Source organism: Nelumbo nucifera, chromosome 6, assembly GCF_055504915.1.
Source record: "Nelumbo nucifera cultivar China Antique chromosome 6, China Antique-T2T, whole genome shotgun sequence".
Classification (NCBI taxonomy): domain Eukaryota; kingdom Viridiplantae; phylum Streptophyta; class Magnoliopsida; order Proteales; family Nelumbonaceae; genus Nelumbo; species Nelumbo nucifera.
The window spans coordinates 67,013,273-67,080,506 of record NC_142654.1 but is presented as its reverse complement, the minus strand read 5'-3'; the positions used below and the strand labels follow the sequence as shown (position 1 = coordinate 67,080,506).

Below are 67,234 nucleotides of genomic sequence, written 5' to 3'. Positions count from 1 at the left end.
TATCATTCTCACAGCCTTTTACAACCGTGTATTGGGAATATCTCTATACTTGTATGTTTTTTTTCATGTGGAGATATTCCCAATGCAAGACTGACTATAAGGCATTGTTGGAATGATCCAAAAATCAGATCGGATTTAAAGACTTGGATTCGAATTCGAATATTAATGGACTCGAATCGGATTTGGATTTAATCTGACTCTACTTTAAATTCTCTAAAATATCAGAAAATTTAAAAATTAATTTATCTTTCAACTTTTTTATATAATAAATTAATATAAATATAACATACTAAATTTATTATATATAAATTCATATATAATATATTTTTACAAAATTTAATATAATTTATAAAATTTATATATTAAAATTAATAAATATTATAATATAATCGAATCGGATGGGGTCAAATCCGAACCCAATCCAATTACATAAATACATCATCCGAATATCAGATAATCGGATCAGATGTCAGATCAGACCTCTAATTATACTTATTTTTTCTCCTTACATCCAATCAACTGGTATCATAAAAGGGGTGATCAATTAATCACGTGGGTGCTTTTATTAGTCAATGATCTTTCGGTATCATGTCTTTTTAGTATTATAATTTTATCTTTTTTTTGCTATTATCTTTTTTCTTTTTCTTTTTTTTTTTATTATTTCAATTTGGCATCCCTGTTATTTTTTCTCTTTTAATTATTTTGGTCAAATAGACTTTAGGGTTAAAATTAATGCAATTTTACATTATCACAAAGACTCGTTCATTTTATTATTTACTTGGATAAGTTCACTTACACTTACCTAGATAAGTGAACTTATTTACATATAATGACATTTTTATCCATAAAAATTATTGTTATAATGAGCAAAATTATCCGACCAACTTTCACCAATGATCAAACTTTTATTTTCAATATGCTATTTTGAATTCCTTGTTACCTCATATGCATATTGATTCTCTCTCTCTTTGTCTACACACGTCGATTATCGTTATGGTTTGCTAGCAAGTGTTTCATTGAAGACAGATTACTTTAGTATTCTCTTGGAATGCTCTTTCTCAATTTCTAATGTGAAAATTCCTTTTTGAACTTGGAAACTGATGGTGCACGATCTGGTTGCTCCTATCTGGAGGGCAGCTCGGAAGTCGATTGCTTAGCTGGCCAGTTGAACTATAAGGAGTAGAGCTTAGAAGACCTGGGGTGGCTAACCCGATCTGGGCACTCCGATGCTTAAGTTAGTATAATTTGTGTGCGAGCTAAAAGCTTGATAACAAGAGAGCTAGAACGCAATAAATCGTGCATACCCTGTATCACTGGGTAGGTGCCCTTATATAAATGAGCTACCATGAACCTAATGAAACTCCTTCGAGATTCTTGGCCCGTGCTGTTAGGAGTTCGTTCCGCACCAGGAGGTGGACTTCGTGCTAGCCGATAAGGCTTATCGTGTCAGTCCAATCCGGGTGGGATGAGGATAAGACCTAAGGACGTGCGGCGTGATCCCGTAAACTCGGAGATAGCTTGCTAGCTTCGAGAAGTTGGCTACGTGTCACTTTAACAAGTCGGGGTACCACAAACTGCTCGAACTTCAGTTCTGGCCGAGGTGACCGAGGTACCCAAGGTGACCTCTCTTGGTGAGGTGGCAAAAAGTGCTGAGTCAATGTCCAATCAATAGGTCACCTCCATATGTCCATGCATGGATAGATCGGGCCAAATCACCCCTCATCAAAAACCTATACAGGTTTCTTTTCTTTTTTATCCACCTTCCTCTTATTTATGAAACATGAAGAGGACAATTCATTCAACGAGGTAATTGCAGTCTTGACCTTTTGGAAATAACTATACAAGAAAAAAAAAATCATATCTTTTAACCTACTTATGTTGAGATCTGACTTAGAAGTTTGATATCATGCTTCTCTTGAAGGATTTCCAGTTCCTAAGTTATGTTTGGGATACCCAAAATAAATATATTAAATTAGTTTTTTACTGTTTTCTTGTAGCACATCCTGTAACATTAATTCATGGCATTTTTTGGCTTCATATGTGATCATAATGAAAATTCCATCAGTAAGTTAAAGGGCAGAGACAACATAGCATAAAACCCATTTTTTTTTATTTTAGCAATGAGATCATCCATGTAGGTATAACCCAATCAATACAAAGATCTTAGGCCCCGTTTGATTCACGAGAATAAGGGTCTGGAATTGGAATTGAAATGGGTTATTCTGATTCCAACTATTTGGTTGGGTGGAATTGGAATCTCATTCCCATTCATACTGGAATGGCATTCTCCCATTTGAGGGAACGGCCATTCCCAGCCCCTCCCTTGGGAATGAAATCTCATTCCTGCTGATTTTAATTCACATTCCCATTCATGTCTGAACCAAATAGATTATGGGAATGGACCATTCCGATTCTGATTCCGAATCTAACTGCAAACAAAACAGACCCTTAATATCGTATTGGGAAAGAGGAAGGAACCCAAAAGGTTGGGACTTGGGACTAGATCTACTTTTCTTTAACTGCAAAGTATGTGCTCTTTTACTAGTTTATATATTAAAACCATGAAGACCTCTCTTTACAAATAAATGAATTTTATTTTTTTTCTCATTTTAATTTTTTGATTGTTTTCTTATTTTCTCTGAAAATAATTAAAAATCATATAAAATAGGCCATGTGTATAGATATTTCATCTCTCCAATGAGCATTTCTCCACTAAATATAATACAAGTCAAAATTAAAAACAAAAATAAATAAAATATAAAGTGGCACTAAGAGCAAGGTATCTTCTTTCCCTTACGTTCCTTCTCCCAATGTCTCCCTTTCATTATTAATTTTAGGGTAGATTGCAAATTAGTATTAGTATCCAAATTTCAAAATGTGTCAATCTAGTACCTAAACTTTCAATGCGTCCCAGTTTAGTCATTGTCCTTAGTAATCCATCAATTTTTTATATCACGTGATGACATGTGTGACTTAAAACTTTTAAAAATATCAAAATTACTATTCGAAATAAGACACTACTCATTATCTTCCTTCTCAAAAATCAAGATTGAACCAAAGCAATGATGACCAACCTAAAGGACATTTAGATTTGGGCATTTACGTGGTTGATAAAAAAAATAGATAACACCGGAAAGGCATTTGCATCATTTCACATGCCACTTAACAAATTAGATAAACTATATTGAGTGTGTCTAAAACTCATAATTAATGCATTATTAGCAAAGTCATATGAGATTTATTTGTCTAGTTATATTGATTGGATGTTTTGTAAGACCCCTAAGTTTACTTTAGGCGGAGGGGCAATCACCTTAAATTTTACTAATCATTGTCAAAAGGAGAGTAAACAATAATAAAGGAAAGGGCGCAACCCGCTTTATCCCAAAACCCGATACAAAAGCACATATCCTTGCCATTTTAACATTATCCGATACAAGATTCAACAAAATAACAAATCTCCATTAAAAAAAGCAAGAAATTAATACAAAAGAAGAACAGTAATCCCCAAATATTCTTCATGGAGCAGCTTCTTAAGTTTTACAGGAATGCCTGAATAGTGTGATAATAAATTTGAAATCTTTTTTAATCGATACCCATGTTAGCAAGGAAACTAGCACAATGATTTCTTTCTCTTAGAGTATGAAATATGTAATCTTGATATTAAAGCTCATTATTTCAGTCCCATGTAAAAAATAAGTGATTTGCCAGAATATTAATTGAATGTATATATGTGTACGTATGAACTATTAAAACATACATTTCTTATATATTTATACCTTTATATGATTATTTGAAACCATAGATTTAGCATTATTAATGTATTTATGGGGTTATCTTATCTCTTAGCTAGACTCAGTGTTATCTTATCTCTTAGCTAGATTCAGTGTTCCTATCATATCTCTTAGCTAGATTTAGTGTTTCTATCTTATCTCTTAGCTAGATCCAGTGTTCCTATCTTATCTCTTAGCTAGATTCAGTGTTATTATTAATTAAGCAGTAGCATTATTATTATTTAAAGATAAATGTTGTTAGGAACTGTTCCTAAAGAATGACTCTTATCTTCTTGTAATTTCCTATTTAAAGGAGCAGGTGATATTCAATAAAATTATCGATATTTTCAGTCAAGAAAGAACGGAGAAGAGTTGGTGATCTCTTTACCAAATCACCATTAAAGCACTAAAGATAGGTTCCTCGAGAAAAGGGAGAAACAAGATAAAACAATAAGTTTTCCCTGTTAACCTGTGACGAGATCCTATTTGCGGGCCCATAACATCTGCCCCTGTAATGTCTTGGAAGAATCACAAGAAAGACCTATCAGCTACAATAAAAGAAAATTGGACCCTATGACTTTTTCCATTTGGTGGGAACTTTTTTATCAGTAATCAGTAATCAATTCATTAACTTAATCAAGAAAACATTCGTTTGATGGGAACGTTAACAAACAGAAGCAAATTTATGAAGAAATTAAACCTTCCCATTAGGAATATCAACGTTTCTAACAGGACCCTTGAACCATTTCCTTGCATCCAGAAACCACCAAAGCATTATTAAACCCAAACTTACACCCAATGCCCCAGGTGCATAGTTGAATGTGTTCCAGGTGATGGGATAGAAAGCTGGCAATAAGAAGACTGAACAGGTATAACAGATCCACGAGAAGGCTATCAAGCAAATTTGGCCTTCTTGCTTTGCCCAGATAAAATGGCCCTGGCTTGAAGTTCTTCTCAGCCATGACCATCCTTGCAAAAATTGGAATAGCATATCCACCAACCCATCCTATTGTGCATATGTAAGTTATTGCAGTGACCAACTGACCACATTAACTTTCAATATAGGTAGTCCAAGAAGAATGCAGATGGTTGCACACAGCCACACTGCATTCGCTGGAACCTTGTGTTTCGGATGCACTCTTCTCCAGATGGATGAAAATGGAACTCCCTGATCTCTTGATAGAGCATATACCTGAAACATGCAATTGTGAAATGTTGGTGAGATGACAAGTTCATTCAATAAGTAGTATTAGATTAAAAGTCATTCAGACATGACACAAGCATCATGGTCTTCTAATAGGAGAAATAGTTTACATCTCTCCAAAATAAGAATACTCAAAATGATGTAGAAGTACATATAAAGAAAATAATGTCAGACAATCAATTGATTGAATTGAAAAGCCCATGACCATCATTTTTTTTACTTCCTTTTTTTCTGCTTAAACTAAAGTACTTTGCAGCAAAAGTTTAAGGTCAACATCAAGGCCAATGAAAATAAGATGTGTATTATGGAGAAATTGGTTTTCATATCAGGATCTAATATTCAAGCTTGGACTATTATGGTTTTTTATAGGAACAGTTACAAAAGCAAAGGTATAAACAACCTAGTAAGGTAAAGAGATAATTTACTTACCACTCTGGCTGCACTAGTAGTAATTGAAAGGCCACTAAAGAAGAAGGATCCCCATATAACAAAGAGTAAAACTATTGCTCCTGCGGCATTATGATACCTCCCATGAAATGCGTCATAAAGTATTTGGGCTGGTACAAATGCTCCAGTTGTTTCGTTGTTTACATCATATAAGTAGCTTGGATCCTGGATTGAAAATAGCAATCTTGTATCAGATATGGAAAATAACAATTGGATATTAGTTCAGAAATAATACCTGAATGCTGAAAGTAAGAGCCAATATGTATGCCCATCCAAATAATGAAATGATCCCTATACTAGAAAGGATTGCAATTGGACCATTCTTGTCTGCACCCTTTGTTGTAGCTGTATACTAGAAATGATCCCCATGAAACCAAAACATAATTAGTTGTAGCTGGTTTGATCATTACTCAACCCCATGAATTCGCCAAAACAATCCCAACAAGTGCACTAACAAATCAGAGGAGAGAAATAATGGCATCTGTTGTTACTACAACAGATCGAGAGAGGGTGTTTGGGTGTATTATTATTATTTTATGTGAGGAGATGTTTGGGTGTATTAGGAGCCAAGGTTTGATGGAAGCTGTATACACAGAAAGCTACTTTTATCTATTATGGATTTCTTCTCCTCTGTCACTGGTGGATGTATGCTACAAGTCAAAATCACATAAATCTCTAGGTATAATACTGAGTTGATTTATTTTATATTTTCCTTTTATTTTCACCATTTACCCATTGATTTTAGATCTTGAATTTATCCTTGGGCAACAGAAAACAAATGAGATACAAGATCAAAGATAAAACAACAGAAGAGTACTGATCACTCTTATATGGCTAATGAGGATCACAATTGGTTGTTATAGAAGTCTTGTTTATGGATAAATTTTAGAACAACTCAGAGGTAATATTCCCCGTTGGTGGGATCAAACCGATAATGAGTATTAGTGTATTACTTAAACTGGACGATCGATTAAATTAACATTTCATGAAACAAATAAAATGTATGGAGTAGCTAAGGCGATTCACTGATGATTAAAAAATAAGGGGGAAGGGGATGAGAAGGGAACAAGGTTCCAAAGAATGAGAATCTGCTTTAGCATATTGAACAAGGGTTCTGATGAATGAAGATTTGGCCCGACCTCGTAACCACTCAACACGTGGCAAAGGCAACAGCTCGACACAACAGTTCGCCAAGGCGCGAGCTCCGAAAGGAGGAACCAGCGGTCCAAACTCCCTGCAAGGAGCCCGAACTCCCAGTATGGAGCCCGAGCTGTCCCTTAGGCCCTGAGCCTTATGAACACAAAGGGCAACAACCCAAACTGGCCTGCCCCATGGCAGTTCGGGCCACACCTCTGTCTGAACTCAAGACTTCGCCTCGCACACCACTCCAACACTTCGCCCCCAGGACACCGAACTAAACAAACCGTACCTAACACCGAAGGAGTCCGTATCCAGGGGCGGCGCACCTGACTGACTTGGGGTCTGACGCTTGACAGCCGCATTCCAATGGCCACCTACCACCACCACTTGCCACCGCCATCTCCAGTTACAGAGACGGCTCCGACAAGGAGCAGTGGCGGTTCTGTCCCAACAGAGGTGATGACACCCGAACTGGCAGAAGCACAGAAATAATCATACCCGACCTGACAGAAGCCTCAGAGTGAGTGCGCAAAGTGGTTATAAAAGGCTCTCTACCCCTCGAGGACAAGGTATGTGAACTTTGTGCAATCTGGTTTTATCTTGCCTTTGAGAGAATACTAACTTGAGCTTCGGAGTGATCTCACCGGGTTCCTCCTCGGAGATTCCCCACTTTCTTCTCCGTTTCAGGCCCCCCTGTTGCTCCAGTCAGAGGCAAGGTCGTTGACAGCTAGGACCGGCCGGATTGCGCACCATCAATTGGCGTTGTCTGTGGGAAACGCTTCTAAAAGCCTCCCTCTAAAACTCTCATAACCTCTTTTCTCCAAAAACCCCAACACTCATGGCTTCTTCCAGCAATGCCGGATGTAGCACGGAGATGAACACCACCGGGGAACAACTTCAAGTCCCCGTGGTGTGCATCGGACAGTTCACCATCCCCCTTCCGGTGGATGGGATCCCCAGCTTGAATGCGCCACAAACAATGGCGCCCGTAAACCTTCCTGCCATGAGCATCCCCTTTCCTCTCCCTGTCGAAACAACCTTTACTGAACCAACTGTTGTCCCCCTGGCGACCAGCCAGAACCAGTTGAACGACCTGATGCAATGCATGCGGGCAATGCAAACCCAAATGCAACAATTCCAGCAACATCAGCTCCAGCAGCACCAAGTACTGCACCACATCTCTCAGTATCACTATTAGCAGAAGTTCCCCCAACTGCTTCTGAACCAACCACTGCTTCCACCTCGGCACCCTGCTCCAAAGCCAGTTAAGCCCTCCCCTCAGGGTGGACGTTGTCACCGAGGAGAGGCCTCCCAACCTCAGAACCCCCACAAAAGCCAGGCCTCATCCCCGGGCTGAGGGGAAAGAAAGATCACCCCCACCTCGCAGCTCGCCGGCGGGTCGGGCACCTCGCCCGCCAAGTCAGTATCCCGACACTCCAAGTCTGAGCTTCCGCTGGCAGAGAATCGGTTCAGCGTCCTAGCGGCAGACTACCAACAACTCAGGCCCATCGAGCTCGGCAACACAGAGGCTAGCAGCACCAGCACCAGGCCCACTCAGCAACGAAGGCGTCGGCGAAGTTGCCAAACTGCCACCCGTGTCCTGCCCGAGCTCAGAGGTAAAGAAGAGACGAGCTCGAACGAGGTAAAAGCTGCCCCAATTCTCTCAGTTCCTTCCCCCCTCGCAGAACTCCTGGCAGTCCCCATGCCCAGAGACTTCAAGCTCCCACCTTTGGACAAGTATGATGGTTCCTTTGACCCCAACGACCATGTCGATGCTTTCCAGTCCCAAATGCACCTCGCTAAGGCCAGTGAATCGTGCATGTGCATGGCCTTCACCACCACCTTCAGGGGGGTAGCCCGCACTTGGTACAGGAACCGGGCCCCCGGGTCGATAAGATGCTGGGCCCAGTTCGTGCAGGTCTTCACCGCACACTTTGTCACCAGCAAACGGTGCCCCAGAACCGAGGAAAGCATCTTCGGAGTAATCCAGAGAGAAGGAGAATCCATCCGGGGCTACATCAAGCGGTTCAATGAAGCATGCTTACAGATACCACGATTAGACCCTGCGGTGCAGCTCATGGCGGCCAAGAGAGGAGTAACGCACAAGGAGTTCAAATGGCACATGGAAGCTAACCAGCCCGCAACCATGGCTGAATTCCTTAAGCTCGTGGATAAGTTCATGAGAACAGAGGAAGAAATCAACCAAAGGACCGAAAGCGGGATCGAGAAAAGAAAGAGGGAAGGCGAGCCCTCCAACCTAGTCGACAGAAAAAGCCCAGCCCGGGAGCTGAAGCCGAACCAGCCGTTCCGAGCTCCCTTAGCAGTTCGGACGGATTACACACCATTAAACACGAGGCAGACCGAGATCTTGATGATGATCAAAGACGCCCCATACGTAAAGTGGCCACCTCGCCTAAAGGGGAATCCAAATGAGAGAAATAAAAATTTGTACTGTAGTTTCCATAGAGACCACTGTCATAGTACCGAACAGTGTAATAATCTCTGGGACGAGATAGAGGAACTCATCCGTCGCGGATACTTGAGGAATTTTGTATAGCATGATAATAATAATAACAATAAGGCAGGTCGGCAAGGGGAGCACGAAAAGGATGCCCCTGAATCCAGCAGCAGGTCAGCCGAACCGTTGCAGTGACAGCCTCCGGAAGAGAGGCCAGTTCGGAGAACCATCCATGTGATAGTGGAAGGTTCGGTGGTAGCAGGGTGTACTTCGGTAGCGGCCGGACGTCAGTTCGTGAAGCATCTTGAGAAGAACAGAACCCTCCAAAGAGGCCGAAGACTGAAGAACCGATCTTCTTCACGGAAGACGATGCGCGAGGGGTCCACTACCCCCACGATGACGCGCTTGTCATAAAACTAAGGATCAACGACTTCGAGGTTAGGCGCGTACTCATGGATTCGGGCAGCTCGGCAGACATCCTCTTCAAGTCAGCATTTGACCAGCTACAGTTGCAGAGAAGCAAGCTGAAGCCCGCAAACACTCCTCTGGTGGGCTTCAGCAAAGAGGAAGTCAGGCCCCTCGGGAAAATAACAGTACCTGTGGAAGTCAGCACATGACCTTGTGCGGTCAGACTCAGCCACGATTTCTTGGTGGTCGGGACCCCCTCCCCATACAATGCCATAATAGGGCGGTCAATTACGCATATCCTGCGGGCAGTGGTCTCCACATACTATTTGGCAATGAAGTTCCCTACAGACTTCGGTGTGGGGGTAGTGCGGGGCGACCAGCTTGAGTCCCGCAAGTGTTATGTTGCCACCCTAAAGGGAAAAACTAAGGCGGCCAATGACCTTGAACTGGAGCGGCCTACGGAGCAAGGCGAGGAACGAGCTTCGCCCACAGAGGAAACGATCGCAATCCCAACTTTGGCTACCGACCCAGCTCGCACGCTACAGATCGATGCTTCCGTCAAGGAACCTCTACGAACCGAACTGGTGAGTTTTTTACTTCAAAATTTAGATATTTTTGCCTGGTCCGCGGCCGATATGCCCGGTATTGACCCCATCTTTATAACTCACAAACTTAATACTGACCCTGTAGTCAGACCCATTAGACAGAAGAAACGCAACTTAGCCCTAGAGCGCTGGAGGGCGGTCAACGAGGAGGTCGAAAAGCTCCTCGCAGCAGACTTCATAAGGGAAGTTCATTACCCGAGCTGGGTAGCCAACCCAGTGCTGGTGAAAAAGGCAAACGGCAAGTGACGCATATGCGTCGACTACACCGACCTGAACCGAGCTTGCCTGAAAGATTGCTTCCCCCTCCCCATAATTGACCGCCTAGTGGACGCGACCTTGGGACATGAGTTGCTAAGCTTCTTGGATGCCTACGCAGGCTACAACCAAATCAGGATGGACCAGTCCGATGAGGAAAAAACCAGCTTCATAACCAAGTTCGGCCTGTACTACTACAAGGTCATGCCCTCCGGATTAAAAAATGCTGGGGCGACCTTCCAAAGACTTGTAAATAGGCTGTTTCAGCCCTTAATTGGCACGAAAACAGAATGTTATGTAGACGACATGGTCGTCAAGACGTAGTTTTCACAAAAATTAATACAAGACTTAGATTATGTCTTCCAAATTCTGCATCAATTTAGCATGAAACTGAACCCAAACAAGTGTGTCTTCGGTGTCACCTCGGGTAAGTTCTTAGGGTACATTGTCAACCGGCGCGGTATTGAAGCCAACCCGAACAAAATAAAGGCCATCCTAGATATGAGACCACCCAGAAAAGTAAAAGAGGTTTAGAGGCTAAACGGCCGCATAGCCGCTCTGAGTCGCTTCATGTCCAAATCGGCAAACTGCTGCCTGCCTTTCTTTAAAGCAATCAAAGGCAAAGGGTTCGAATGGACCCAAGACTGCCAGCTCGCGTTCGACGAGCTAAAAAACTACCTCGCTAGTGTGCCGATCTTAGCCCGACTCGAGGAGGGCGAGGTCTTGGAACTGTACCTCTCGGCAAGTGACGAGGTGGTCAGTTCGGTACTAATAAAAGAAGTAGATCGGGTCCAACGACCCATCTATTATGTTAGTAAAATTTTGCAGGGAGCCGAGACAAGGTACCCGCAGATAGAAAAGCTAGCATACGCACTGGTAGTAGCAGCTCGGAAACTCCGCCCGTATTTTCAGACTCACACTGTCATCGTCTTGACTAACAAACCCCTGAAGCAAGTCTTACTCAAGCCCGAGGTTTCCGGTCGGCTGACGAAATGGGCCATCGAACTCAGCGAGTACGACCTCCAGTACAAGCCACGAACTGCTATTAAGGCCCAAGCCTTAGCAGATTTTATCGCCGAATGCACGTTCAACCTCGAAGTTCCAAGGCCGGTCGAGTCCGAGATCCCCAGTTCGGGTGAGCACGGAGCTCCTAAACCAACAAAGTCTGAACCTCGTGAAGTAGCAGCCAGTGTGGCATCTCTCCTGGTTAGGACAAACGCGAACTAGGATGAGGAGCCCTGGATCCTTCACGTAGATGGCTCCTCGAACCAACAAGGCAGTGGGGCTGGAATAGTACTACGTGACCCAGGTGGCACGAAACTGGAATACGAACTACGCTTTGAGTTCACGGCATCCAACAACGAGGCGAAGTATGAGACACCGATAGCGGACTGAACCTAGTGCAAAGAGTAAGGGCAAACCACAGAGTTATCTGCAGCGATTCCCAACTTGTAGTCCAACCAAGTTACGGGTGAATACGAAGCACGCGAGCTGACTATGATCGCCTACTTGGCAAAAGTAAAGGAGGTTCTGCTCAACTTCCAGTCACACTTCATCAGGCAAATACCGAGGTCAGAGAACACTGGGGCCGATGCCCTATCTCGGTTAGCCAGCACGAATCACAACACCATGAAAACCGTGTACATAGAGGACTTACCTCGGCCTAACATTCTCGGTGGGAAAGAGGAGGTCGCTACCGCCCTTGAAGCAGAGCCGAGCTGGATCGACCCACTCGCGAGCTTCTTGCTAGATGGAACCCTCCCTGCAGACCGCAATGCAACCAAGAGGGTGCAGCGCAAGGCAGCCAAATACGTCATAATAGACGAACGGCTGTACCGACAGTCCTACACGCTGCCCTACCTGCGCTGCTTGCGACCTACCGAAGCCGAGCTCGTGCTCCGCGACACTCATGAAGGTCTGTGCGGTGGACACATGGGAGGCAGAGCCCTCGCTCAAAAGGCACTTCGACAAGGATACTACTAGCCAACGATGAAGGCAGAGGCCATCGAGCTCGTTAGAAAATGCGACAAGTGTCAAAAGCATGCCAACATCCACCATCAGCCTGTTGCCGACCTCAAGTACCTCACCAGTCCATGGCCCTTTGTGCAATGGGGCATCGACCTCCTGGGGCCATTCCCACCTGCAACAGGTGGGAGGAAATTCCTAGTGATGGCGGTAGATTACTTCACAAAGTGGATAGAAGTTGAACCTCTAGCAACAGTTACAGCCCGAAACATACAGAACTTCTTTTGGAAGAACATAGTATGTCGCTTCGGTCTACCTCGGGTACTGATCTCCGACAACGGCAAGCAGTTTGAGGATATCAAGTTCCAAGAATGGTCCCAAGATATGGAAATTCGTCAGAACTTCACATCGGTCGCACACCCGCAGGCAAACGGACAGACAGAAGTAATGAACAGAGCCATCCTCTGCGGACTGAAAGCACGACTAGACCGAGCAAAAGGGTTGTGGGTGGACGAGCTACCAAGTGTTCTATGGTCTCACCGAACTACAGAAAAAAACCACCACGGGAGATACCCCCTTTAACATCACCTATGGCACTGAAGCGGTAATCCCGACGGAGATCGAAATACCTACACTGTGACCAGAAGCATATGATGATCAGACAAACGGAGACGAGTTACGTACCAACCTCGACCTACTGGATGAGGTAAGAGACCTCGCGCACATCCGGACAACAGCCTACCAGCAAAAAGTAGCTTGGTACTACAATGCCAGAGTAAAGAAGCGGAGCTTCCGCGTTGGCAACCAGGTTCTCCGTAAGATCATGGTACCCGAACCCGGCATGGGAAAACTTGGACCAAATTGGGAAGGGTCATACAGAGTAAAGAGAGCGCTCGGGGGGGCATATGAGCTTGAAACCTTAGAGGGCAAACAAATACCCTGAGCGTGGAACATCGTCAACTTAAGACGATACTACCTATAACCACCAAGCGAAGTGGACAAAATCGCTACCAGAGCCTAAGGGCTAGGATGCTGAGCTAACGAAGAAACCCCGGCATAGGCAAGCAAAGAAAAGTGTCGACCAAAGGCTCAGGCAAAGTGGAGACAACGAACTAATAGGGACATCGGCATCTCAGAGACTTAAGTATTAACACCAAAACAGGCCATGCGAGTGTAGTAACCCGGGCAAGAAATAGATCGGGCATGTGGTCAGTTCGGCAAATACGGTCAGTTCGGGAGAAAAAACAACCAACACTTAACCAAAAGAAAGTCATTCCATTTCAAAATAAGGGAGTGTACATTTCAAACAAAAAAAATAATACATATCGAGCTCACAGGCCCGAAGGAGCTTATTCTTCATCAGAAGGCACTTCAACAACACCCGAAGGTCCTACCTCGCCCTAGGAATCCAGCTCACCATCGGCGTCGGCCATCTCCTGAGTAATGCGCGAGGTGGATATCGCACTAATATCAAGCTCGGGGTATGTATTCCGGATCATCCACTAGCTTAGTTTAAAGCCCTTTCTGTACGAGTCCACCATCAGGTCATCAAAGCGCGGTGAGGCGATGTACTCATCAACGACCTTCTTCTTGGCGTCCTCAATGCCTTGAGAAAAAATCTGCATCCTCTCCTTGATATCCTCTTGAAGATATTCAACCTAATGCTGCAAGTCCAGCCTCAGGTCCGCCATATGCTTCACCACGACTCTCATGGCCTCAGCTTCTCTCTGAGACCTCGCCTGCCTGGCCTGTGCAGCGTCAGCAGCCACCTCGGCAGCACGGAAAACCTCTTCGGTAGCTCGCGCTTGCCTCGAGCTCCTTTCCACCTGGGCCGCCAAGGCATGGATTGAAGAATTCACCTACCAAAAGGGAAGAACATAATGACAAAAGAACGACAACAAGAAGGATAAAAGCAAAGAGCCAGACGAGAAATCTGACTTACCACCATGGCATGAGTGGCAGTGCGACAAGCTACCTGGTTCAAAGGAAGCTCGGACCATGCCGCGACCTCCTCAGGATAGATGGCCTCCCTACTCTTCTGCAGAGCGTGGTTCGGTGACAACACGCTCCTGAACTCACCTTGGGCCCCCGAGCCTGAGGGCCCAGCTCGCATGTAAGCGGACTCAGAGTAAGCAGGAGCCCTCGTGTAAGTAGCTTCAGCATAAGGGGCCCTTGCCGCCTCATGGACTGGAGGGGCCATCTCGGGCTCCCTAGGCGGATCCACAGACGGGTAGTCTGGTACTTCGGGCTCCGCGTCTCGGGGCACCTCGGCACGAGTTCGTTTGGCGACTCGCTTCCTCCTCTCATGCCGTGAAACAGGTGCCCACCGCGAGTCCTCTCCAAGTCCATCACACCTGCAAAATGAGCTCGGCATCAGGAAAAAACGAAAGAACAAAGCAAAACAAAAGACAAACCTGAGTAAGGAACCTACCCGAACTCAAACCGGCCTCAATGAGCTTGGCCTCCGACAGATAATGATAGCATTTTAGCCCAAGTCGTGCCCATTGTCGGAGGCCCTTTGCCGTCTCTTTATCAAGCGTAACACCGGAGTCAGGGGTGGTCATCCCCCACCCGGTTTGAAACAGCCACCCAATACACTTTGCACCCCGAAGTAGTTCCGCTTCCACGCCGGGACCTTGTTGGGAAGTTCATGTAAAAGCTTAAAACCCGGGCGGGGAGACAGGTAATACGCCCGCCTACGCCCGGGAAGGGGACCCGCTTGCTTCTTAAGCATTAAGATGGAAGAGAAGATCTCCAAGTCTAAAGGAAAGCCCTGTTCGCAAAATAGGGAGATTGTCCCCACCAAGTTACGAATGGAGTTCGGGTGAAGCTGGCCGACAGTAACGCCGAAGTGGTTCATGACCTCGACAAGGAGGGGGTGGAAAGGCAGTCGCAGCCCCGCAGTGAGCTGCTCTCGGAATATCACGATCTCTTCAAGACCGTGTTCCCAAGGAAAGCTACCCGAAGGTATGAAGTAGGTGTACTCCCCAGGCAAGTTGTAATAGGTAAAGGGATTGGAGCCCCTCAAGCATCATGGTCGAGGGACCAAACTTGTCTAACGTCCGACCTCGACGAGAGGTGGACGCCAAACTACCCGAGGCGACTCGGCCTATGGGTTCGAACTCTTCCTCGAGCTCTACCTCCGGTTCGCTAGGACCATCAGGGGATGCAATTCGGTTCGTAGAACCTACATCTGACCCCCATTAAGAACCGTCTGAGCTATCCGAGCTAGACACCGGGGAGAGAATATGGATTCCAGGAAAGTACTCACCTGAAAGAAGGCTTGAACGGACTACGGGAACTTGAACACGAGCAAAAAACCTTGAATGCGAAGTAAAGGCTTGGACGCGAGCTCAAGAAGCAAAGCGCAGAAGTGACAAAAGCAACTGGGGTCCCCCACTATTTATACCCACAATAACCAAGAATCAACGGCTCAGATCAAAGCCAATCCGACTGCCCGCAGTCACACTGACCGCACGTCTCCTCACATTAAAGGCGGCAGCGGCACGTTTTCAAATTTGAAAAGACACCCGCTGTCGCATCTCCCAGCGACGCGCTTTTTGAATTTTGAAATAAGGCGTGCGCTGTCACGTCTCCTAGCAGCGCGCTTTTTGAATTTTGAAATAAGGCGTGCACTGTCACGTCTGTCAGCATTTGTAGGCAGATCGGTGCATTTCCCGTCTTTTGGGCGCTCGAGAAACCTAAAAGAATCCTGGCGACGCACCTCGCGCTATCAATCAACCGATTCAAAGTACGGGACAAATCCACTCGCCACCTCGCGAACTCCTCGCGCCAGGGCAAGACCCTTAGCACGAGGAGTGGGGGGCAATTGATGAAGGAAGATTTGGCCCGACCTCGTAACCACTCAACACGTGGCAAAGGCAACAGCTCGACACAACAGCTCGCCAAGGCGTGAGCTCCGAAAGGAGGAACCAGCGGTCCGAACTCCCTGCAAGGAGCCTAAACTCCCAGTACGAAGCCCGAGCTCTCCCTTAGGCCTCGAGCCTTATGAACACAAAGGGCAACAACCCGAACTGGCCTGCCCCATGGCAGTTCGGGCCACACCTCTGTCCGAACTCAAGACTTCGCCTCGCACACCACTCCAACACTTCGCCCCCAGGACATCGAACTGAACAAACCGTACCTGACACCAAAGGAGTCCGTATCCAGGGGCGGCGCACCTGACTGACTTGGGGTCTGACGCTTGACAGCCGCATTCCAACGGCCACCTACCACCGCCATCTCCAGTTACAGAGACGGATCCGACAAGGAGCAGTGGCGATTCTGTCCCAGCAGAGGTGATGACACCCGAACTGGCAGAAGCACAGAAGTAATCATACCCGACCTGACAGAAGCCTCAGAGTGAGTGCGCGAAGTGGTTATAAAAGGCTCTCTACCCCCCGAGGACAAGGTATGTGAACTTTGCGCCATCTGGTTTTATCTTGCCTTTGAGAGAATACTAACTTGAGCTTCGGAGTGATCTCACCGGGTTCCTCCCCGGAGATTCCCCACTTTCTTCTCCGTTTCAGGCCCCCCTGTTGCTCCAGTCAGAGGCAAGGTCGTTGACAGTTAGGATAGGCCGAATTGTGCACCATCAGGTTCCAAAGAATGAATCGCCGAAAAAAATAGGAGCATATCCCAACGATACTCACCGGTTGCCTAGATCTGGGGTGAAAAACCGCTAATGGTAACAGTGAAGAAGTAGATCGATCCCAAAAAAGAGTAGGAGCAGATCTGCAAAAGATAAAACCAGTCAGTTAGTGAAAAAAAGAAAGAAGGAAGAATGAGGAAGTGGAGGAGAGGAAAAAGAAGATGGCGATGGAGTTTGGTTCAGCTCGCCGTTGATTTCGAAGAAGAAGAATGAGAAGGAGGACAATGGTTTAACAGTGGTCTTACCTCGCCGGAGGTTGGTTTAGCTCTCTGTTCAGCGATGGAAGATGGCAATGGAGTTCTCCCTGTTCGGCTGTTCGGCTCTCCCAATCTCTTCAATTGGGTTGAAAATGAGGAGGGCATTTTTGTCAAAAGAATAAAAAAAGATATTCATATCAGGAATGAGAATCGCATTCCTTGGGGAGGGGTCGAGAATGGCCATTCCCCCATACGAGGATGGGATTCCGATTCCGACAAACCAAACATTTGGAATTTCCGATTCCGATTTCGGACCCCTATTCCTGCGAACCAAACGCACCCTAAGTGTATCTGTATCTTTTGTTTTGCTGTATTCATGCATTCATATTCAAGATATATCACAATGCCTATTCATTTCCAGTTTATTAATATGATACATGCAACACTATATTTTGAGAGATAACTTTGGTTGTTGGGGGCCAACAGCCTATGCTGTTCAGGGAATGGGATCTCATTCTCACACAAGGGCGCCTCACAGGGCACATCCACCATGTATTGGGAATATTTCCCATAGTACGGGGGAACATCCCAATGCATGGTAGGATGTGCATGTGAGGCGCACTGTGTGAGGAGCCAATCTGGTCTCAGCTGTCGAGAGAGGTTTTCAGCTTGGCATGTTCACCCACTCATGTGCATGTTTTTGTTTTTGGTAAAAATAAATTAGGCAGCAGTTACTGATTTACCCACTCCCATGATAACGTGGCATTCCCAAAAACTAAGGTTTTTAAAATTTAATTGAACAAGGAACCATTCTGGGGTTCAGTTCCCGGGTCCGACCATCTGGTCCAAAGGGACAGCTCACTCTAACAAAAAATTAAAAACAAAAACTATTATCTGGGTTGATGATTTGACTGTTTGAGTAAGCAATTTACTGACCAAATCAATAATTTTTGACTAAAAATGATTTTGAGATAAAACCGAACCAATCAGATAATCAATTCCAGTTTTAAAAACCATGCCAAAAACTATATCAACAACATAAGCCAAAGTTTTTCCATATTTTGAACCTTGACGAATAAATAATCAACAAATAGCAAGTTCGACAGTTTGGCCTTTTTGAGTCGTCCAAATAAAATGTAAATGGGATTCTATGGTTAGAAATTACAATCAATTCGTCAAAGTCAGGGCGGTGCACCAGCACCACTAATTGATCAATGAGAGAAAATCTGCCAGCTTCCCCACTTTCACCAAGTCTTCATTCAATTAGGACTTGGCGCCAATCATATATATGTATGCATGTAAAACCCGTACTTCTTTGCAACTTCTTTCCATCTATTGCTGAAATAGTCTATGAGCGATTGGATTGCTCTCGCTAATTAAACTTCTCCTTGAACAGAGACAGAGAAAAAGAGAGAGCAAAGACGACTAAATTGCCCGAGAAGGAACGCAAACAACAGAGCGATTGCAGGTCGGAATGGGTGATTAATTGTTCAGTTGGGACGGAACCTTTGTCCTCAAGAATCAACTAACCCAAGCTTCTGGGTTTCGATTTTCAACTTTCAAGTCGGCCATCAGTTAGCTTTCACCATCTGTAAACCTTAGTTTCTCTGTCTTTAGTCTAGACGTCTGGTATGAACCTTACAAGCATGCTAGTTAGAAGTTTGAAACTTGTATATGTTGACATTTTTATTATATTTTGTTTATTTCAACATTATTATTGGATATAATTTATTCAAGTAGAAAATAGATAATATTTATGTATATAGATAAATTATTTATCCAATTTCTTACATATCTCATATTCTCTAATATCTTCATCTATCGCATGATCCAATATAAACATGAGTATTATAATTAATTATTTGATTGACTAATTTACCTCTATTAAATATAAACAAAATCTCTAAAAAATAAAGATTTAAAAAAACCCGCATACATGTGCACAGAGTTCTGAGTCGGTATAGAACCACAGAATTAATGATAGTATCGGCCACCCATCACCACGCGTGTCATGGATGATGCCAAGCCATACAAGTGTCAAGTACCCATTTGAAATTAGTACAGGAGTTTCACTAGTCCCCTACACCTTACCTAGCTACCTTGTCAATATATATTATATTAAATATAATAACGGAAAAAGGGACATGGGGAGTTGATGGACAACCTTGCTGACTTAGATCCTCCGTTTATTTTGATCTTTAAATTAATTTATATGTATCTTGGCTTGGGCTGGCCAACTATGGTCCTCGTATGCATATATGGAGAACATTCAAACCACTCAATTTGTTCACCAAACAAGTTATCACTCACAAGTCACAATGGAGGCATTCTTTTCAATCCAATAAATATATAAGTTGTACACTCGTGACTAATATAAATTGTCAAGATACCGATCATGTTTGTTTAAATTAACTAATAGATACTGGTTTCTAGCTTACCTTTTTATGACCAAATAGCCATAGAAAAGATATCATATCCGAAATCAAATGACTAATAAATCCTTATAGAGGATAATCTATGATACAGAAAAGATATAATATGAAAAGAGTTTTGATCAATCAAAACTCATCCATGAATTTTGATAAATTACACTTTATTCATCATCATGTTTATGATTTTAATTTATTGGTCAGTTGTTTTTCAGATATCATTATCTTTTCTATACGATAGTTGAACTCCAACCAAACCAAATTTATAAGACCAATTCCTTAATTTCCGTTTGGGAGGGGGGTATTTCTACCTCATAATAAGTGACTAGTCAAATAATGTTCACCAAAAAATAAAAAATAGGAGAAGTAATTATTTTATGATATCTATAGTACAGCTTTTCTACTTTATTCCCTTGAGCAATTAGGCCCATCCATCCTTTTTATCATGAATTAATTTAATGGGCAACCCAGCCTATCTCCACGTTGTAAAATTCCTTTTATCTTTCTGAATTAAATTAATAAACCGTCCAAACCAAGGGCCCCATCTATCTTCCTTCCATGCTCCATCTCCCTTCTCTCCCCCAGTCTATATATAGTGTGGAGAAGCTACATTAGAGAGATATTGAGCCTTGACATTAATTGTTCATGAGCAAACCACACAGAGAGATGGGGCAGCTGGGCTACCACAGAGTTGGCAAAAAATGGCATTATCATCATCATCACCACCATCGCCACCAGACGAAAGGCTTCCGTGTAAACTCTCGACGGTTTTCGGTGTACAGACTGCGTACAAGGTTCTTGTACTTGGTTGGGATCATGATAACTGGGTGGAAGGCTTCATATGGACAAGCAGTTGCATCAATAAAGAAAAGTATCAGCAGTTGTGGAAGAGGACGGAGTTTTGGGCATCATCGATATCCAGCAGTTGACAGTAAGTTGGGATCATCATCATCATATTCGTATGGACGTTCGTCCAATTCATTTTATTCTGAAGCTATCGCGGATTGCTTGGAGTTTATCAAGAGAACGTCTATTTCGGTGGATGAGAACCCAATCGACCGGAGATAGATAGGACCCCATATGGCCATGCATATATCCATGGATGGCATGTATTCATCAAATCTTCTTTAATTGTGTTTGTGTTGTGGGGATTGAATTGATTATTGTGCATACGTACGTGTGTACTCGTGGTTGTGTTGTTGGTGTCGTCGTAAGATGGAGATATATAGAAGTTTATATCAAGCTGCAAGTCATCCCCTGAGCCCTGAATATTGATTGGGCCGGGATGGCAACTCCAGTCGATTCCACCTTATTAATTTGTTGGTAGCTAGCTATGGAGAAGGGAATTCAGTGTTTTGTATTTAGTTGGTCTATTTTCGGTTTTTCTGATTAATCTTCCGTGGAATAAATAATGGAGCTTATGCCTTATGCGCAAGAGCCCTTGATTCCGTGGAATAAACTATAATTCACGGCTGCATATAGGTCTCGTTTCCCTATCAAATGCATGCAACAAAAAGTATAATATATATAACATTACACACTTAATAACAAAGTTACAGTTTCGGTAATATATATATGTCTATGATATAAAGAGGAACATGAGAAGGCAAGAGGGCTCTCACAAGGTTGTTCACATGCATGAGTACCTCTGCTTTCTCCCTTCTTATATGTGTGATGTTATTTTGTTTAAAATTTCTGATCAGTATCCCGTATTTTGGTTCGAGTGATTATTTGGTATCCAAATTTTAAAATGCGACAATTCAGTACCCAAACTTTCAATATGTGACTATTCAATACCTACCGTTAATCAGCCGTTAAGTGACATTTGAAAAGTCAAAAATGTCCTTTGAATGTCATCTAATTCTCTTTATCAACCATCCAAACATTGACAATAAAATGAATAGTCCCAAACTCTAAATTCTTCTAAACAGTCGCCAACTTTTTTTGAATAGAAGAGGCTAGGATTTGGGATATATTATTCAGTTTTTTTTTGTTTGCGTTTGTATGATTATTGAAGAGAATTAGATGGCATTTGAAGGATATTTTTGACTTTTCAAATGTCACTTAATGGCCGATTAACGGACTGATTAACGACAGGTACTGGATTGTCACATTTTGGAAGTTCGGGTATTAGATTGTCACATTTTAAAGTTCAGGGACCAAATTGTCACTCGAGCCAAAGTATATGGTATTAATCGGGAACTTTTCCAATTATAAAAGTAACCCTTAATGTTGATATTACCACGTATATAGCTATTAAATTATTTTTCATTATCCCCTATTTACAAAAAAAAAAATACAACAAACGGAGACAATAATAGTCATTTAACATGCTATTAATGTGTTTGCCTAGAGAGATTTTATTCCCCTAACTTTAACTATTTTCTTCTACCCAATTTTCCCTCTATTTTTTTCTACTGTCCTCGTACGTTTCTCTAAACCCAAATTGGTAAGCCCCTATATTTCACTTTCTATTTAAATCCTTCCTTAATGTCAGCCTACACACACGCCTTTGTAAATGGACAGTTACAACTTGACATGTTTAGCTCTCTTAAATGTGTAAACTCTCTCAAATGTTCTAGGGCTTTTTCCAAAGCCAAGCTAATTTTTATGAGCATTTAATTTGTTTTATTTGTAAATTATTGGTTAACCTCATAAACACTTCTCTCCAATTTCTTAATTATGTGCTCCATACAATAGGGGTTTAATTTTCAACTTTTCATGGTAGAATATTCTTAGATCTTTCCTAACCTAATTTTTGTACATTTTACATATTCTCAACTTCTTCTCAGTGTTTAAATCTCAGTAATCCTCTTTCACCTTATGGGGAATGGTTGGTACAAGTATATTGAAGTTTAAACACTTTTTAAATCTAGATAATGACTGCCTAAGTCCTCTAATGTTGATTTAACGACCCTCCTCACCCTCCTAACCCTCTAATATATATATATATATTAAAGGGGGGGTGGTCTCCCCTTTCGCCAAATGGCAGCCCTTTAGTGTATATATATGCCATCGGTTTTGGGTTAACGGTTCAAGCGTTTGGTTCGAATGAATAGCCCATTCTGACAACAAAAATTATAAGCAAAAAAATTACGGAATCGTTATAACCACCGATTTTTTGGTCGACGGTTTGACCGACCGGTTTGAATGGATGACCCGTTCAGACAACAAAAATTACAAGAAAAAAATTGTGTGTGAGGTCCATTAAGTAGTATCATACGTGTTATGTCATTCAAGTGCGTAGCTCATACAACCCGAAAATGGAACCGTTATGGCCACTAGTTTTTGGGTCGACGGTTCGAACGGACGAACGACCCGTTCTAACAACAAAAATTACAAAAATAATAAAAAACGACCAAAAACCATTGAATGGATTGGCGGTTCGACCGCTCGGGTCAATGGGTCATTGACCGATTCAACAATTTTGGCTAGGGACCGGGATTGGGGTAAAATGGAACCGGTTGCTTGGACAGTTCTCAACTAAAAAAATAATAAAAACGGCGGTTCAACGGATGGCCCGTTCTGACAACAAAAATTACAAGCAAAAAATTGTGTGTGTGAGGTCCATTAAATAATATCATACGTGTTATGTCATTCGAGCGTGTGACTTATACAACCCGAAAATGGAACCGTTTTGGCCACCGATTTTTGAGTTGATGGTTCGACCATCCGGTTCTAACAAACAGCCGGTTTTGATAACAAAAATTAAAAATATAAAAAAAAAAGCCAAAAACCATTGAACGGGTCAACAGTTTGATCGCCCAAGTTAATGGACCATTGACCGATTCAACTATTTTTGGCTAGGGATCAGGATTGGGATAAAATGGAACCGATTGCCTGGATGGTTTCCAATTTAAAAAAATAAAAAATATGGTAAAAAACCATTGAACGGGTCAATAGTTCAACCACTCGGGTCAATGGGTCGTTGATCGATTCAACGGTTTTTGGTCAGGGATTGAGATTGGGGTAAAACGGAACCGGTTGCCTGGACGATTCCCGGTCCAAAATTTCTGTTTGTCCAGGTCAACGGCGGTATGAAAACCATGCTTTTTTGTGCTTTTGGATTTTCACTATTCAAAGGTTTCTTCTATTGTTGGCTTTATTCGAGCATGTGCAATATGTTCATTTTTTTCCATTTTTTGCTTTTTTTTTTATGTTTGGCCTTCTACTTCAAGATCCTCCAAAACGGCCTAGGGTTTACCACCATTTTATTTCTTCCCTTTTGTTTTTTTCTTTGGGTTTTCTTGTGCAATTTTTTTATTTAATTTTCTTACAAGGCGATTTGCTTTGTCTCTTCTGAAGTTATATTCATAGGAAAGAAAACGGAAATAGGGTTTTGGGAATGAAGAAAAATAAATAACATAGGGAGAATTTTAGCTCCGACGATCGGAAAGATAACAGAAGATGGAGTTTTGGCAAGTCAGGGAGGGATTTGGGGAGAATGGGTCAGATCTCGTATAGCATTCCGAATAACATAAGTCAAGCAGATGCTGCTTGGTTGGGGTCTTATTACACCGAGATTGGGAAGGAGCAGAACAAGCACGCATTATGGTGGTTGCAGCCATGGTAGCTGTAGCAGATGCTGCCACTGCAATTGTGCATGTGGTGGTGGTCGTTGTGAGGCTTACAAGTCAAGGCAAAGGGACAATGTTTGGTGGTGGGCGGGAAAGGTTAGTCGCGATAAAGATTCAAACTGTTTTATAGGGATATTTGGTAATTGTGCTTTTGATCTTTACCTATTTTGTTTGGTTTGTCATATTTTCTTTCTTTCTTATCTGGATATCGATCTTTCCCTGTTTTGTCTGATGTCTCTGTGGTTTTTGGATATCGGCCTTTCGAGGATCTGGGTATTCTAGCAGCCTAGCAATTGTTCTTCGCAATGAATAGGAATTATAGGATAAGAAGGGAGAGCTGATCGACTGAGGGTGCGGATTCCACGAATCGAAGTAATGGGGGATTTTCAAAGATTTTTTGATTTTTTAGAGGAAATCTCCTTCGGCCATAGGTAAGAGCGAGATAAGAGAGAAGACACTGGAGGTCTAAGGAGGAAGGGGTTGCTGGTCAGAGGAAGGGGACAAGGGAGGGGGTAATATTGGGTTTTAAAAGAAGTTTAAACATTACGTGATCTCACGTGTACGCGAGTTTTGACGGAATATTAACGGTAAGGATAGAGTTAGTCAATTGCCAAAAACAATAAGATAACATCAGTAAGGGTACACTTAGTCAATTAGCTAAACCATTAGGGTAGTTTAAGAAATTTACCCATTTTGAAATAGGTTATTTGAGTTGATGCGACATGTTGCTTTTGGGAAGTTCATGTAAAAGGCAGTGTTTTTAACCCATTGTTTGCTTGGCTGGTTGAATCGTTCGAACCATCACCTGGTTATGGTTTTGGGTCCGATTCTAGTAAAACTTAGAATTTTGTCAAAAAAATGTTGATTAAGTAAAAACTATCCAACGTAACTGGTTGGACTATTGACATATTTTAACTCGGTGACGAGGCCATAGGTTATGCAAACTTTCAAAGAACATAAACTCCAATTGAGGTGATTTTTTAATTTTAATTATAAATAAATTTTTGATATCTATGCGTCCTAATGGTGCTTTGCCCCACTATTTTCATGAAAAACCATTGTCATGGCATGATCTGATCTGTTCGGATCAGACGGTCAAACCGATGACATACGACTTAGAGGCAAGAAATGGTTCGACCGTCGATTTTTAAAACATTGATAAAAAGTGAACAGGCGGGTCATTGGAGGTTTTGAAAAGTCCGGTACCTCACGAGTCACGACTTAAGACTTCAGAGATACATGCAAAAGTAACCCTTTAAACGAATCAAAATTTGGGTCGTTTTGCAGACCTAATCCTGAGTGGCTGAGTATTTACTTTTCCCTCGACGCTTTTTGGAGTTTTGGCGCCCAAAAAGACCAGTATGTGTCATTCGTTGCTCAAAGTCAAAGGGCTCGTAGTCGTACGAAGCTGTTGACGCTTCTCAGAACAGCTTGCAACTTTCGCCGGAACCCATCCAAAATCTTCTGCCGATTCTCTTTCTTCTACTCCCCCAAAAGCCTCCGGCGTCATGGACGAGCTTCAAACCCTCAAAACCCGCGTTTGCATCATCGGAAGTGGCCCTGCGGCTCACACTGCTGCCATCTACGCCGCTCGGGCTGAGCTAAAACCCATCCTGTTCGAAGGATGGATGGCCAACGACATCGCACCTGGCGGTCAGCTCACCACCACATCCGACGTCGAGAACTTCCCTGGGTTCCCTGAAGGGATTCTTGGGATGGAACTGATGGATCGTTGTCGAAATCAGTCGGTCCGATTTGGCACTGAAATCTTCACCGAAACCGTTAACAAAGTCGATTTCTCGACTAATCCTTTTAAGATTTTCACTGATTCGAAGGCCATTTTGGCGGATTCCGTTATCGTTGCCACCGGTGCCGTCGCTAAGCGATTGAAATTTCCTGGTTCCGGAGATGGAGAAGGAGGATTCTGGAATCGTGGTATATCGGCTTGTGCGGTTTGCGATGGCGCTGCGCCCATTTTCAGGAACAAGCCGTTGGTGGTCATCGGAGGTGGCGATTCTGCTATGGAGGAGGCAAATTTCTTGACTAAGTATGGTTCTAAGGTTCATATTATTCATAGGAGGGATACTTTTAGGGCTTCGAAGATTATGCAGAACCGGGCTTTGAGTAACCCCAAGATTGAGGTCTTGTGGAATTCAATGGTTGTTGAAGCCTATGGAGATGGGGATAGAGGGATTTTGGGAGGATTGAAGGTCAAGAATATGGTGACAGGGGATGTTTCGGATTTGAAAGTGTCGGGCTTGTTCTTTGCTATTGGGCATGAGCCTGCAACGAAGTTCCTGGATGGGCAGCTGGAGCTTGATTCAGATGGGTACATTGTGACGAAACCAGGAACAACTCAGACGAGCGTACGAGGAGTTTTTGCTGCTGGCGATGTTCAGGACAAGAAGTACCGCCAAGCCATTACTGCTGCTGGTACAGGTAAATGCTAATCATCTTTCATTGTTTCTCCTTTCTTTCATTGATGTATTCTTCTTTTACTGCTATGATTGTTACTGATGGATTTCAATGTCAGCAAACTAACTGCATGGTTGGTTTCTATCTCTTGTCCTTTCATTCCACACGCACGCAGACCTTGAAATTGAATAAACTGTTGAAGTTCTACATATACACAGGCTAGAACATTGTGTTATTAACATGGAGATTGTAGCCTTGATATGTTTAAGTTCTAATAGGCCAAACTGTTTAAACTTTAAAACATCATAGATGCAATCTATGGTATTATAGTTTATCTATTCTGCATCAAATTCGAGGTTAATTCATCAAATCATAACACAAGTCGAGTGAGGTACACCTGGGTTCAGTCGAGGTGGACCTGCAAAATAAGTCTTGTCTATGAGCTAGGCATGCCTTTTAAAACATTGAGTGGCTGAAGATAGAAGTGAATTGAAACTTTGAATAATAAACCTAGTATGCTTAGGTCATGGATGACTGTCCACAAATTCTTTAGGGATGTGGTACCTTGCTGAGTTTTTTTGATTTTTATCCCCTGATCATAGCTAGATATGGGTGCACATATATGCTAGTGTGCATTCATTCCCATTATACAATCCCTTTACATGATTATTGGTGAAATCAGAACAGAAACTGAGGGCTTCACAACAATGGGTCATGGATCCTTTCCATGACTGCAATTCACTAAAATTTTTTGATCAATAATAAATTAGAAGTTTTAATGCATAATGGAGAGAATGATATGCTTAGCTAGAGTCAACTAGCAGCTTAGAAAGTATAGGTATATACATGATAGCAAGCTTGAGTTGTTGCCACTCAAGTTAAAGTGTCAAATCCACAATATCGATTGTATCTGTTAACCCCTTCCCTTGGAAGAGGTTCATCTGAGGAGTTTGTACACCTAGATATATATCCATTTAAATGTGATGTGCAATATGTATGCTAAGGGTCTTGCTTCTTTCATTCGATGGGTATGAACCCAAGGAACTGATGCTACTGATCTATAACTTTTAAACAACCAATTACAACTCTACAGCTGGTTTCAGCACTACATTTCAGCATGAGTTGCATTACCATTTCCACTAGGAGTGGTGTAGATTGTTAGGCTCTGTTTGTTTGCAGCACAATTCCATTTGCACTTGTACAAATGCATAGGAGTGCAAATCAGAAGAATGTAAATTATGGTTTACTCTTGCTTTGGGTTTTACTTTACTTTTCTTTGAGTTTTATTTTACTTCATTTACATTTCAAACAAACAAAATACATTGGAATTTAAAACAAGAATAAATCAGAATTTGTGTTGAACTCATTTGCAACATTTTAATAACCAAACCGGAAGTGGAACTGCTTTTCCTTTGGTTTCTGGGTTAGTGGTTCAACTGTCCGGTTCAAATGGGTCAAAATGGTTGAGTTCAATTTCCATTGTTTATTGTATCTTAACCATTAGATTGGGATATTAGGTTAGGTATACATATTATTAGAGAGGAATGAAAGAAAGAAGAACCAATCAATTCCTTTCTCTTCCTTCACTAAGTCACCAACCACTCAACCTTCTTTTGTTTATAACTTTAAACCATGAACCATTGCCTGTGACGAACGATTCATTGGTTCAGCTGTCTAGCATGGTGTTTGGAAGCCTGGGTGCTTTTTGGGACCGATTTTCATGAAAAAACGCCCATGCTTCCAAGACCCGTTTTTCACAAAAAAAAAACACTTCTGCCACGTAGGCAGTGAGCAACACTATGCTGTTTGTTTAGGTGATTTTCATAACTGTTTTTCATGTATGTGTTGACAGGTAAGCACCACATAGGATGCACATCAGTCAACCGTTGGGGTCCCGATTTTCGAGGCATGCCCGATTTTTTAATAATCGGCTGAACCAAACAATGAGATACATGGGCATTTGTTGAAATACTTGTGGATCCGACGTGGCACCGTTTTTTTTTGAAAAACGGCCACAGTTCCAAACATCCCCTAGGTCAGTGGTTTGCTGACTGAGTCAATGGTTTTTTAGAAAAAATATGGGTTATGGACCTTATGGTCTTATGGACTCATGGGGTAAATGGATCCAGTTGGGTTGGTTTGACTGCTTGGGTCAATGACATTTTGAAAACCATGCTCATTTGCACTCCTATACTTTTGCAATATTGCAAATGAAACTACATTGCAAACAAGCTAAGTCTTAAGATCTCACCTGACGAAAACAATTGGACTGATGTATACTAATGTAAAACAACTGATGGCATATAATAATACCAAAATTCAGAGAAAGGCAAGTCACAGTTTGCTAAACTAATGGAAACATTTTCTAGCTTATCTATCTGCATGATATCCTTTTTTGATAGTGGACAGTGGACAAATTGTTTGGAATTGGGATTTCAAGATGAAGTTTTGATGGTAGAAATTTTTGGGTAAATTATATGGGGATTAGGGTAAACTAATATCTAGTGATTTAAAAGGCACGCCTCAGGCGACTGACTCGTACTACCTTGAACCCTCAAAGGCTTCAAAACTTGAATTGATAAGCATGGAAGAACCCAAAAATATATCATCATCATCATCATCTTCTTCTTCTTCTTCTTCTTCTTCTTCTTCTTCTTCTTCTTTTTCACCCTTACCTTGCTTTTATTATTTTCCTAGGGCAAAAATATAGTCTCAACCCCTCTATTTTCTGAAATTTCTTTTATTTCTTCCATTTTTTCATGAATTTGTTGATTTTCTATGTTTCAAATGAAGCTTCATTTTTTATCAAGATTATAGACAATTAATAGCAAAAGATGCTTGTTGCTTGCTATGGAACCTAAGGAATTATCCTTGGGTTCATGTTTTTTATTCAAAAAAAGCCATCATCCAAGTGACTAGGCATCAATTAATAGTGAAAGATGGGTTTTTCCATTTGTTGTCCAACGGAAGAAAGAGAAAGAATTTTATCTCTCAATTGGAGTGGACGAACAAATTTTAACTAGGGAAGAGGAGATAACACAAGCCTTTGTGAACCACTTTAAATCTATGTTTGCCGTCAGTGGAGGAGTTAGAGAGAGTTTGGGTGACTTTGAGTGGAGGGTCGGCCCCAGGGATCTTTTGGCGGATCTAGAAAAACCTTTTGAGACCCAGGAAATAACAAGAACAATTTTCTCGATGGAAATGTCTACATCACCTGGTCCAGACGGCTTCACAGTGGCCTTTTATCAAGATTGTTGGGAGATTATTAGTGCTGATCTTTTGGATGTCTTTGCTGATTTTTTTGAGAGAGCCAAGTTCAACTTTGGAGCCAATGCAACCTTTGTTGCTTTAATCCCCAAGAAGCTAGAAGCGATCCACCTGAAGGACTATCGACCTATAAGCCTAGTGGGAAGCTTGTATAAAATCATTTCCAAGGTTTTGGCCAAAAGGATTAAGAAAGTCCTTCCTTGTTTGATCTCTCCAAACCAAGGTGCCTTCATTTTTGGAAGACAAATAATTGATCAAATTCTCATCGCTAATGAATGTGTGGAACATAAGGGCCAGAAAAAGGAGAAATGCTTGGTTTGCAAGTTTGATTTTGAGAAAGCTTATGATTTGGTGGACTGGGAGTTTCTTCTAGAAGTTTTGATGCGTAGAGGCTTTGGGTTGAGGTGGTGTAAATGGATAAAGGGATGTATCTCATCTTGCCATTATTCCATTTTGGTAGTGGGGTAGCTAGGGACTTCTTTCCGGCTAAGAGAGGTCATAGACAAGGAGATCCTCTTTCCCCCTTCCTCTTCACGGCTGTGTGGTAGGGGTAAACAAATCGGAAGAAGCGGTAGGAGACCTTGCTAGAGTGTTGGGATGTGAGGCTGGTGATTGGCCATTACAATATGTCAGTATCTAAGACTACCTTTAAGAGGGAACCCAAGTCAGAAAGTTTCTGGTACCCAGTCTTGGAGAGATTCTCAAAGAGGTTAGCAGGATGGAAGAGAAATTACATTTCTTTGGGAGGAAGAATTACCCTAATAAAATCAACTTTTGCAAACCTACCAATTTACTTCCTATTTACCTTCAAGATCTCCACTAGTGTGGTCATTAATCTGGAGAAATTAATTAGGGATTTCTTATGGGAACTTGGGGATACAAAGAAAGGCCACTTGGTGAAGTGGGAGGTGGTCTCTAGAAGTAGAGATAGTGGAGGGTTGGGTATAGGAAACACAAAGCTAAGGAATACAGCCTTGTTGGGGAAGTGGTTATGGAGACTGCCTCTGGAATAGGACAACTTGTGGCACAAAGTGATAGTGAGTATACACAGATTGGCAGAAAATAGGTGGGATGCTGGTCTTGGCCCTAAAGGCATCCCAATCATCTCCTTGGAAAGCTATCCATGGCATTTTGCCCTCCTTTCTTCCGTTTATCAGACTTGATGCTTGTGAAGGGAATAAAGTTCATTTCTGGGAAGATGTCTGGTTTGGGGATGTCTCCCTCAAAGATAGATTCCCATCCATCTACTCTCTCATTGAATAAAGAAAAACCATTTCCTCTGTCTATCTAAATGGTAACTCTTGGGATTTGGGATTGAGGAGGGGGTCGAGGGAGTCTGAAATGGGTATGGTTGATGATCTTATTGCCTTTCTTAATACTCTGTTCCTAGATCAGCTTGCTTGGATAGCAGAATTTGGTCAGCCTCTCCTTTTGGGTTTTTCACTAGTGCTTCTTTCTACAATGTTCTTCTCCAATCATCTAGCATGGCGGGATCCTTTCTTTTTTTATGATAAATAAATGAACTTTTTATTAATCTGGAAAGATTAGCACATACAAGCAGCCCTTGGAGAGGCGCGAGCTGCGATCTCTCCACTAAAGAAGAAAACAAAAGCAATAAGTTACAGTTGTGCCCAATACAGAACTTCCCTAGCTGCCCCTTGCTTGGCTAGACAATCTGCTATAGTATTTGCTGATCTCCCCACCCATTGTATTCTTAGGTCCATGTTTCATGTTAGCACCTTAAACTTTTTAATTTCATTCCTGAAGCACCAAACTACTGACTCTGGGTCCTGCAACCACTAACATGGCGGGATCCTTTCCAACAAAGGAGGTTTGGTTTAACCTTGTACCCCCAAAAATAAGGGCCTTTTGTTGGGAGGTGGTACTCTAAAAAATCAACACCTTAGATATGCTTTAAAAGAGAAGGCCAAACTGCTGCCTTTCACCCCACGTGCGTAGCCTCTGCTTGGCCTATGGTGAGACCATTACACACTTATTATATCCTGTCCTTTTGTATCCTTTGTTTGGAATTGGTTTTCTTCTTTCTTTGGATGTAGGTGGACCCCTCCTTCGGATGTAGTAAGATTCTTAGATCCAAACTTCTTTAGACCTCCAAAGAAGGGGAGAGCAATGTGGAGTGCAACAAGAGCAACTGTTTTGTGGTCAATCTGGGAAGAAAGAAACAATAGGATCTTCCAGGGTTCTGAAAGATCTAAGGAGCAAATCATTGATTGCATATCTACCAAGGTCATTCATTGGCTTAAACTCTTTTATAAAGATTATTCAGTTGATGATTTGTTTAGAGGTTGGTACACTGTGGCAAACTCTTTTTTTTTTTTTTTGATCAATAACAAAATGTTTTATTAGATTATAAAAATTGTGAAACTTTGAGTACAAGAGAGGGGAGGTAAAATATCTTAACTCCCCCACAACAGAGAACAAGAAGGAAAGCTAAAAAGTGGCCCAAAACAAAGAATCCTTAAGCACCCCTTGCTTGGCTAACCCATCAGCCATGGAATTAGCACTTCTCTTCACCCAACTGTATTTCACCTCAATATCCCTACTCAGCCATTTAAATTTTTTCTTTTCATTTTTGTAGCTCCACAAACCATTGCTGTCTTCCTTCAACCACCTAATTACCACCTCCGAGTCCCCTTCAATGATCAAGCACCGAATGTTTAATTCTCTTGCTCTTTTGGTTCCTTCCAAAGCTGCTAAAATCTTTGCCCTAAGAGAGTCACCCTCACCAATAGGGCCAGAGAACATAGCAAAAATAATCCTAGCCTCATTTCTGAAAACTCCCCCAATCCTATAAGGCCTAGGATTCCTTAAACTACAACCATCAAAATTCAGTTTCATGAATTCTAAAGGAGGGGGGACCAAGAAGGTCTAGAGGTCCTTTTGCACTGAGCCGAGGTAGCAACTTCTTTCCACTTTCTCAAAAGATCAGCCATGGAGAACTCTGAAAAAAGCTCCAAAGATTTCAGCCAATGACTGACCCTTAAGTGTATCAATTCGGTTAAATTCTCCATAGATCTTTCCTTGTCTGAAAAAAGTCTAGAGTTCCTCTCTTCCCATACGGACCAGCACACAGCTGCTCTAATGCTTCTCAACATGATCTTCCCTCTTTTCTTAGGCCATCTAGAGAACGAGGGAGAGAACAAGCTTTGCAAACTCACGGGGGGATTCCAAGTGCATCCAAACAAGGATGAAGCCCATTCCCAAATAGTCTTAGTAACCGGACAAGTAACCATAAGGTGGTAAGCCGTTTCCCCATTAGCTTTACAAAGAACACACCTATTGGGAAGTAAGCAAGAATTAGGTCTCTTTCTTTGAAGCAAGTCGGTTGTGTTTATTCTTTCCAGGAAAGTTTCCCAGCAAAAACTACCAACCCGAGGAGGAATGGGTTTACTCCAAATCTCATTAACAGGGAAGGAAAGGCCAGAGGGAGCAGGAGGATGGACCAAGGTCTCAAAAAATGATGCACAGGACACGGAACCATTGGAGGATGGGGTCCAAATTCTGGAGTCATCCTTACTCGGGTCCAAGAAAACAATTTCAAGGGTGGCTAGTAGAGATGACAGGCAGCCCAAATCCGTATCGCTTATTGTTCTCCTCAACCCTAGATTCCATCCAAAACCGGAATTAGAATCAGAAGGAACTAATAAAGAAGAAATGGGTTCATTCTTCAGGTCTGACAACACATATAAGGAGGGAAATTGGTCCATAAGAGATGAGTCCCCAACCCAAGGCTGCTCCCAGAATTTTACGAGATTACCAGATTTCAGATCATACCTTATCCAAGGGGAGAAAACCGGAAGCAAATCATGAATGGCTTTCCAAGGAGAAGCAGCTGTAGTCCTTGCCAAGATTCCTGGATCCCTGTCATTGTCTTCTAGCCCATGTATACTAGCCACAATCTTCGTCCAGAGTTTGTCCCTTTCCATTGGAAACCTCCATAACCATTTCCCCAACAATGCCATGTTTCTTTTCCTGATATTCCCAATCCCAAGCCCTCCTAACTGCTTGCTTCTAGTTACCACCTCCCAACTCACCCTATGGTCTTTCTTCTCCTCTCCTGGTTCCCACAAGAAATCCCTCATTAACTTTTCCACTCTACTTGAGACCTTTGCAGGAATCTTAAACACTGATAGAAAGTAAACAGGAAGGTTAGCTAGGGTAGACCCTCCTACATTGAGGTTTGTGATAAAGGAGCAATGTATCCCTCCTACACATCAATGGGTGAAGCTGAACTTCGATGGGAGCTCCTTAGGCAACCTGGGTCCCTCTGGGGTGGGAAGAGCCTTCAGAGGCAGGGAGGGCAGATTGGTTGCACTGTATTCTGGTCCGATAGGTGATGGAGACTCTTTGAGAGCAGAGATTATGGCCTTGCTACAAGGTCTAAGGTTGGCTAAACAATCTGGCCTACACCAGATTTAGGTAGAAGAGGACTCTACTTGGATAAAAGAGACCAGAAACTGATCGTTTTTCTGATATAGATTCAGTAGAAAAAGAAGAGAAAAGAAGGTCACGAACAGAAGAAAGGAGAGAAGAGAAGAAGAGAAGAAGAGAAGAAGAGAAGAAGAGAGAAAGAAAGGGTGCGGTTCAATAATTCTGCCGCCCCATCAGATTAGTGTTTATGGTTGCATCTTAACTGTAGTGGAGTTACATAAATACCCCTGCTGAAACATAAATAAATATAAAGCAATATGTCTAGCCTAACTACCATAACTACCATAACTACCATGCAATAAATATAAAAATATTAGTGGGACCACACACACACACAACTAACAACTATCTCTACAACTCTAAACTATTAATTGGGTGGTTGCAGTCACATAACTTGGGGGCTTGGGTACATCAACAATTCATGAGGGAAATAAACTGCTTAGCAAGGGAGGTTGGGGCGCTGTTCAGGTGGACAAGGAGGTCGGTGAATGGACTGGCTGGCACCCTTGCAAAGCAAGGAACTTCTAGGGAGAATTTGTTTTGGACTGTTCTTTAATCAAACAGCTTTTTTCTAGGGGTAAACACCCTTAATTGGGTGGTGACAGTGTATTTTTTTATTTTTTCTAATGAAAGTTACCATTTCTGATAAAAAAGATGGGTTTTATTCAAAAAAAAAAAATAAAAAAATCATCACCTAGTGTTGCTTTAATACCTTGAAAACTATGTCTCTAGGGTCCATTGCCTTACTTTGACAATCAAGAAATACAAACATAGTTTAGACTTTAGACCAAAGTGAGATTGCTAAGGCATTCTTGGAGCATTTCATGTCGATTTACAAAAGACTTCTAAATGAAAGGTGGATGGCTGAAGGCATTGATTGGGAATTTGGGGGAAACTCAAGTGCAGTTCTTGGAAAAGAAGATTTGAAAAGAATGAGATTAAGGAAGCAGTTTTTTCTATGAATAGATCAAAAGCTGGGGTGTGATGGTTTTACAATGGCATTTTATCAAGACTGCTAGGACATAACCAAAGACGATCTACTCAGAGTGTTTAGTGAATTTTATAGAAGAAGGGTTATTAGTCTGGGTATGAATTCTATGTTAATAGCATTGGTTCCAAAGAAGAGAAATGCTAACTAGCTAGGGGGTTTTAGACCTATCAGCCTGGTTACCAGTATCTACAAGGTGATAGCAAAGTTGCTGTCTTTGAGGATTAAGAAGGTGATACCCCCCACTTATTTTGCAATCTCAAGGAACTTTTGTACAAGATGGGCAAATAATTGATGAAATTCTAATTGTGAGTGAATGCGTGGAGGCCTAAAAGAGATTAAAGAGTTGGGAGTCAAGTTGGACTTGGAGAAAGCCTATGATTTGGTGGATTGGAATTTCTTAATTGATATCATGAGAAGGTGTGGTTTGGGGACTTATGGTGTAAATGTATTTGAGGTTGCTTACAATCTAGTCATTACTTGGTCATTGTTAATGGAATGATATATGATTTCTTTGAGGGCTTTTGTGGACTTGGACAAGGTGACCCTGTTATGGGCCCGGGCGTAGGATCTCATCACGGTTCGGTCCACGGGGAGAACCTCTAGCTTCCCCTTACCCCTCCCTTTGTGTGCAGACCCTATCGTGGCGACCTAAGGGGTGATTTGTCCAAGAGATCACCCTAACTCTCCTCAACTCTTCTCTTGACTGAAATTGTTGGATTCCTTTATTCAATAATAGTGGCTCCTTAAATAGGAGATTACAAGAGTCTTGCTCTTAGGGAGACTCCTTGCTGAATAGGGAGACCTCCAACTCTATCTTGATAAGATAAGACTGATAAGATAAGATAAGTCTCTCTTAATCCTAATCTAATAAGATAAGATAATCTCTCTTAATCCTAATCTAATAAGATAAGTCTCTCTTAATCCTAATCTAATAAGATAAGATAATCTAATCTACTAACTTAATAAGATAAGAATAACAAGATAGTCTAATCTAATCTGCTGAATGGATAAGACTGTTGCTACCGAATTTGATAGGATGAGAACACTGGATCATTGCTGTTGCTGCTCTCAATACGCGCCCACATCATTACACCCCTCTTGGACTACGAGCTTGTCCTCAAGTTCAAATTCAGGATGGGTGTCGGGAAACACCGTCAAAGGAATCCCGGATAGGTGGAATGACTTTGCCCTCCTGGATCGGGTTCCAATGAAGAGGGTTCATCCTCATCTTCCTCTTGTTTCACCAGGAGGCAGAAAAGTCTTGCACTTGTGCCCTGCTGAGTAGAGTTCATCGCAATTAAAACATTGTCCCCTCGCCCTGCGTTCCGCCATCTCAGCCCTGGGCAAGTGCTTAATAGGGGGTGCAACGATGCTGCTCCCCACACTGGATGCTGATTTGGAATTGTCGCTCGTCTGTGGCTTCCGTTCTTGGCTGGCTGCTGAATATGGAGCCATTCCGAGTGGTTCCGGGGATGCCCATGCTGATGGAGGCCGCCCCATACTGAAGGTTCCGCGGCTGAGTTGTAGTTTGCGTTCGAAGGCACGAGCTATATTCATGGCTGTAACCAGGTTGGGGGGATTCTGCATTTCCATGTCCACTCGCAAGGGTTCTGCTAACCCAGCGGTGAACATGTCTACCTGCTGGTCCGGTCGCACTGACGATGCCCTCGTGAGGAGGGTCTGGAACTGGCGTTGGTATTCTGCCACCGTGCCGGTTTGTTTAAGTTTAATCAGCTCACCTAAGGGGTTGCTTGTCAGTGGGGGCCCAAATCTAAGAAGGCAGTAGGACTTGAACTGGGTCCAACTGAGCCCAGGTTCTTCTTGTTCTAATCGATAGAACCAGAGTTGCGCTTCCTCTGTTAAGTGAAAGGCGGCTAGGCTTACCTTTACCCGGTCGTTTGTCTGTTGATTTCGAAAAAACTGCTCGCACCGATACAACCAGCCCAAGGGATCTTCGTTGCCGTTGTACGACGGGAATTCTAACCTGCTGTACTTGGGGATGACTGCGGCCCCTTGGTTGCCGAATTGTTGTTCGCCGGAAGACTCTGGCAGATCTGGTCAGCGGCCGCTAGTGGCTGTCACCCCTTCTGTGTTCCTCTCTTTGCTAGAAAGGAATAACTTCATCAGACGCCATAGCTCCCTGACTTCGTCCTTGATTTTCCGTACTTCCAAGATGGTCTCCATGAGCCGGTGCTCGAGTTCGTGGACCCTAGACGACAGCTGCTCCAGATCACCCATGATGCCTGCCTCTGATACCAAAATGTTATGGGCCCGGGCGTAGGATCTCGTCACGGGTCGGTCCACGTAGAGAACCTCTAGCTTCCCCTTGTCCCTCCCTTTGCGTGCAGACCCTATCGTGGCGACCTAAGGGGTGATTTGTCCAAGAGATCACCCTAACTCTCCTCAACTCTTCTCTTGACTGAAATTGTTGGATTCCTTTATTCAATAATAGTGGCTCCTTAAATAGGAGATTACAAGAGTCCTGCTCTTAGGGAGACTCCTTGCTGAATAGGGAGACCTCCAACTCTATCTTGATAAGATAAGACTGATAAGATAAGATAATCTCTCTTAATCCTAATCTAATAAGATAAGTCTCTCTTAATCCTAATCTAATAAGATAAGATAATCTAATCTACTAACTTAATAAGATAAGAATAACAAGATAGTCTAATCTAATCTGCTGAATGGATAAGACTGTTGCTGCCGAATTGGATAGGATGAGAACACCGGATCATTGCTGCTGCTGCTCCCAATACGCGTCCACATCAGACCCTCTCTCTCCTTTCCTTTTTTACTTTGGTTGTTGAAGTGTTGAGTATGTTGATTTCAAGAGCAAATTGCTTCAGTTGTTCAGAGGTTGGTTAGTTGGAAGAGATAGTATTTTGATTACTCACTTGCAATTTGTAGATGATATCTTGACTTTTTGTGATGGAGACTATAGTGAGGGGGTGGAAAACTTGAAATTGGTGGTGAAGCTCTTTGAAAGATTGCCTAACTTGAGGATCAATTGGTCAAAGAGTTTAGTTGTTGGAATCAACGTAGAAGAAGATGAATTGAGGGCTATGGCAGTTTCTCTAGGTTGTGAGAAAGGAGAGTGGCCTATGAGATACTTAGGATTACGGATTACCCCTAGGTGACAACCCTAGATCTGCTATTTAGCTGGGTGGAAAAGGAACTACATTTCGATGGGGGGGGGGATTAACTCTTATTAAGTTCAACCTTGCAAACCTTCCAGTGTATTACATGTCAATGTTTAGGATGCCCTTAGAGATAGTGAGGAAAATTGAAAAAATCATGAAGGATTTTCTCTGGGAGTTGGGGGAAAAAAGGAGGATCATTTGATTAGATGAGAAAAGGTGGTGAAATTAAATGTAGAAGGGGGATTGGGAATTGGTAAGGTCAGATTGAAGAATCTGGCTTTGCTTAGTAAATGGTTGTGGAGGTTCCCCGATGAGAATGAGAAATTATGGCACAAAGTTGTTGCAAGTATTCATGGCATGCCAAGCAATGGATGGGATGCTTGTTGTCTTCGTAGAGTTACTTTGGTTGCTCCTTGGAAGGCCATCCATGAGATTCTTCCTACCTTTCTAAATCATGTCAGGTATGATTTGGCTTTGAGTTAGAAGATTAGATTTTGGGAGGATGTGTGGATTGGGGATATCTCTCTGGGTGAGGGATTTCCTTCTCTTTTTGATCTTTTCAGGTTTAAGGCTAGACCTATCTCTGACTTCTTAGGCCAACATCCTCATCCTTTAGGGCTGAATTGGAACTTTGGCTTTAATAGGAACCTTAGAGAATTTGAAATTTCTAGTGTGTTCGAGTTGTTAGGCTTGCTGAATTAAATGTTTCTAGGAGAAGGTGGCTTGGTTTCTAAGGTTTGGGGCCTTAATCTTGATGGATTATTTTGTTGTAAATCTTTCTTTAATTCCTTGGTAGCCACCTCCCCTTCTCCTTTCCTAGTCAAGGAAGTTCGGTGTTTCCCCACCCCAAAAATCAGTTCTTTCTACTGGGAAGTGTTTCATGGTTGTATTAGAACCTTTGACTTGCTTCAAAGAAAAAGATCAACTTGGTGTTTGTCCTCCAATTGGTGTGTCTTGTGTAATTTAAATGGTGAGATTGCATTTCATCTCCTAATCTCTTGTCCTTTTGTTAGCTTTATTTGGAATTGGTTTGCTTCCCTCTTTGGATGCATATGGTCTTTTCCTGGCAGGTTGGAAGGATTATTTAGCTTTACTGGCTTTAGCTGCACTAAAAGGAGGGGTAGGATCTTGGGGAGGTATACTAGAGCAGCGGTGCTTTGGACAGTTTGGGAGGAAAGGAACTCAAGAATATTTGAAGAAAGAGGAGGAGGCAAGGAAGTCTTGGTAGAAATCATAATTCTAAGAGTGTCACATTGGGCAAGTTTGAAACTGTTTTCAGATTTTAAGGTTGAAGACTTTTTTAGGGCCGGGGATGTTATTGCCGCCTTATCATCTAGAAGACAGAAAAATAGGTGACTGGAAGAAACTGAATTTTGATGGGAGTTGTTTGGGTAATCCGGGTCCCTTAGGCATAGGGGTCGTTAGGAATGAAGAACAAACCATCATAGCCTTATGCTCAGGGCCTGTTGAACAAGGTGATGTGGCAAGATCAGAAATTTTGGCTGCAGTATATGGGGCTGAGAAGGCAAAAGGGTTGGGTATTGATAGATTGATCATTGAGGGTGACTTGAAAACTGTTATCAAATGGCTGAAGAAGGGGGAGGGGGTGACATGGCATTTGAGGAATGAATTCAGGTGATTTAAATGGCTATCAAAGGACATGACAATCCAAGTTAAATGGGTGAGGAGAACTGCCAACAGATGGTCTAACTAAGCAAGGGGTACAAAGAACTCATCTATATTGGGCTCAGTTGTAATTCTTGGGTTGGGTCAGCTTTTCTAAAGCTGTGTTCCTTCTTTTTTTTCACAACCTCTTGTTGTAATTATGCTTTTTTTTATTAATGACATTATTTCTGTGTTGCTGATAAAAAAGGGAAAATTCCTGAGTAGTACCTTGAACTTCGGGGGTTGTGTCTAGTCAGTCCCCAAACTTCAAAACGTGTCTCTGCAATACCTTGAACTTTCAAATTGTGTCTAATAGGTCCCTACCATTAGTTGACCGTTAGTCAACACCATCACGTGACATTAGGTGTGTAATAAATCATTTCAAAATGGCAAAATTACCCTTTATGATATTTTTCTGACCATTTTACCCATTTTGTCTAAGTGTTAAAAGAAGGGGAAAAAGGGTTATGAAATCGAACACCGATCAACTGCTGAAGCTCCTGCTTCCCTGTTCAAGCTCCCCTGTTCAATGGTCAACTGTAACCAGATGATCACCTGTCCGATTTCATAACCCTTCTTCCCCTTTCCTTCTTTTAACACTGAGACGAAATGGGTAAAATGGTTAGAAAAATATCATAAAGGGTAATTTTTTCATTTAAAATTATTTAATGCACACCTGATGTCACGTGACAGTGTTGACTAACAGTCAACTAACGGTAGGGACCTTTTAGACACAATTTGAAAGTTCAAGGTACTGCAGAGACATGTTTTGAAGTTTGGGGACTGACTTGACACAACCCCCAAAGTTCAGGAATTTTCCCTAAAAAAAGTACAAACATAGCTTAGCATGTGGAGCAATGAGTTTATGGTTGTTTTTTTTTTGATGAATCAATGAGTTCATATGGTTGCAACACTTTCTTTTGATCATAATATTCTATCAACCTAATGGAAAACCTAGTCACCTAGTGAGTGCTTGCTTGGGTGATTTGGTTTCAATGTGTTCACATTGTCACAACACTTAATTACAACCCTATAATAAAGCACAGACATGCTATTAATCAAACGAAAAACCAAATTACCTAGTGAGTGCATATTGCTGTTGCCACCCCAAAAGCCATCCCGAATAACATATTAAAATATAGAGATTGCCTCTAGGCTCTACTACCTTATGATGACAATTTAGAAATACCAAGGTAGCCTAACATGTTGAATGATGAGTTCACACGACAACACTTTTGTTGTTGCTTGTGGTGATTGAGTTCACACGACAACACTTTTGTTGTTGCTTGTGGTGATTGAGAGAGAGAGAGAGAGAGAGAGAGAGAGAGAGAGAGAGAGATTGCCTCTAGGCTCTACTACCTTACGATGACAATTTAGAAATACCAAGGTAGCCTAACATGTTGAATGATGAGTTCACACGACAACACTTTTGTTGTTGCTTGTGGTGATTGAGAGAGAGAGAGAGAGAGGGAGGGAGGGAGAGAGAAGCAAACTCTGTGCTGGCAGCCGCCAGTCTTCTATTTATATTAATCTTTATAAAAAAGACAAAATTACAAGTATGCCTCTGGCGACATATCCTAGGATAAGAACAATAAGAAAGAAAAAAAAGAAAGAAAGGACTAGTAGCTGAAACTGTCCCACTAACATCAGCTACAAGGAACACTTAAGCCTTATAACTCTCCCCCTCAAGTTGGGCTGAAGATGTCTATCATGCCCAGCTTGTCACATAGCGCATTGTGCCACGAACACGGAAGTCCTTTTGTGAGGACATCAGCAAGTTGTTCCTTGGAGTTGACATAAGGGATACAAATTTCCCTTTTTTCCAGTTTCTCTCTTATGAAGTGCTTATCCACCTCAATATGCTTAGTCCTCTCATGTAGGACCGGGTTGCTGGCAATGTTTATTGCAGCCTTGTTGTCACAGTAAAGAGACATAGCAACCCCAAGCTCACCTAGGAGGTTCTTTAGCCAAAGGACTTCAGCCATCCCATGTGCCATAGCTCCATACTCAGCTTCTGCACTTGATCTTGCTACCACACTTTGCTTCTTGCTCTTCCAGGTCACCAGATTTCCTCCTACAAATGTGCAATACCCACTAGTGGACTTTCTATCATCCACGGCTCCTGCCCAATCAGCATCTGTAAAGACTTCCACCTTTAGGTGATTGTGTTTACTGAATAGTAGGCCTGTTCCTGGATGTTTCTTCAGGTATCTAAGGACTCTCTCTGCTACCTCCATGTGTGGCTTCTTAGGAGAGTGCATAAACTGGCTCAGAACTCCAACTGAATAGGCAATATCTGGATGGGTCATGGATAGATAAATCAGCTTTCCCACTAACCTTTGGAACTGCTTTACATCTTTCAGAGGTTCACCAATACAGTCACTTAGCTTGTGGTCCGCATCCATAGGAGTGTTTGCCGGCCTTGCACCTAATTTACCTGTATCTCGTAATAGATCAATGGTGTATTTCCTTTGAGAGACAAAGATACCCCTTTTTGAACGGGCAACTTCGATCCCAAGGAAATACTTTAGGAGTCCTAGATCTTTCACTTCAAATTTGGATGCAAGGAATTGTTTCAATTTCTGTATCTCTGAACTCCAACTCCCTGTAATGATGATATCGTCTACATACACTATCAATACGGCAACCTGCTCCAGACATCTCTTCACAAAAAGTGTATGATCAGACTGGCATTGTTGGAACCCCATCTCTTGAACTGCCATGTGAAACTTATTGAACCAGGTTCTAGGAGACTGTTTTAAGCCGTAGAGAGACTTTCGTAGCTTGCACACCTTGTTTTCACTTCCCTTGGCAGAGAATCCAGGAGGTTGAACCATGTATACCTCTTCTTCCAAGTCACCATTCATTAAGGCATTCTTTATGTTCAGTTGATGCAATTCCCAGTCAAAGTTAGCAGCTAAGTAAGGCTGTTCACGGGTCGGGTTGGGTTGGTTTATTGCGGTTTTTCCAACCAACCCGACTTGGTCGGGTTACCTGACATAGAAACCGAAACCGACCCAGTGTTAAGCAAAACCGATCTGGTCGGTTTGAGTCGGGTTAGGTCGGTTTCGGTTCTAAGTTCATCCCTGTGATAAAATCTTGCTAATTTTAAAAACATTCATAAATTGAACATCATTTCAGCCATCTCCTATGATAAAATTTAAATGAAAAGTTAATCACAAAAGTTGTTCATTAATTACTATTCACTAATCCAAAGTTTCTTGCAACCATTCAAAAACTAGGTGGCCTAATGGGCTTTGGAACTTCATGTTTGAACTAGGAACTAAGTCGGTTCAATTTGGATCGGTTTCGGTTTTCTTGTGTGAAAACCGAAACCAACCCGAATCATCGGTTTAGGAATTTGCACAACCCGAAACCGACCTGTACTGATGAAAACCCGGCCGACTCGGGTTGGATCGGTCCGGGTTGGTCGGTTTGGTCGGGTTGGGCCTTCTTATGAACAGCCCTACAACTAAGGATAGGAGAATCCTAATCGAGTTCATCTTAGCAACCAGAGCAAAAGTCTCATCATAGTCAACTCCATATACTGTGTGTACCCTTTGGCTACTAGTCTTGCTTTGTACCTTTCAACTGTTCCATCTGCCTTGTGCTTAACTGTGAACACCCATTTGCACCCCACGGGTTCTTTCCCCTCTGGAGGATCCACCAATTCCCAAGTCTGATTTTTGTGGAGGGCATCAATCTCCTCCATGGCATCTATCCATTCAGGGTATTTTAAGGCTTCTGCAACATTCTTGGGAACAGGGATGCAGTCAACTACCGATAGGAAGGCTCGGTACGAGGGAGAGATGTGGTCATAGGAAGCAAAGTGGGTAATGGGGTGTTTGGTAGTGCAAGACCTGACTCCCTTTCATTGAGCAATAGGGATGTCTAGGTCGTCCACAGTGGGAGTAGGGTTAGGGGTTGGACTTACCTCCTGGGATTCTGATGATGTCAGTTGCTCAGTGTTTGACTGCTCCACATTTCTATCACACTACTGATCTCTCCGACGAGTACGTTGGAAGATACGGAAGGGAGTGAGGTCCGGAATAGAAGGAAGAGACAACTGAACCTACTTCTCCTCTTCCACACTACGGCTCTCCCCCTGAGGAGGAGGGAAGAACGGCTCAGACTCAAAGAAGGACACATCCATAGACACAAAATATTTATGACTAACTGGGTCAAAACACCGATACCCCTTTTAAGAGGATGGGTACCCCAGGAAGACACAAGGAATGGACCGAGGGTCTAATTTACCTCTGGATGGAGACAAATCATGGACAAAGGCCTGACAACCAAAGACTCTCATGGGGATGGAGAATAAAGGTGACTGAGGGTACAATAACTGATGAGGGGCCATGTAATTCAATACTTTGAAGGGCATGCGGTTGATGACATACGCAACTGTAAGTATAGCATCCACCCAAAACCTTTTTGGGACATTCATGTGTAACATCATCCCGCGGGCTACCTCAAGGAGGTGTATGTTTTTTCTTTCTGCAACCCCATTTTGCTGTGGTGTTCTAGCGCATGAGCTTCTATGAATAGACCCATGGGAAGCGAAGAACTCATTTAGCTCCCCATGGAAGTATTCCTTTGCATTATCGGATTGGAAGATCTGTATTTCAACATGGAACTGTGTAAACACCATCCTCTGGAAGTCTTTCACTATCTTTGGAACCTCATCTCTGCTACGCATAGGGATTACCCATGTATAGCGAGAGTAATCATCAATCAATGTAATAAAATACTTATATCCACACTCAGAGATTACATTTGTAGGCCCCCATACATCAGAATACACAACATGAAAAGGAACATTTGATCTTTTATTGCTTGAATGAAAGGTTGTTCTACATTGTTTACTCAACTGACACGTTTGACACATGAACTCTGACACTGAACACGACTTAAATAAAAGTGGAAACAAACATTTTATTACTTCGAAAGAAACATGACCTAAACAACTGTGCCACAACAAAATTTGACTCTTATTTGATTGACTATGTGACTCTGAGGATGACATGAAGAGGCCAGCTTTGTTGTCGAGAATATAGAGACCGTCCACCAGGCTTCCTCTACCAATCGTCCTCCCAGAAGTTAGGTCCTAAAAAACACATGAGTCAGAAAAAATGGTTATACTACAGTTTAAAGAACTTGTAATGCTACTAATTGAAAGCAAATTTATGGGAAGTTGAGGGACATGCAATACACAATTCAGGTTAAGGCCATGGGGAAGGGATATCGATCCTTGACCTGCAATGGAAGAAAATGAACCATCTGCAAGTTTCACTCTATCCCTTCCTGACAAAAGGCTATAAGAATGGAATAGGTTAGGCTTACCGGTCATGTGATTTGAGGCCCCTGAGTCAATAATCCAAGAGGAATCTGTGGGAGTGACATGGAATGCAGAAGCCACATTACCTGAAGTAGATGCAAAAGAGGTAGAGGGAGTACCAGTGACTGAGCTGTCCAATTGCCGCAATGCCCTACCATAAGATTCCAGATGCTCTCTAAATGAATTCATTATATCCTCCTTGGGGTCAGGCTTATTAGGAGGGTCCCGGGTACTGCCGGCAACCTGAGTGTCTTGGGTTGCCACATGTGTTGCACTTGTTCTTTTCAAGTGACCTTTACCCTGTTCTTGATTCTTTGCTGCCCACTTGGGTTTCCCGTGGATGTCCCAACAGGTGTCACGTGTATGTCGTGATCTTCTACAGTGGGTACAAAAGAGTTTATCTTTATCATCTGCCTTCTTAGGATCACTTTTCTTCCCTATTGAGCTGTTATTCACCGCAGCCAAGGCAACTTGTTGCTCCCCCTCAGCTGTAACCATCACACTTCGCTTGCTTTCTTCAGATTGGACGAGGGAGTATACTTCGTGTACTATAGGCAATTCTTTGCTTCCTAGGATCTGCACCCTTAATGGTTCATATACAGGGTTCAGCCCTAACAAGAAAGCAAACACTCGTTGCTGAGAGATCAGCTTCCTGTAGGCCTTAGCATCATCATCGTGCTTCCACTCTATGGCCTGATAATGGTCCAACTCCTTCCATATGGAGGTAAGAGCTGAATAATATGAGGACAAGTTACGGTTTCCCTGTTTACATGTTGAGGACTCAGCTTGTAGTTGGTAAATCTTGGCGTAATGCCTTTGCTCAGAATAGGTAATTTTGGCCTGTTCCCAGATCTCACTGGTGGTGTCTGCCCACATAAAATTCTTTTTCACATCAGGTTCCATGGCTGCGAGGAGCCAAGACATCACCATATTGTTTTCTTGGTCCCACCTATCATGTTCAGTCGTCTCACCCTTCCATTGATGTAACCAGCCTTACCCCTTGCCGTTACATAGAGTTTTACACTCTTAGCCCACTCCAGGTAGTTCAGACCATTCAAGGGGGTAATTGGCATGGAAAAAACCATGGTTTCACCTCCCATACCTGCTGTGTTGCGGGTTGGGGTGTTCCCTGGTGAGGTCAGTTCCTGACTTGCCATTGAATATTACAACCAACCAGTCCAAATGCCACCTAACAGCACAGCCGCCACAACTGGAATGTGGCAACTCAGGGTTTACTCCTAGAATGTGAGCAACAAACTATTGAATATTGTTGAGAGCACAAGAACTACTCCTGAGAATAAGAGATCAGTCACTACAACGTCCAAACAGAACAATAAATAGTCCGGTCATCGGTTCAGCACCACCAATACAGACATTACTGTCAGTCTGAATGTGGTTCCCCCACTCTAACCATCCAATTATTCAAACTAGTAATCATATAATCAAGGCATAAGCCCTACGCACCATTGGATAAAGAATACTGAGATAAACTGAAACAAAACCACACCTGTTCAACACTAGATCAGAACCTGCTAGGGTTTCATTGCACCATCAACACCCTTCTTCGATTAGGGTTTCAGCAGACCAGCACCATCCCACGGCCAGACACAACTAGGGTTTTTCAGTAACTGTCGCTTGGGGCCACTAGGGTTTCAGCAGAAGTACAGCCGCAAGACTTACTAGGGTTTTTGCAAGCACAACCGCCAAAGAAGATTGAAAACACAAGCTGCCGCTAGGGTTTCTGTAAGTGCAGCCGCCAGAGAGAACTGAGACCAGCCGCCGCTAGGGTTTTTTTTTTCTTTTTTTTTTGATACAAAAGTAGCCACGCCCAATCCTCTTTAGAAAGGCTGATGCTAGGATCGTAGGTCTTCTCCAGCCTAGAAATTCCGCTCTGATACCATGTTGTTGCTTGTGGTGATTGAGAGAGAGAGAGAGGTACGGATGATAGAAAGAAAAGCAAACTCCGTACTGGCAGCCGCCAGTCTTCTATTTATATTAATCTTTATAAAAAAGACAAAATTACAAGTATGCCCCTGGCGGCATATCCTAGGATAAGAACAATAAGAAAGAAAAAAAAAAGAAAGAAAGGACTAGTAGCCGAAACTGTCCCACTAACATCAGTTACAAGGAACACTTAAGCCTTACAACAATTTTCATGTGACCCTCCAATGAAATACAAGCATGCTATCAAACAAATGAAAAACCAAATTACTGAATGAGTGCATGCTTGGGCGATTTGGTTTCAATGAGTTTACATGGTCCCAACACTTTCTTGCAACCCTACAATAAAACACAGACATGCTAACAGTCATATGAAAAATCAAATAATTCCAATGAGTGCATGTCTTTTCCTACCCCAAATGATGTAAAAATAACCCACTGATATATAAAAAAATAGAGACTACCTCTAAGATTTTCTACCTTATTATGACAATCAAGAAATACCAAGGTTGGATAACATCTGTTGTGAATTTGTGATGTGTTCACAATGTCACAAATTGCAATACTTTCTTGTGACCTTCCAATAAAACACTAACATGCTATCAATCAAAAGAAAAACCAAATCACCTAGTAAGTCCATGCTTGGGTGATTTAATTTTGATGAGTTCATGTGGTCACAACACTTTTTTGTGATCCTCCAATAAGTCATGGACGTGCTAATAATCAAATTTAAAACCAAATCACCTTGCGAATGCATGCCTAGGTAATTTGGTTTTGATTAGTCCACATGGTCACAACACTTTCTTGCAACCCTCTATTAAAACATGGTCATTCTATCAATCAAATGAAAGATGAAATTACCCAGTGAGTGCATATGCTTGTTGCTACCCTAAGTGATATATGAATTACCCACTGCATATGATAAAATGGACACTACCTCTAAGGTCCACCACCTTACTAGGAATATCAAGAAATACGAAGGTAGCCTAACAAACATGTGGAGCAATAAGTTCACATAATGATAACACTTCGTTGTGGCCTCTAAAAAATCCAGATAAGTCGAAGGATAAACCAAATCACTCAGTGAATGCATTCCTTGGTTATTTAGTTTTCTTGAGTTCACATTGTCACAACAATTTCTTGTGACTATCCAATATACACAAATATGCTGCTATCAATCAAATGAAAATCCAAATAACCTAGCAAAGGAATGTTTGCTATTATTACACCAATCGCCAAATGGTATATGAACAATCCATTGTCATAGAAAATACAGACTATCTCTAGGATATACAACCTAACTATGACAGTCAGCCAATCAGGTAAATAGCAAGGAAGCTTAACATTTACAGTGACGCCTAGGCAATAAGGCACCATGGAGGGTTGTCTCATTTAGTCACCAAGATGTTTTTTATATGGTTCTATTGCATTATTTTATATTCTTAACTGTTTTAGATTATAATACTAAAAAAGTACTAGTTTCTTTTTATTATTTTCTTATTTGTCAGGGTTCAATCAAGATATATACTGTCTTGAACCCATGGAGGCTTCAAACCTGAACTAATAAGCATGGAGGTTCTCAAAATTTTTATGAACACATTGATTTTAATCTTCTTCTTCTTTCATCATTTCTTTTCTTTTTTATTTTCCTAGGACAAAAATAGAAACTCAACCCCTCTATTTTCTAATTTTTTTCTTTCTTCCATTTTTTCCACGAATATGTTGATTTGTATGTTAAAAATGAAGATTATAGACAATTATTATTGAAAGATGGTTGCTGCTTGTTATGGAACCTAGGGAATTTTAGGATTCATGATTTTTATTCAAAATAATCCTATTTCCTAGGTGATAAGGTGGCCCAATCAACTAGCCTTGCCTCGGCACCATGAAAACCATTCATCAACTATGTTGTCTCCCAGGATGAAATGGGTTTTTTAGCGAATGCATACCATTTTTCTTGGTGAAAGGAAAGTTGGTCAATGTTAATCACCTTGTAGGAATCAAAAATCCATTTTTTCTCTGCTTGATGCGCTAAAGATTGCAGCACCCAAGTTAGGATAGATATCCTGAACATGATTCCTTTCTAAGTTCTTTAGGAATTTAATGTTTGGTCTTTCTGATCATGATTGATGATAGAGTGTGGAAACACTGGTTTTCTTGGTTTCATGATCACGAATAAGTGACTGTAGGCAGGCGGTAATTTTTTTCTTTAGCTCTTATACTGTCCATTCATTCTTGCCTGGGAACAGGAGGTTTTGCATATAATGAAGTTACATGCCCCAATACCCCTTTTCATTATCATTAAAATATTAAATGCAGTAAGCCTCTAGTTTTTCATGAGTTTTGTTTCAGTGGTTCAACTTAGAAGTTTGTTCCTGTATTTTACATTCTAACAATTAAATTAATGGTCTCTCACTTGTGTCCTTATGCTTTGACTAATGGTTGTTTTCATGTTAGATTGCAAACCATCTATTTAACTGACAATGTTGTAGTTTCAAAGAACGCCGTGCCCAAACGCCAACAATGTTAGGCACATGCTTATATAAATATTTATTAAATAAAAAAATATAAAATATAAAATATATAATATTTTATTGGTTGTTTTAGTTATTATAATAGAACCTATTGCATGTTATCATGCTTTTGTATTGAGGAAAGTAAAAACAAAGTTAATCTTCGAGGGTTTCACATTGACAATAGAATCGAAATATCGAACTGAGGAAGATGAGAGAACAACAGTCTCCATCGTTCCCACACAGTCCTCTAAAGTCAAGGTGAGTTAATCCTTCTTCTTCTTCTTCTTAGTTTTGTTCTGTGTTTCCTGGTTTAAAACGGTGGTTATGCCCCATTTTCTCCTCTTCCTTTTTGTATCTTTTCTCCAAGTTTTTTGAATCATTTTATTGGACTAAAACAGGGGCTCCGCCCCCTTCTTTTGTTCTTAAATTTCCTTCATGTTTTCAGCTTTTTTTTTCTCATTATTGGTGTCTGAAACAGGGGCGGAACAGGGGCTCCGTCCCTTCTTTTATTCTTCATATTTTTCTTTTATTTTAATTTTTTTTCACCAGCTTTTCTGGGTCTAAAACAGGGGCTCCGCCCCCTTCCTTTATTCTTAATTTCTTCCACTTTTTCAGCTTTTGTTTGTTCTCATCATTGATTTCTGAAACAGGGCCTCTGTCCCTTCTTTTCTTCTTTTATTTTAATATTTTTTCACCAGATTTTCTGGGTCTACAACAGGGGCTCCGCCCTCTACTTTTCTTTTTCATTTTCTTCTTTTATTTTAGTATTTGTTCCTTGTTGATCTAAAATAGGGGCTCTGCCCCTTCAGTTCTTTCAAGTTCCAAGCACAAAAGTAAGTGCAGAATACATAAATCCAAAAAAAAAAAAAAACTAGTTCAAAAGGGTAGAAATCCATTGGAAACCTTAGTTTTAGATTCCATCGCCTAGGCGAGGGCTAGGTGCCTGGGCGCCCCATGGTCGTCTAGCCTCGCCTTGGCGCCTTGAAAACTATGATAGAAATAGGATTTGTGTGGCCAAGCACCTAGTTTACTCAGATATGGCTAGGATGCAGCTTGGCAAAGCTTTTTATACATAATTTCAAGTGTTCATCATGATGTCATACGGATTAGGCATTGTTGAGTTGAATATTGAAATTTAAGACTTACGTGGGTTGGGAGGGACATGATCTGTAGTGGATAGTTTCTCCACCAGATGGATGGCTTGGGTTGCCATTTTTCAGCACTTTTTTTTGGTAAGGCCATTTTTCAGCACTCCATGCATCTGAAAACTGCACTGGAGGTGTAAAGCCCTGTGATGAAAGAATGGAATACCATCCATGGTTAAAAGAAGAAAATTAGTTGAATGATTTTTTCTTGGAGTTCCTTTTCAGTTACTTCATAAGTGTGTGGTGGGTCGAGGACCATGCTTCTCCTAGGGTTATCTTTAGCTGGACTGAGTTCCCCAAGCTATCCTTAACCATAGCCATCAATTGTTTTGTATGTGCTAATGCAGAGAAACCTGCAGATAACCGTTTCCTCTTTGTTGTAGGAGTCTCAATTTTGTACCGTTTTCTAGTCTTGTGGGCTTCAATTATCTTCCACTTGATTGTTGTTGGAACATTTACCTTTGGACCATATATGGAAGAAAAAATATTAAAAATGAAAAATATGAAGTAGCTAAAATATCAATTTAAGTCTGTTGCAGAATATAATATTAAAATTTTAACAGTCACGGATAAAAAGGAAAAAGAAAATACACCCTCTAGAAAGAGTCGTGAGGAGATAGGTGCAATGGAGCGGTGAAGTGACGAAAACTTTCAGGCGGCAAACAGGTGGAAAGCCGAACTGTGTATCGAAGTGAAGAAAATATTATTCGAGAGTGGAAGGGCCATAGGTAAGAACCTGCTAAAAGTTAGAGAAGACAGGAAGGCGATGATACTTCTGTTCGAGGAAGTAGTGCTGTGGTTGAAGGGGTTTATTGATGGAGTACTCCAATCTATAAGAACAGTAGGGTGGAGAAATGTATTAGAGATGGAAAGAAAAAGATACGAAGTAGAGTTGAGACGCAACGAGAAAGGCTGGTTTATTACCATCTCAGAATACTTTGGAGATAGGAAACAAATGGTTTGTCTACCAGATGGGAAGCAGTTACAAGGTTGGATAGCCTTTGCAGATAAATTACAGTAGTTTCTCGTCTTTGTTGACAAGCATCCATACAAGGAGCAAGAGCAAGAACAAAGTACAAAAGATAGTCCACCAAAATGCTCGAGCCATCCATTAAAGCAGAACTCCTTTAGCCGTGGAGAGGCAATAGCGAGTTCAAATGGATAGAAGAAATTGTGGCTTGAGGCTGAGCAAGGCGACTGGGAGCGGAGAATGGTGATAACAGCCAACAAGGATATAAAAGATTGGAGGAAGTTACTGAACTTAGTGGTGCACAATTTGAGACTGGAAACTGAGGTCGCTCTGAAGCCATTCTCAGACAGGAAGGCGGTGTTAATAATCGGTGATGAAGTAAACAGGGGATTCACAACGTTCAAATCTGAAGAGGGATTTGTCCAAGTCCAGAATTGGAAGCAGATATGTAATGAGATGGAATCCAGTGGTGGGAGCTTCCTGCTAAAACTGGTAGGACTTCCCTTCCATCTTTGGAATGAATCAAACCTGAGAAACATAGTGATGCTGTTGGGCGGGGCAATGGAGGAAGTCCAGTTGCAAGATCTGCAAGCTGTGGAGGTTTGGATTGTTGGGGTGAAACCAGAATTGATTCCAAGAATAATAGAAGTTCTGTCCGATGGAGCCTAGTATAGAGTATGGCTGATTTCAGAGGTAGAGGTGGAGTTCTGGGGGCGAAGAACGAAGGTAGAAGATGATGTAGACGTGGAGGGCTGGATTACACGTGGCACATAGGTGCTGGCGGGACGGGTTGATGAACAATACAGGCCCAAAGGGGAAGCTGGAAGTTGACCGAAGAAAACCAAAAGACACGTAAACTATTAAAGGACGCGAATTTGAATTAAATGAAAAGTTGGGGGCCTAGGCTTCTTTTGCTGACATGGTTAAGAAGGGGGTTGGATCAATCAAAGGTTTGGTGCAGGCCGGTTTATCTGAATCAATAGGAGGTCAAAACGGGCCAACCACAGGGTTGAACTGCAACCCACGTGACTGTTTAAGCGAGCACGTGGATCGGGGGAAGATGTTAGGGATTATAGACGATAGAAATCGTCTATCTTCTTTGAAGAAGGCAAATGGGGTGTTCCAGCTCTGTCCAAGCGGATAGAGTAGATTCCAAAAGGAGTGTTATAATGGACTTCTCGCCTAGATTTTGATATAGCTAGGGCAGGCCAATCATCATAGGAATGACCAAATCCCACGTATGCAAGAGACTGCAATGAGGAAAGGGAGGGTATCGACAAGGGCCGATTAGGCTGCAACTTGGAGGAAGAGGACTCCGACGACCAATCTAGTATAAGGAGTGCTGGGCTCGAGAAGTTGTTTGAGGAAGAGTTTGCAGTGACTCTAAATCTTGATTCACTGTTTACAGGAGAAGCAGAGGAAGGAAATTGCGAAGAACAACCCCTTCGATTTGTCAGAAAAGAGTCGATCAATAGAGCAGAACACAATCTTAAGTTTGGGGGTGGAAGATTCACACTCAGAAGCTCCATTACCAAATCATATTGCCAGACAGGATTTGGGTAAGGAAGTATTTGAGACCTCTCAGAAGCACGTCGGGGATACAATAGTGGGGGACAAACAGGAGGGTGAAGGAAAAGATCACTGTACAACAAATGAGACGGGAAAGCAAACTATTCAGAATCGAGCCAAGGAGTTAGGTGACTCCCAAACTCCAAAATGCAGGGCCTAACAATTTTTGCCTCCACTTCCATCCATCCTATCCTATCTCAACATAACCCAGGTAATTGTGCCCTTTTAGTTTGTGATACTAATGTCTGCTCTGTGTCTTGTGTGCTAGATACCGATCCCAGTCCAGAGACTGTAGCCTGTGCGGGCGAAGAAGGGGTGAGAGGTAGTAGTAGAAATAGGGAGGGCCAAGAGGAAGAGGTAGGAAGAGAGGAGGAAGTAAGAAGAAATAAAAGAATTTTGGAAATCCTTGAGAGGCTGTGAATTGAAGTTGAGGAGAAAAACTTACAGAAGGAAGGGGTAGAGGGGGGCAGTATAGAAAGAATTGAAGGAGGTAGTGATGGAGAAACAAGTAAGGAGGGAGGGAATAGAAAGGTTGACAAAAGAGAGCTCACTAGGGGGGATTCTGTGGCAGCCTTTGTGGAGAAGTTGGGGTGTAAATTGAAAGATCCAAATGACCTTAAAGTGTTCCTACAAAAAAAAAGAGAGAAGAAGTCAAGGTAAAGAAGAGGAAACTGAGTGAGGCCAAAAGACTGATGAAGGATGTGGAAGGAGATAAAGTTTTGGTGTTAAAGGGGAAAGGAGGAAAGGGAATAAGTGAGGGCACTAAGAGTAGGGGGTTGCAAATAGAGATAAATGAAGATCATAAACTGGAATGTTAGAGGGTTGGGAAGTGCAAGGAATAGAGCAGTAATCAAAGAGGCTATCAAGAAAATAAATCCAGATGTTGTAATGCTGCAAAAGACCAAAAGAGCAGATTTTGACATTACGTGGGAAAGGAGTGTATGGAGAAGTAGGGGGATTAGTTGGGCTTCCCTGCCTTCCTGGGGGTCTGTGGGGGGCATTGTGACAATGTGGAAAAATGATGTACTTATAGGTCTGGAGGAGTTGATAAACCAATGTTTATGGGCCGAATGACTATATCTAGAGGAGGAAATTATGGGAAGAACTGGCTGATATAAGGGGTTTGTGGGAAGGGCCATGGTGTTTAGGTGGTGACTTCAATGTAATCAAATTTTTGGAAGAAACAAACAGTCCCAGGCAAAGGTCGACTATGAGCACGAGGAAATTTAATCAATTTGTGGATGCTTTTGAACTTAAGGAGATTCCATTATCACATAGTTGTTTTACTTGGTCCAATCTCCAAGTGAATCCTGTTTGCTCCAAGTTGAACAGATTCTTATTTTCAAATGAGTGGGAAGAACATTGGGGGAATCTGACCTCTAGAGCACTTCCAAGAGTAACTTCCGACCACTAGCCTATTGTAATTTGTGAGGAGATGGGAAATGTAGGACCTGCTCCTTTCAGATTTGAAAATATGTGGTTAGGACATCTGAGCTTCCTTAAAAAAGTTAAAGAGTGGTGGGTAGAGAGTAATCCAACAGTGGAATGGAGTAGAATGAGGTTTCACAAGAAGCTCTAGTATTTGAAAGATAGAATCAAGGAAGGGGAATAATAAATCCGGGTTTGAACTCAGCTTTCATTGCTTTGGTCCCAAAGAAGAAAGAGGCATCACAACCATAGGATTTTAGACCTATTAGTCTGGTGACTAACTTGTACAAAATTATTGCAAAAGTGTTGTCTCTTAGGATAAAGAAGGTGCTTCCCTCTATTATTGCACCCAATCAAGGTGTTTTTGTGGAGGGAAGGCAGATCACTGATTAGATCCTCATTGCAAATGAGAGCTTGGAGAGCTTTAGGAAATCGAAGAAGGGAGTAGTTTGCAAATTGGATTTGGAGAAGGCATATGACCTAGTTGATTGGTCCTTCTTGTTGGAGATTTTGAGAACTTTTGGCTTTGGAGACAGGTGGTGTAATTGGGTTTGGGGCTGTGTTAGGACTTGTCATTATTCTATTTTGGTGAATAGAACTGTGGTTGACTTCTTTCCTGTTTTGAGAGGTCTGAGACAAGGAGACCCACTCTCCCCTTTTCTTTTCACCCTGATTGTTGATGTACTTGGGAGATTGGTCCATAGAGCAGGCTCGAGGAATTTGATAAAAGGGTGGAGAGTAGGAAGGGAGGAGGTTCCTCTGACACATCTGCAGTTTACAGATGACACAATCTTGTTCTGTGAAGGAGGGGGCATTAATTGGATCCGGAATTTAAAGTTGGCAATACAACTCTTTGAGCAGATATCTAACCTCAAGGTGAACTTTGATAAGAGTTGTGTGGTGGGAGTGAATGTGGATGAGAGGGACCTAAGGGAATTTGCAGGAGAGCTAGGTTGTGCAATCTCGGATTGGCCCTTGACATACTTGGGCCTCCCTTTGGGAGATAATCCTAAGAATGTAAGCTTCTGGAATCCGGTAGTGGAGAGGTTGAGAAGAGGCTGGCGGCTTGGAAGAGAAATTATCTTTCTTTAGGTGGGAGAGTCACTTTGATTAGGTCTACCCTAGCCAACCTACCTGTCTACTATCTGTCATTGTTTAAGATCCCTTCTAAGGTCTCCAATTTCTTGGAAAAATTAATAAGGAATTTTCTGTGGGAGCCTAGAGAGGAGAAGAGAGATCATAGGGTGAGTTGGGAGGTGGTAACTAGGTGTAAAAAACTAGGAGGTCTTGGGATTGGTAACATCAAGAAAAGGAATATGGCTTTGTTGGAAAAATGGTTGTGGAGGTTTACAATAGAAAGGGATAAATTGTGGCTAGCATACATGGGCTGGGATCTTGGAATCATGGCAAGGGCTATAGCTGCTTCTCCTTGGAAATCCATTCACAATCATCTTCCAGTTTTTTCCCCTTGGATCAGGTATGGTCTAAACTCTGGTAACCGAATAAAATTCTGGGAACTACTTTGGGTCAGGGATTCACCTCTGAAGGGCCAGTTTTCCTCCTTGTATTCTCTGTCTGACTTGAAAAATGAACCTATCTCTTCTTTCTTGGTTCCTTCAGACTCCACTTATGGTTTTGGGTGGAACCTAGGCCTGCGTAGGGCAATTAGGGATACAGACTTGGACAACATGTTACCTTTGCTAGCCATCTTTGAGAATGTTTTTCTAAATCTTGATAAGGAAGACACTAGATTTTGGACCCCTTCCACCTCTGGTACTTTCTCTTGTGCTTCGTTCTTTGAAACCTTAACTCAGCCTTTTGTCCCTATTGGGTTGTCCTTTCTGGCTAAGGAAATGTGGAGCAAGCCTATTCCTCCTCGGGTTGGCTTTTTTTGTTGGGAAATTTTCTTGGAAAGAATAAACACAATTGACTTACTTCAGAGAAAGAGACCCAACTATTGTCTACTTCCTAATAGATGTTCTCTTTGTAAAGCTGATGGGGAATTCGGCTACCACCTCATGGTCTCTTGTAAGGTCATTAAAACTGTATGGGAGTGGGTTTTTTCCCGCTTTGAGTGTTCTTGGAATCATCCTGGGAGTGTCCAAAGTTTGTTCTCTCATTTTTTCAGATGGCCTAAGAAGTGAGGGAAGACTATGTGGAGGAGTATTAGGGCAACTGTGTGCTGGTCGTTGTGGGAAGAAAGAAATTCACATATTTTTTCAAACAAGGAAAGAACCCTGGAAGAATTGTTAGACCTAATTCTATTAAGGGTTGCCCACTGGCTAAAATCTTTGGAGTTGTTTTCAGACTTTCCTGTGGATGACTTGCTAAAAAATTGGAAAGAGGTTGCTACCACTACTCGGTGCAAGAGGACTCTTAGTCCCTCTTGGTTCCCTCCCCCCTCATTTTTTATAAAATTGAATTTTGATGGCAGTAGTGTAAGGAATCTAGGGCCCTATGGGATTGGAGTTTTTAGGAATGAGGAAGGGATTGTTATTGCTTTGTTCTTTGGCCCTATTGGAGAAGGTGACTCTCTTAGGGCTGAGATCCTAGCAGTGCTGGAAGGAATTCGAAGAGCAAAGGAATTAAATATCAGCTGGTTGATCCTGGAAGGTGATTTGAAGGTGGTGTGGTTAGCTGGTTGAAGAAAGAGGACAATGGGTTGTGGAGCTATAACAATGAAAAGAAACAGTTCTTATGGCTATGTAGGGACATTGAGATGCAATAGAGGAGTGCTAACTCATTTGTGGATGGGTTGGCCAAGCAAGGGGTGAATAGGGACTCGATCTTTTGGGCTAATTTTTAATTTTTTCTCTTTGTATTCTGTTAATGGGGAGCTAAGATATTTTATCTCCCCTCTTGTATCCATAATCTCACTTTTCTCTTATTATTAATGAAGTTGTTGTTATTGATAAAAAAAAAGATAGAATCAAGGAATGGAACCTCTTAGAGTTTGGGAGATTGGAGGAAAGGTAGAAATCCGTGATTACACAAATTGAACTCTTGGATATGAAAGAAGAGAGGGGATGGCTTACAAAAGAGGATAAGGAACAAAGATGGAAATTGCGCAAACAGTTAGAAGATTGTCTGCTCAAGGAGGAAATAAGTTGGAGGCAAAAATCAAGATGTAAATGGCTGTAAGAGGGGGATAGAAACACCAAGTTTTTTCATGCTGTGGCAAATGGAAGAAGGAGAAGGAATTTTATCTCTAGTTTGGAGATTGAAGGGGTAGTAGTTTCCAATCAAAGAGAGATTGTTGAGGTTTTTGTGGATCATTTTAGGTCTATATTTAGAAGACCCCTGACTAATAGGGTGTGGTTGGAGGGGTTGGAGTGGCCAAATTTGAAGTTAGAAGATAGGGAGTGGCTAGAGAGGAAATTTGACCTGAAAGAGGTAAAGGAGGCAGTGTTCTCTATGGCTAGATCAAAGGCACTAGGGCTGGATGGGTTCACAATGGCTTTCTATCAGGATTGTTGGGAGGTACTAAAAGAGGATCTAATGAGGGTATTTGATGAATTCCATAATAGAGGAGTGGTTAACCTTAGGCTGAATTCCACATTCATTACCTTGGTGCCCAAGAAAAGAGATGCAAACCATCCAAAGGACTACAAATCAATCAATTTAGTTAATAGCCTTTATAAGATTATCACTAAGGTGTTGTCCATCAGGATTAGGAAAGTGCTCCTAGCAATTATAGCAAATAACCAAGGAGCTTTTGTGAAGGGGAGGCATATAACATACCAAATACTCAAAGCTAATTAGAGTTTGGAGGATTTCAAGAGATCCAAGAAAATTGTGGTGGTCTGCAAATTGGATTTGGAAAAGGCTTATGACTTGGTTGATTGGTCTTTCCTGTTGGAGGTGATGATCAATTTTGGGTTTGGAGACAATTGGTGTAAGTGGGTGATGGGTTGCATTAGGACTTGTCACTACTCTATATTGGTGAGTGGGACTCTGGTGGATTTCTTCTTAGCTTTGAGAGGGATTAGACAAAGAGATCCCCTCTATCGTTTCTTATTTACTTTGGTTGCAGAGGTGTTGGGGCGACTAATTTCTAGAGCAGATTTCAGATAGTTAATAAGGGGGTGGAGAGTTGGAAGGGAGAACATACCATTCACACACTTGCAATTTGTAGATGACACGATCTTGTTTTGTGAAGGAGGGGATCCCAATAGGATCAGGAACTTGAAGCTCACTATACAACTCTTTGAACAAATGTCAAAACTTAAAGTGAACTTTGAGAAAAGTTGTATAGTAGGAGTTAATTTGGGAGAGGTGGAGATATCCGAGTGTGCAGACATTTTGGAGTGCACAGTATCTAATTGGCCTATAAACTACCTTGGTTTGCCATTGGGTGATAACCCTCAGAAAGGAGAGTTTCAGGATACAGTTGTGGAGAGGTTTGAGAAGAGGCTTACCACATGGGAGAAAAATTCTCTCTCTGGGAGGGAGAATCACCCTAATTAGGTCTACATTGGCTAACCTTTCGCTTTATTTTTTTTGTTAGTCTTTAAGGTCCCGGCTGAGGTGGCTAGTAGGTAGGAAAAACTAATGAGACTTTCTTTGTGAGCCGGGAGAGGAGAAGAAGGACCATAGGGTTAGGTGGGAGGTGATGTGTAGAATCAAGAAGGAATGAGGTTTGAGTATTGGGAACATAAGGAATAGGAACTTGGCACTACAAGGGAAATGGCTGTGGAGATTCTCATTGGAGAAAGAAACGATGGATGGGACTTTGGGATTCTAACAAGGACTACAAGAGCATCTCTCTGGAAAGCTATTCAAGGTATTTTGCCTTTGTTCTCTCCCTGAATCAGGTATGACTTGCACTCAGGCAATCTCATTAAATTTTGGGAACGTGTTTGGCTTGGAAATTCTTCTTTAGAAGACCAATTTCCGGCTCTTTTTGCTATCACTACCCTTAAAAATGAATCGGTTTCTACCTTCCTTGTACCTTCCAATTCAACTTCTGGGTTTGGTTGGAACTTGGGTTTACGAATAGACATAAGGGACTCAGAGTTAGACTGTACCTTATTGTTTCTATCCATCCTTGATGGGGTTTTCCTGGATCCAACAAAGGCTGACAGTAGAATTTGGACACTCACTCCCTCGGGTTCCTTCACATGTTCCTGTTAAAGAGGTGTGGTGTCAACCTATACCTCTGAAGGTTGGGAGTTTCTGTTGGAAAGCTTTTCTGGAAAGAGTTAATACGGGAGATTTGCTTAAAAGGAAAAGACCCAATAGCTGTTTGGATACCACTTGCTAATTTCCTGTCAGTTTGCTAAATTCACTTGGGAATGATTTACTTCTCTATTTGGCAGGTGGATACCCCCATTGGATGTGCAAAGCTTATTCACTTCCACTCCTAACTGGTCAACAAAAAGGGGTAAGACTATGTGGTGATGTGTTAGGGCTGCAGTTTGTTGGACTATCTGGGAAGAGAGAAATTCACGGATCTTTTCAGAAAAGGAGAGTAGTTTGGAAGCAATAGTGGAGGTTACTCATATTAGAGAAATTCACAGATCATTTCAGAAAAGGAGAGTAGTTTGGAAGCAATAGTGGAGGTTACTCATATTAGGGTGATACATTGGCTGAAAACCTTGGACTTGTTTGTAGATTTTTCTGTATATGAGTTGCTAAGAAAGTGGAAGGAAATTGCAGAATCAGTTTCAGCTAAGATGGCTTCAAGTTCTTGTTGGACCTTTCTATTGCAGGGTTTTACTAAACTGAACTTCGATGGCAGCAGTATGGGCAATGCAGGGCCCTCCAGAATAGGGGGAGTTGTAAGAGATGGAAAGGGGAATCTGCTAGCCATGTATTCTGGTCCAATTGGGGTGGGAGATTCCTTGAGGGCTGAGATACTAGTGGCTCTTGAAGGGGTACAAAGGGCTAAAGATATGAATATCAAGAAATTGATCATAGAAGGAGATTCTGAAATTGTGGTGAACTGGTTAAAAGAGGACAACTCTAGGCTTTGGAGGTACAGAAATGAAAAAAGAAGATTTAAGTGGCTGACTAAGGGACTCGAAATTCAATGTACATGGGTAAAGAGAAGGGCAAATTCATTGGCAGATGGACTAGCTAGGCAAATGTTTTGGGCTGTGTTGTAATGTAATTGCTTTTTAATTTGGGTGTACCTTGGTCGTTTCTGGGAGTTAAGATCGTTTAGCTCCCTTGCTTCGTAACTTTTTATTCCATTAATAAAATTCACTGTTATTGATAAAAAAAAACTTTATATTTGTGCTCATCCTCCACTTTGGTTTCCTTCTGAATAGGAGGTGCGGGATCCAACCCGTGTAACTGCAGGTTCTTTGTGGTAAGGGCAGTGGACCTCACATGCACTCTACTCTCCGTGGTATGGCCAGTGGGTGTGTCATGTTTACCCTACCACGATTCCCCTGTAATGTGTAGTATGTAATCCCAAAAAAAAAACAAAATAAAATAAAAAGATGGTTATGGTCATGTTTGCTGACTTGTGACATCTACACTAGATTGTGTTTGTCTGTATGATATTAATGGGGGGTGGGAGGTTAGAAAAATTAAAGTAGGCATAGGCTATCGGAAAAAGAAACAGCAAAGTACCTGTAATTGAATGTTTATTGTCCAAAATTTGCATTCTTTACAGGATTTTGATTCTGTACTGCAGAGCTTTTTTCTTTTTCTTTCTCTGGTAATTTGCAGTTGTAACTTACTGGCTGAACGCTTATTATCATGCAGGCTGTATGGCAGCGTTGGAAGCAGAACATTACCTGCAAGAGATTGGATCTCAAGAGGGTAAGAGCGATTGACTATTTCTAAGCATTGTGGAGGAACCAAAGTGTTCACCACGGCGGATGAAGTCCTGCCTATAGAACGAAGAAAATGGTATGATTTTGTTATGCAAAAAACTCATCTGTATCTATTGCTGCAAGGCGGAAACAGTATGGTATTTATTTTTCCCATTGGTATCATCTTTAATGTCATTGTTGTGTTACAGGCCAATTTATGTTTTATTTTGCTACATCAGTTTATGTTTATATTGATTAAAGTGGTTATCTGCTTTGCTTTCCTGTCTCCTGATGCTTTTGTAAATGTTCAGAAAGGCTGAGTCATAAAGTTATGGGTTGAATTAAAGGTGGCATAAATAATGGGTTACCTGGAATCTTGAATGATTCCTTGGTGATGCCGTGGCGAAGCGAATTGGAATATTGAACTTCAATATTTGAGAGTTTTGTGCCATCAGTATGGTTTGTGCCATATTGAACTTCAAGATTGCATAAATATCGTCGTCTATGGTTTGTGCCATCAGTCCAAAACACTTGAGAGTTTTCAAAAATCAATGTGAATAAATGCATCCTGATCAAGTTTCAGAGATTAAGGCACTTGTCAAGTGTTCACAATAAGCCCTCTATGAATGCTTCAGTCACACGCACTTGTTTCACACCACAGGCTTGGCTTTGTTGGTTGTGGGAGTCCGAGGAAAATGAGAGATGGATCATGGATAGTCTTAAAAACTGAAAAAAGTTTTTTTTTTTTTATTTTTTAAGAGAAACTTTAGGACTTGCTTTTAGTTTTAGCATGTGAACAAAACGATGTTTATATAAAACAATTGATTTTTAATCAATTAAAAGATGAAAGAAATTACCATGATATTGTTTTATCGTGTAAAAGAACTCCCTCTGATAGTATAGGTAAGTTTCTCAAATGGGTCAAATGAAGCTTCCTTACACAACCCTACCTGTTTTAGTGACTGCCATGTATAGGGATAATATGGCCTATCTAGAAGATCAATGGACTCGTGGAGTGGCCACATGTTCGATCTAAGGTTCAAAATATCTATATGCTGGATACGTTGGTACGGGTATATCAGTGCTTTTTTTATTTTTTATTTTTCAAAACTGGTTAAGGGGGGCTGGTTTAAGTCTTCTCCACCCCTGAATCGGTCAGAACCCCGATACACCCTCTGTAGGGGCGTATCAGGGTGCTTCTGATATGATAGTATCGGTTGATACGGGCTGATACGTGTCGATACTTTTGAACTTTGGTTCGATTTCATCCTCTCTCCATATCAACTTAATAATAGCAAATCTTGTATTGGAATTTTGGTTGATCAATAATGGCCAATTATACTTTTTTTGGCTAGGTGCCAACCAGCTGGCTGGTAAGATCTCCTGTTAGTTGTAGCGGAGAATTGTGATAAAATCCCGCCTACACTTGGGTTGGGAGATGGGTTATTCCCGTTGTGGCGTTGTGTAGCCCTTCAAAAGATAAAGAAAAGGCCAACTATACTTCTTAAAATTTTATTTGTAATATATAAGATGATAAAAATCAGATTATTTTGACCATGTGGAATATATATATTTTTAGGCTAAAACTGTTTTTTCTTGAGAAGCATGGGGACTATTTTGGAGCTCCAAATTAGTTGTGTTGGAGATTTTTGGGCCATTTCATTTAGGCTATGTTTGGTTTGAAGGAAAAAGCAGGGAAAGGAAGGGAAAGGTAAGGAAACTCATACAAGGTTTGTAAAGGTTTCCCCACCTTTTCCTTCCTTTCCCTACTTTTTCCTTCAAACCAAACACAGCTTTAGGAAATCTTATTCAATTCGGTCTGCGCACGAATGTTATAAAAAACCAATTTGGAATTAGAACTGCTTTCGCCACCAGTTTCTGGGTTAATGATAAAAAATAAAAATAATTAAAAAAAATTAATGGATGGCCTGTTGCAAATAAAAAATAATAAAAAAGACACCCGAAAATTGTTGTATGGGTCAAATGGGTCAATGGTTCAATCGTCTAGGTCAATAACCTGCTGACTAAGTCAACTGTTTTGGCAAGGGATCAGTTCAGGGAAGAAATGGAACTGATTGCTTGGACGGTTTCTAAACTGAATGGTTTGACCATCTGGGTTAATGATGGTTCAAAAACCATGCTACAAAGTCATTGGCCTTGCAACAATTGTGATTTGAGGACATTTGTTTTTAACATTGTTTTGAAAATCAGATTGGACTAGACAAATTTTGTACATATGAGACGACGACAACTGGATCAGCAGAATTAGATAGGATTTTGGATCCTTTTTCTATCTTTTAAGTTCTTAATTTGGTAAATAGCTTGGACCGAAATGGGTGCAAAAATTGTTCATTTGAGGTGTAGGTTAGTCCAGTCCACAATATAACGTGGATTGAATTAGGTTATATAACAATTTTTAGTCCAAATTTAAATCTTGTAAATCAATTCACGTCACAATTGATGCAATCATTTTGTAAAGTCTTGCAGTAAATGATTATGGTATTTTATTAAAATATTTGTCTAATAAAGCATTCATATCGTCCACATCATAGCAAAGAATGATGTGATAGAGTTTGGTGTGGTTCCGCAGTAGAGTCTAGTAGATTGAAATGCTCCATATTTTGTTGAGCCATAGAAACGAACACCCCCTAATCTCTTATAAGGCCTCCTTTAAATTCTCCTTTGACTCTACAGTTTGAAAAGACCTCTTTGGAATTTTTTGAGTAGGCATATTCCAAACCTATAAGGACTCTTAATCCCAAATTATCACAAATCCATTTAACTTTTTCTCTCAATTTCTCAAACCTATCATGTCCCAAACCTGTTAAATCTGTCATGATCCGTCTCACCTGAAACCATAATGAACCATTTTTCTGAAGTTGTCAAAATGTAAAGTCATGATTCTAAGGTAGTGGCAAGGGTTTATTTATCTCAAATTTGGAATGAAAAGGATTTATGCATTTTTTAGCCCAATCCAATTTGCGTGCGGAATATTTTCCATGGGACAAATGGGGAAGGGTTTGAATCCTCTCTCAACCATTTTTACCATGTATATAATTGCTTATAAAATGTATAGCATATATTTAATAATACATGAGTTTATAATTGGGTATCAGGGATATTCCTATTATTGTGTTAAATTTATTCAGATTTGGGTATCAGATATCCTAATATCCTAAGGTCAAAATCTAAACTTGTTGCAAATCCTTTGATAGGTGGGTTTTATTAGAGTTGGAACTTAGAATAGGTTGGGTACCAAAAATTCTCTTAGGTTATGTTTGATTTGAAGGAAAATATAGGGTAAGGAAGGGAAGACAGAGAAATCAATACAAGGTTTATAAAGGTATTTGTATGTTTCCCTTCCTGTTCCTACATTTTCCTTCAAACCAAACATAGCCTTAAAATCAGCATTCCCTAATTCCCATCATTGCTATTCCCAGATGGCCAGCTGGACGTTGAACTAGAAAATTCCAATTTTCTTGGCATGAGCATAACAGCGAAAAACTTTGATACCCTATTAATTCATCAACTAGGTCAAGCGGATCAAATTATGATGTCTAAGTATATTAAAATATAAATACAGACCAGAGGAGGCAAAAAGAGATAAAAAGGGGGGTAAATGAGAAGCAGGGTTTACTGTTCACACGATTAGGCTTTTAGGTTTAGGTCTTTTGTATAATGTAAATAAGGATTGAGCAAGATTTTTAAAATCGGACAGGACATGGAACTGTTCCGGGGCTGATTCTTGGGTTCAACAGTTTGATAGGCCATTTTGAACGGATGGGTTGTTCTGACTTATATATAAAAAAAGGTCAAAAACCGTTGTTTGGATCAATGATTTGACTGCTCAGGTCAGTGGGTCACTGACCAAATCAACGGTTTTTGGCCAAAAAGCGATTTTAGGGTGAAATAAAATCGGTTATCTGATCCGACCAATCCGGTCTAGTTTTCAAAACCATAAGATCGAGACATGTAAGTAATTAAGAAAACAAATCATTCTTATCGTTGGAAGAATTGTTAATAAAATTCCCTTATTTCTTGCATTATGATGATGATGTTAATATGTTATCTACTTGTGGGATTATTTGTATTTATACTGTACATATTTGTATTTGCACTCTCCTCAACCTCCCTAATCCTGATGGCAACGAAATTTCTATTAAAATATTGAAACTTTCGTTGGTCAATATTAATTTTTTTTTGGTACAGATAGTTAAAAAAGCTGCGTTGATGTGAGGACAGATTACAATTGGTGGCTTGTATATATCTTTATAAATTTTTAAAAAATATGACTGATTGTATTTTGAAGTTTCCTACTTGACCCCATTAAGGTATGTTTTCAAGAAGAAGAAGAAGAAGAAGAATTTGGATTTATTAAAAATATAACATCATTGATGAAGGGAAATTTGGCCCGACCTCGCGATCGCCCGACACGTGGCAAAGGCAAGCAGCTCGGGACAGTAGAGCACCCAAAACGAACATCGGAAGCAAGTCCAAACTCACTACCGAGCCCGAACTCCAGACCGCTGTACTTAGTCCGAGCTCCTTGTTAAGAGCGAGCTCCCTGTCAAAGGTCCGAGCTCCCTAAAACCCGAGCTCCCTAAGTCCGAGCTCGGTACTAGGAGTCCGATCTCCCTAAGAACCCGAGCTCCCTAAATCCGAGCTCCCTACTAAGAGCCCGAGCCCCCTGATTAAGAGCGAGCTCCCTGTCAAAGGTCCGAGCTGCCTAAAACCTGAGCTCCCCAAGTCCGAGCTCGGTGCTAGGAGCCCGAGCTCCCTAAGAACCCGAGCTCCCTAAATCCGAGCTCCCTACTAGGAGCCCGAGCTCCCTGTTAAGAGCGAGCTCCCAGTTAAGGGTCCGAGCTCCCCAAGTAAGAACACGAGCTCCCTAAAAACCGAGCTCCCTATTAAGAACTCCCTACTGGGAGTCCGAGCTCGCTACTAAGAGCGAGCTCCCTACTGAGAACCCGAGCTCCCTGCAAGGAGCACGAACTATACTGGGCCCCAAGCCTCACAAAGCTGACCCGAGTTGACCCGTGGCAGCTCGGAACACTCCGAACCGAACTCAAGGCACCTCGCTCGCCACTCCAACACTTCACTTCCAAAGCACCAGGCCAGCCAAACGTACCCGACACCAAGGACGTCCATATCCAAGGGCGACGTACCTGACTGATTGGGGATCTGACGCCTGACAGCCGCATTTCAAACAGCTTCCTGCCACCGCCACCTGCAACCGTCGTCACTAGCCGCAGAGATGGCTCCGACAAAAGGAACAGTGGCGGTTCTGTCCGACCAGAGGAAATGACACCCGAACTGGCAGGAGTTCAGAAGTAATCATGCCCGACCTGATGAAGGCCTGGAAGTGAGTGCGCGAGGTGGTTATAAAAGGCTTCTAACCCCCCCCCCCCCCCAGGGACGAGGTATGCTAACTTTCGCGCTATCTGGTTATTCTTGCCTTTGAAGGATTCTAACTTGAGCTTCAGAGCCCTTACGCCGGGTTCTCCTCGGAGCTTCTCTTCTCCTCCCG

At 41.8% G+C, this 67,234-nt stretch overlaps 1 protein-coding gene across 1 annotated transcript; it reads left to right on the top strand.

Moving 5' to 3' along the window:
• Window positions 1-25,360: 25,360 nt before the first annotated feature.
• LOC104606866 (thioredoxin reductase 1, mitochondrial) lies at window positions 25,361-61,989 on the top strand. Its single transcript, XM_010272273.3, has 2 exons — window positions 25,361-26,545; window positions 61,658-61,989. Exons 1-2 carry the CDS (start codon window positions 25,615-25,617, stop codon window positions 61,726-61,728), a joined length of 1,002 nt encoding a protein of 333 aa, XP_010270575.1. The 5' UTR covers window positions 25,361-25,614; the 3' UTR covers window positions 61,729-61,989.
• The last annotated feature ends 5,245 nt before the right edge of the window (window positions 61,990-67,234 follow it).

Coding starts and splice junctions, on each gene's coding strand:
- LOC104606866 (XM_010272273.3), top strand. CDS start 25,615: ATGGACGAGCTTCAAACCCTCAAAACCCGCGTTTGCATCATCGGAAGT. Junction 26,546..61,657: donor CATTACTGCTGCTGGTACAG/GTAAATGCTAAT, acceptor ATTATCATGCAG/GCTGTATGGCAGCGTTGGAA.